Source organism: Misgurnus anguillicaudatus, chromosome 11 (assembly GCF_027580225.2).
Source record: "Misgurnus anguillicaudatus chromosome 11, ASM2758022v2, whole genome shotgun sequence".
Taxonomy (NCBI): domain Eukaryota; kingdom Metazoa; phylum Chordata; class Actinopteri; order Cypriniformes; family Cobitidae; genus Misgurnus; species Misgurnus anguillicaudatus.
In genome coordinates this window covers 3,520,374-3,592,462 of record NC_073347.2, presented here as the reverse complement: position 1 = coordinate 3,592,462, position 72,089 = coordinate 3,520,374, and the positions used below count along the sequence as shown (strand labels likewise).

At 38.1% G+C, this 72,089-nt stretch overlaps 1 protein-coding gene and 2 long non-coding RNA genes across 9 annotated transcripts; 2 read left to right on the top strand and 1 right to left on the bottom strand.

Annotated features, from left to right (window-relative positions):
- Window positions 1–15,656: 15,656 nt before the first annotated feature.
- LOC129415968 (uncharacterized) lies at window positions 15,657–39,448 on the bottom strand. 7 transcript variants are annotated; one of them, XR_012371961.1, is made up of 18 exons: window positions 36,701–39,448; window positions 29,546–29,637; window positions 29,406–29,468; window positions 29,097–29,310; window positions 28,696–28,771; window positions 28,167–28,501; window positions 27,935–28,008; window positions 27,743–27,831; window positions 27,115–27,312; window positions 26,929–27,015; window positions 26,584–26,837; window positions 25,038–25,166; window positions 24,568–24,702; window positions 24,317–24,437; window positions 21,943–22,018; window positions 21,069–21,796; window positions 20,826–20,950; window positions 15,657–17,767 (listed from the first exon to the last, which is right to left on the bottom strand). XR_012371961.1 is itself a non-coding variant. In XM_073872836.1 (15 exons), the coding sequence occupies exons 6-15, from the start codon at window positions 28,428–28,430 to the stop codon at window positions 21,990–21,992; spliced, it is 1,380 nt and encodes a 459-aa protein (XP_073728937.1). In that variant the 5' UTR covers window positions 28,431–28,501; window positions 28,696–28,771; window positions 29,097–29,310; window positions 29,406–29,468; window positions 29,546–29,637; window positions 36,701–39,448; the 3' UTR covers window positions 21,884–21,989. The 7 variants fall into 7 exon arrangements, 2 of the variants coding, with proteins under 2 accessions (XP_073728937.1, XP_073728938.1); XR_012371963.1 differs by having other exon boundaries at window positions 20,861–20,950; XR_012371960.1 differs by having other exon boundaries at window positions 20,826–21,796.
- On the top strand, window positions 38,926–39,555 carry LOC141368746 (uncharacterized). Its single transcript, XR_012371966.1, has 3 exons — window positions 38,926–39,068; window positions 39,246–39,296; window positions 39,418–39,555. It is a non-coding gene; the product is annotated as an uncharacterized lncRNA (long non-coding RNA).
- A 368-nt stretch (window positions 39,556–39,923) lies between these two features.
- LOC129415978 (uncharacterized) lies at window positions 39,924–41,315 on the top strand. The gene is made up of 4 exons (XR_012371965.1): window positions 39,924–40,061; window positions 40,377–40,506; window positions 40,618–40,696; window positions 41,049–41,315. It is a non-coding gene; the product is annotated as an uncharacterized lncRNA (long non-coding RNA).
- Window positions 41,316–72,089: the final 30,774 nt, after the last annotated feature.

Below are 72,089 nucleotides of genomic sequence, written 5' to 3'. Positions count from 1 at the left end.
ACCCATGTTATCATGTAATGCTCTCAATACATGCTGATTGTACCTTGCAGGTAAGACTAGCTGTGTCTGGGTATTCGTCTTTCTACGGAGGATGCCATCGTCTCCCAAGAAAAGTTTGTCCCAACTGCGCAATAAGCATTTACTTTGTGCACTCACGGTCTTAAACAGATGCCCTGTTGGCTTTTCATTGGACAGTTTATACTGTAGAACAGATCCAATGTGGTCATCATTTTGTTGTTCTTTTCTGATCTCCTCCACAGGTAATGGCTCGCATGCATGCTCAAACTCCATGGTGTCATCAAGAGAAATCATTGCAGTCCAAGAGATGTTGTGTGGTGCTTCAACAGATTGAATGGTTGCTTCGACACAGTCAGATGGCACTTCTTCAGTGTATTCCTTTATTACGCTTTCAATGTTCAGTGGCATTCTGGATAGGGTATCTGCATCCACATTTTCTTTGCCAGGCCGGTACTTGATGTTAAAATGGAAATCTGCGAGTTCCGCCACCCATCTACATCCTGTCGCATTCAGCTTTGCACTAGTCAAGACGTAAGTAAGTGGATTATTGTAACTATACACTGTGAAGGTTGGAGCATAGTACAGATAATCCTTGAATTTTTCAGTGACAGCCCACTTCAGGGCAAGGAACTCCAATTTCCCTGAGTGGAGGTGATACTTCTTTTCCGCGGCTGTCAGGGTTCGAGATCCATAAGCGATAACTCTAAGCTTTTCCGCTTGCTTTTGACATAGAACTGCCCCAAGACCCTGATTCGATGCGTCAGTATGAAGTATGAATGGCTGTGAGAAGTCCGGGAATGCAAGTACTGGTGGTTCAACTAGACAATCGATCAGTCCCTCCATTATCTCTTGGTGTTTGTCTGTCCACACAATCGGCCTGTGAGATGGCACTCCCCTTTTCTTTCCTTTAGCCTGTTGATTACATATCTCCTTGGAATTTTCCTTCTCTTTCTCTGTTTCCTTTAGCAGGTCATACAGCGGACTCGCAATTCTGGAGAAATCCTTTATATATTGTCGATAGTAGCTCAACAGACCCATGACTGCTCTCAACTGTCCAACTGTGCTTGGTCTTTTATCTTTCAGACTTCTCACGGCAGCTGTATCAGCCGGGTCCATCTTACTCCCTTCCGCTGAGACAATCCTTCCAAGGTATCGCAACTTACGTTTAAATAGTTCGCATTTGCCAGGTTTTAGTTTGATTCCATACTGTCTCAATCTTTGCAGGACTTTCCTTACATCGTTCACATGATCTTCAAAGGTTTTACTGAACACTAAAGTGTCATCCAGATAAGGAACACAGATGTTGTCTCTTAGCTCATCTAAACACTCCTCCATGCAGCGTTGGAAAGCTGAAGGAGCATTCATAAGGCCGAAAGGTATCTGAATCCACTCATATAAACCCCACGGTGTCACAAAGGCTGTTAATGGTCTACTCTCCTTGGCCATGAAGCCCTGATGATATGCTTTACCTTGGTCCAGCAGCGAAAACCAGGAGTTCCCCCCCAAACTGTCCATAATGTCTTGGACCCGGGGAATGGGCTGTCTATCAGGATGTGTTTTCCGGTTCAGCTCTCTGAAATCAATACACAAGCGTAAGCTGCCATCTTTTTTTCGGACACATACAACAGGTGAGGCATATGGTGAATTTGATTTCTGCACCCATCCTTGTGCAATGAGATCATGCAGGTAGTTTTTCATCTCTTGGTAGAGGGGTTTAGGCACTGACCGGTAAGTGCGGGCAACAGGATTGGTGTCTTTCAGTGAAATGGCAAGTTGTAGTTTCTCGATACAGCCTATGTCATTGTCAGATTGAGAAAATGAAGCTGCTTCTTCTTTTAACATTTGCTGAACTATTTGTCTTTCAGACTCACTGAGATGGCTCAAATTGACTGGCGGAACCCAGGCGACATCTGAAGTATTGCTGGTTTCATTGTTGGTTTGACTGACCATCACCGAGGTTAGACCAGGTCCCTCAAAAGTGGCAGTTGGATAAACAGCCTGTATGGGTTGCGCTGTACCTATAACCATCTTGCCTGCTAACAGTAAGTCATGATCGGTAGGGTTCTGAACGCTGACAACTATGTGCGTTGTATGTCGCCGCAAGGTTACTATTGTCTCACAGAACTCCAATCCCTCTGTCCACTGTGGATTCACGTCAGGCTCAAAAATGAGCACTGTGTCATGCTTTGGTCTGTATGTCTGTATTCTACATTCCACTTGTACCGATGTATGTTTGGGCACATGAACATTTTCTTTTGTTGTTGTGACAGTATATTCACATGGTGTTTCAGCATGGATTTGTTTGATGAAGGCTTGAACTGTTCCGGCACTGGGACAGTCTGTTTTCTGGAATTCACTTGTGATTGGCTGCGTTATTCTCCCAGTGTTCACCAATTGCTCGATCACATTATATCCGACGATGGGATGACGAAGCTGACTTCCACTCATCACTAACACAGGTACTATAAGTTCTTCTGTTTCCACTTCATTTAAGGCCAAACCAAAACTTACTTCCATCCATCCAATATAAGGTATTTCCTGTCCGTTTGCCGCCACTAGCCGAAGTCCTTCAGGTGCATCAATTACCTCTGCCACATTTCTCAATCTGATGTTTGGCAAATGCTCACTCTTCCACTGTTCATCCACTATACAAACTTCAGATCCTGTATCCCACAACACATCAACTAGCAGCCCTTGAAGGTAACACGGCACTAAACACTGTTTTCCTACAAATGCAGCACATGTAGACTTGTCGGCTTTTTAACATGAACTGTCCAGTGTTTAGCTTGACATGTTTTTGAACAATACAATGTTTGTTTACAGGCAGCACATTGTTGCAGTCGAAAGTCTGAGCCTGTGATACCACACTGTGCACATCTTTGTGGGGACATTGCTGAATATCTGGTCACTCCTCGTCCCGCAGTCGTGACCCTGTCCCGTTTAACGACTGCTCTCTGTACATCATTGAGCCTCGTGCTCTACAACCAGCCACAAAATGGTCATTACTGCCACATCTATAACAGTGACTACAGTATACATCTAATCCGCTTTGCTGACATGCCAGACATTTTCTCACCCGAGTTGAGGGAGGATGATAGCGTTGTGCAGGGAGCCACTGTGGCTGCTGATATGCCCCCATTCTCCTGTCATATTGCTGCGCATAACGTTGAGGTGGGTACTGAGGCTGGGGTGGGTACTGAGGCTGAGGTGGTGGCATGTTGGTTGGTTCCCTTCCATTGGCAGAAAACTGCGTGGACATGATCTGAGGTTGTAGAATAGATTCTTTAATTTGAGACACCTCTGCACTGAGATCCTTCAACAATGCCATGTCAGACCGCATTTCCTTTAACTCACTCAAAATGTCAGGTTCAACTTTCTCTGTGTTTTTGTGGCACTGTGTCTTTCCTTTCTTTTCAACAGCAACTTCATTAACCTGCACTGGAGTCACTTTGGTGTGTTGATATATCAGCTTCTTCTTGTTTTGCCGCTCGGTTTCATTTGCACAAGCAACATTGACTTTATCAAAAAGAATTTCATCACTCACATCAATGGCCGTCAAGTAAGGTTGCAGATCACTTCTGATACTGTCATTTTGTAAGCCAGTAAGAACAGTGTGGAGAAACATGCTCTGAACTAGGTTTGGGTCATATTTCAAACTGGATTTAGCTTCCTGGGATGCGAACAGGATCTTTTGCCTCAAATCAAGACACCGAACGAGGAAACTTTGTGGGGTCTCCTTACTATTCTGCACTTCGGAGGTAAGTTGTTTGTACAATTCAGTTGCGCCTCTTTCCTGATAATGTGCTCTCAGTATACGTCTCAGCACAGGAAGGGTTAAATTTGGTTTTCCTTCCAGGTAACTACGCAGCTGCATGCCTGGTGCGATTGCTCTTATTACTGCATCCACTATTTCAAGCTCTGATACTCCCCTGCTCAATCCATGTTCGATTTGATGCGCCAAACTTGAAAAGGTGAGTTTATCTTTTTGACCAGGTTCACCTATTTGTCCTGCTATTTTGAATTCTCTGTTCCAGGGTGGCATGACTGGTCTGTGTGTCATGAACTGCATATCGGAGCTTGTGTCTGGCTGTACATTTGGACTTGGCAATGGGGAATAACTCTGTATAGTACTTATGTTCTGTTGTGTACCTGCGTGTTGTGGTGTGTGATTAGCTGCTCTCTGTTTTTGCATTATTAACTTTTGTAATGCTGATTGTAATGTGTCAATTTCTTTTTGCAGTTTTTCCTGTTCTGTGTTTTCTGCTACTGGATTTACATTCACACTTTTAGTGGTTGGTGCTGTCTGTCTTTCTGAATCACTACTTTCATTAACCCTCTGGACTTCACAGATTTTATCTTTAATACACAAAAGCTCTGCCATACCCTCATCTTCAAGCTCCTGTAATGCCTCTCTCTCAATGTGTCTCACAATTAAAGAAATAAAAAATGACCGGCTTTTGCTACTGACATGTTCACATTTAATTCCTAGGAATTCACACAGTCCGATTAAATGTTCTCGTGAGAGAGCATATACTGCTCCTATCACCTCAAGCTTCAGATCCTCTACTTGATCCATGAGTTACTCAGTCTGGGTGTGTGCAAAGTGAAAGAAGAAATGCCTTTAGCAGGCTGGAATCCTGCAGCGAATCCTGGTATTGAAAATCCTGGAATCCTGGTATTGAAAATAAACCTCAGATTGCTAGCACTTTCCTTCCTGGCTCGACACGGACACCTTCACTTCACTGGTCACCTGGGCTGAGTAGAAGACTGAATGGCACTGGAGAAGGACTGTCGTCACTGAAAGCCAACTCGCACTGCATTCAAATCCTCGCTGGGGCCTCCAAAATGTAGCACCCTGACCGCCTGGTTAGGGGAGATAAAGAGTCAATAAAAGACACAGGACACGGAGCTGCTGCAACATCATCTGAGTCTCTGTATTGTCCCCAGGCAAAAATAATCAAATGATCTATCATCAATAGGCTAGGGATACCAATCGCCAACATCACAAACAGTATGCATTAAGGACATTCAATTAATTTTCCAATGATAACAACATATTACGATGACACTAATTATTATTAGTTTTATTGTCACTTTTCCTTTACATATTTTATTTATTTTTTTTTTTTTTTTTAACCCACCACATTGGGACAGATCTGTTGTTTCAACCGTTCATTCAAACGAGTCAGTTCGCGAATCGGACGCGTGGTGTTTGTAATCCAGGCTGAGCAGCGCAAAACTGTTAACAAAGTGTTACTGTAACAACACGAAAAACATTTCCTCAGTGGACATGATTTGGTCTTCCGACCTTTCGCCATAGAGTCAGTTGTTTTGTTTTTTTACTTGGGGCTGTTGCCATTTAATGTTACACACACAATCTGGTAGAGAGTTACAACAGCTTACCGAAATCTGTGACCTCCCTCTGTTTCATTCAGAATTACAATAATGTTATCCAAATAAAAATTCAAACTCCTGACACACACACAGCATAACTCACACACACACTGCATTTGATTATAATGGTAAACTCACATTTATGTAGATGGGGATTAAAATAAACTTCTTCAGCCTTTATAAAACAGGGTGGGCAAAGCATAGAATGTACATAAACTGGGGGCGTGCACAACAACGTTTTTACGCCTGTGGTGGGCGTATGTTTTTTTTCCCAATGGAAGCATGACCTTTTTCAAAACAGCCAGCAGCTGTCCATTTATTGAAAAAGCTCAGCTCGTCAATGTAAGTTCTCACACGGCCGTCTAATCACAGTGGACGAAGGGCGGGACAAATATCACAACAACCAACCGGCTCACAGCTCAAGTATCACAGCAACCAAAGCGCTCGGCTGAAAAAACAGCTGGTATTCGGCGTCCTCCAGGCATTTTCAGCCGTGTTTAAAAATTTGGTGTGCACGCTACCTAAGACAAAATTATAAAATAACTTATAAATAACCAACAGTAGCTTGCCTACAGTATATGGGCAGGTGGGGCTGTGCCTGTTTTATACAGTCTATGGGCAGTGCCACACCAAATTATTAATCCACTTGAAAACACAGAACTCAATATAAACTGAATGAGTAACCCTGCTGAAAAAAACAGCATCAAACCAGCATGGGAATTATGCTGGTCTATGCTGGTTTAGCTGGTGGTCACAGCATACCAACATCAAAACACAACATATGCTGGTATGCTGTTTTTTTCAGCAGTGAAAGGAATTAGTTTTTACGTTATTTACGTTACGTAAACATAGTTGATATGTCATTCCTCATCAGCAAAATGCATGACGTGAAAGAAGTTCATGAAAAGCATCTCAAATAAGGGGCCGAAGATATATCAGTGATTATGAATACATTTTCCTTTATTTAAACTGCATAACAACAAAATCAGTGCATTGTACAATAGGCTTTTTCTACAAACATGTATTTTCAAACTGCATACAACAAAATTAGTGCATTGTAAGATGTCCAAGTAGGCTTTTTCTAAAATCAGGTGTATGTTTTGTCAGTAGATACGCGTTCAGTGGTGCAGGTGTTGGGAGCGATGGGTGAGTAACTGTTACTAATCGTTTCAATGCGTTTCCTTTACTAAGACATCTAATGTCATTGTGGATAAGCAAGTCATCATTGAGCCGACATGTGTTGTCCTCACTGCAGTGTAGCAACTGTAGCTATACAACCAGCTAACTCTGATGCAAAATGACAACAAGTCGTAGTAAGCGATTTCTTGCTGTTTACTGTGGCTTTAACATCATCTTACATGACAGAGTGAAAACTGTAACAGAGAAATAAAGTTTGACTGTTTTAACATAAATATTTTCTAATGAAATATACCTGTATACAAATGGAAATAAATATTTTAACTGTGTAGTCTTTTCTTTTTAAACAGTATTGTAACATTAACTTATCAACATAAAAATGAATGTTGTACTTACGACATTGCCTTTAGTGCTAACAACAAATGGATTACATGTGCTCTCATTCTGGCTGCGTCCGAAACCGCATACTGTATAGTAGGTACTGAATTAGATGAAGTACCTACTTACTTAGCGTTAAAACAGTAGGTACTGTATAGTATGAATCCTGGTAGTATGAATGAGATTCGGACGTACTACATCCGCCATGTTGCTACATCACGTGATATACGTCGTCATCACGTCATGTCATTTCAGCGCGAAAACAACCGCATGCCTCGTCTTCTTCGTTGGATAACTCCTCTCCCGGGGCATCATGGGATAGTGAAGCGTCCATCGTATGCACACTGCAAAATCTAGCCGGAAGTAGTAGGTCATCCGGGTACTTTTTGCATACTGTTTTTCGAATACTGTGTATTCGGACATACTACTCGCCTCGCCTACTGCTTTTCGCGTACTATATAGTAAGTAGTAGGCTGTTTCGGACGCAGCATCTGTCACCTTCCTTACTTCTGTACAGGAAATAACCTCTAACCCCAAACTCCAGGTCTACATCAAATCAAAATAAAAGTCTCTATCAAATTAAAAGTCCCTAACATTTTGCCTTAATGGCAACACACGACATATAAAACAACAACTGTCGGAAAAGGTGGTTTTGTAAGATGGAAATACAAGAAGTTAAAACAGCCATAGAGTCCGTGGTCTCACCAGTCACGTGACTCGCGCTCTGCATCTCATGCTGTAACAGATGCACTCTCATCAACTCGTAACTGTAGGGCCCGTTGTCCAACTACATTTATTTTAATTCTACATTTATTTATTCTAGAGATGTCTTTTTCACAGACTACATAAAGGGCCGGATCAAATTACCTCGGGGAGCGGGCGCTACAGTGTTGCCCACCTACAGTGCCGCCACTGGCCGGTAGGCTGAATCGATTCATAGGATTTGATGAATCGATATTGAATTGAGGAACAAATAATTGCAATGCATTGATGAATCGATATTTTTACCCAGCCCTAATTTTATTCCAACAACAGTAAATAATGCAGCCTATGACACAACACAGAGTCTGCCCCCCTAAATAGTTGACTGGAGTAATACTCTTGACTATAAACTGTAAATAGTAATGACACCACCATTTAAACATTACGAAAATGTCTGAACTCACCTTTAGATGTCGTAATATTAGTCTGAGATGGGGCTTCTGGTTAAAGATGGAGAAAGTCTCGATCATAATAACAAAGTCCAATATCTTTGATCATAATGGGCCAGTTGTTCAAAAAAATAATCCATTTGGATTTCGGCTATCGGATTAGATAAAAATTTCAAAATGGGTTGTTCAAAACAAAATAATGGATTCTGAATTTGGATTGGATCACAAAATCCAATCTAGGTTTTGATCTGGATCAGATCGTCACTTTGTGTTGGTCAAAACATTTTAGTAAGATTGGGATTTGTTTGATCCCAAAGGGCCAGTTGTTCAAAAAGTTTAATCTGGATCAAAATTATCCAGATTTGGAAATCCCATGTTTTGCTATCCAGGATCAGGTAAACCATCTCACTTTCGTCTTGGTTTTTCAAAGCAAAATAGGATTGGATCAACCTGATCCAGATTCACACTTTTTCAGATTAGCAAATCTGGATTACATTTGTTTTAAATGGGATCACATGTCAATGTTGACTATAAGCTATACAACAGGTCACTAAGTGTTTTACTTGAAGAGACAATAAAACACAACTTTCCCTTAATTTTTCTCTTAATTTATTTTATTTGAACATTGTCTGTTCTTCTGGCCCACAAAAAACAAACAAATATAGTTTATACCCAAACACATGAATTTTAAGTCATAAAGAGCCTAAATGTCTGGTAGTTTACATTTGTAGAGATGCCGGTTGTTAAAACTACTTTTGACTGTTTGGTCTCCAATGATTGTGATTGTAATCAATCTACTTTACAGTGCCCAATGACAGCTAAAGATTACTTGTCTTAAAATTAAATTATTTGCTATTGACTGCTCTATGAGGGATTTTTATGGACTTTGTTCTTTCTTAATTGACTGGAACGTTTAAATGGTATAGCTCAATGTTATACTTTATCATTATAAGGATTGAACTTATCAAGAGCAACATTTCAACAAAAAATGATACATTTATAAACATTACATGATAGAAATGTTGTATTGTAGACTCACTGTAGGTTTGTATGTTTTAGTAAAATCTTTTTAGAAGTTTAATTACATATTTGTTCCTGAAATTCCCCCTTCTGATGGGATCAGTATAATCCTACTTTTTGGGATCAAACAAATCCCAATCTTGCTAAAAAGTTTTGAACAACACAAAGTGATGATTTGATCCAGATCAAAACCTAGATTGGATTTTGTGATCCAATCCAAATTCAGAATCCATTTTCTTGTTTTGAACAACCCATTTTGAAATTTTGATCTAATCCGATAGCCGAAATCCAAATGGATTACTTCTGAACAACTGGCCCCAAAAGTAGGATTATTCTGATCCCATCAGAAGGGTGGATTTCAGGAACAAAAAAGTAATAAAACTTCCAATAAAATGTTACTAAAACATAGAAACCTACAGTAACTATAATACAGTCTACAATACAACATTTGTATTGTGTAATATTTATAAATGTATCATTTGTTTGTTGAAATTTTGTTCAGTTCAGTTTAATGATAAAGTATTCAAAGTATAAAATTAGGCTACCATTTAAACCTTCCAGTCAATTAAGAAATAAAATGTCAATATAAATCCCTCAGACAATAGCAAACCAAAATATTTAACATTTAATTTTAACAAAAGTAATCCTTAAAGGGATAGTTCGGCCAAAAAACGATATTAAACCCATGATTTACTCACCCCCAAGCTGCACTGTAAAAAATACTCTGGAGGGTGTTAAATATAACCCATGAAAATTAGTTATAATTTACTTAAGTATATGAGCTAGCAGGTAAAATAAAAATAATGGGTACTTCTACCTTCACTATCCAATTTTTAACAGTAATAACTGCAATACTAAAAAAATAAGTAACATATACCCAAAAATATTGGCCTTAGCACCGCAAAGTGCGCATGAATCAACATCCAGGCGGGACTCGAGTCACCATTCTTCATATCATATCGGCGGGAGAACTGCGGTTTGTTGACAGGTAAGTTTTTATTTAACTTGTTGATATCATCATGAATGGAAATGTTAAGTTGGTTAAAGGAATAGTCTACTCATTTTCAATATTAAAATATGTTATTACCTTAACTAAGAATTGTTGAATCATCCCTCTATCATCTGTGTGTGTGCACGTAAGCGCTGGAGCGCGCTGCGACGCTACGATAGCATTTAGCTTAGCCCCATTCATTCAATGGTACCATTTAGAGATAAAGTTAGAAGTGACCAAACACATCAACGTTTTTCCTATTTAAGACGAGTAGTTATACGAGCAAGTTTGGTGGTACAAAATAAAACGTAGCGCTTTTCTAAGCGGATTTAAAAGAGTAACTATATTTTGTGGCGTAGTGGCACTTTTGGGAGTACTTCGACTCGGCGCAGTAACACCCTCCCTCTCCCATTATGAGAGTGAGAAGGGGAGCGGACTTTTCAGGCGAGTCCAAGTGCTCCCAAGGGTGCTGTTGCGCCATAGAGTGTAGTTGCTCTTTTGAGGCCGCTTGGAGAGGCGCTATGTTTTGTTTTGTGCCACCAAGCTTGCTCGTATAACTACTCGTCTTAAATAGGAAAAACGTTGATGTGTTTGGTCACTTCTAACTTTATCTCTAAATGGTACCATTGAATGAATGGGGCTAAGCTAAATGCTATCGTAGCGTCGCAGCGCGCTCCAGCGCTTACGTGTACGCACACAGATGATAGAGGGATGATTCAACAGTTCTTAGTTAAGGTAATAACATATTTTAATATTGAAAATGAGTAGACTATTCCTTTAACTGTAAAATCTACCAAAAGTTTAGTCATTTGCGTGCTTCTCTGTCTCTGTTGTTGACAGATTGATAGGTTAGAATATGTCAGTCAGGTTTTGAATGAAACATCGCCCAGTTCTTGAACCTGCGAATACGAATAAAAATCCATATTTATGAATAAAATATTAACTTCCATTATTATTATTTACATGTCTGAATCTCGTGAACTTGAGCAAGCCACGTGACGAGAGAGAGCAGCGGACGGTTGTTGTAAGACCGCCTTTTATTAAATATTTATGATTTAAATGCACAATGTCATTATAGTTATCACTGAAGTGCAATGAATTATTTTTCACAGATTAACTTTTTCTTGTATTCGCTGGATTCATCTTTTGAAGTAAAATCAGCAACATCATAGAGATAGAAAATTACGACTTTCGAATACTTGCAGCTCAATGCAGGCGGAGCTTGCGGTGGAGCAAGCCCACCATTGGCTAAAAGGATTTTTATAAAATAAATTATATTCCACAACAAATATACATAATAATTTTGGTTCTTATACATTTTAAAGCGTTATTTTTTAAGATGCTTGTAAAACAGTCGTTATTCTGGTAATAATATGTGTATTTATAAGTGGCCCTCTGCAAATCGCTTTCATCCAGCCGCCCAATCACAATGGAGGAGAGGCGGGACAAACAGTACATCGACCAATCGGAACACCCTTCCTCTACTACTGAAAAACATAAAAGTTAATATATCTTATATAACAGTCCGTGCTACCACAATATGGGTACGCATTGATTACACAAATTATCTGCAAAATCTAATACTTATAAAACAGTACTTCCGCGGAGGTTTGAATAATAGCAACCAACGCACATAAGCGCCTCCAAAGCGCCCTCACGCGGTCATTTTTCAGAACTGCGCCTGACGACTGAAGTTTCGGTGGAGTTTATTTATCCTCACAATATTATAGAATTAATGGGCTAATGTACTGTTCACTGCATATAAATTCTCCGTTTAGATTTTACTTGTATTTAAAATTAGGCATTGAATTTTGTTGTGTTTTAGAAGTGAAGAAAATGTCCTAAAATGAACTAACCCTGTGATTTTTTTTGCAATGCATATTTGGGTAAGATAACTTTATTGTTTATAAACTGTAATTCATTATGATTAAGGATGATCCAATATTTGAAAACACTGTTTTATAATAAGAACAGGAGTTTCTAAATACAGTCATTTCACTGATTAGAGTATTCATATTATAAATAAAAACATACAAATAATTGTCCTCATTCTTTACTTTTAACTAAAACGTTTTTTTTTTAATCAGATACACTGCCTTTACAGAAAAACCAGAAACTTGTTATCAGCCACAAGGAAAGTAATGAATCAGCGAAACGTTCATATAATCTGATGAAACTTAGGGAGCTGTGGGGTATTTTTAATGCTGATTTTTTTAAGCTGTTCTATGTTCACAGTAAACTTGTCAATGTTTCATAAAGTAAGCAAACAGCAACAAAAATGTAATAAAACATTATTCTGCCAAGCAAGTTCTTCAGAAGCGGATTGGTTGATAACACGTCACAGGTGTATCAGGAGTCAAATGTCAAGTGTCACATTTGGCAAAGACAGGAATAAATAACAAATATATTTTCTCTTTTATTTGGATCGACTGATCGAGAAGTGACACTCAAGGTCAAGGACAATAAAACAACTTTAGAAATTTGCCTTCAGTTTACATAACAAATGTTTGAAAGAACAGTGAGATATACCTGGATGATCTACTGCTTCCGGTGGGATTTCTCAGCATCTCATGAGGTGAACTAAGAGGTCAAAATGATAAATAAAAAATACAAAAAAAAATCAACTTCAAGTGCAAGTGTTCCCAAGAAATGTATTCCTTGTGCAAAAATGTTTAGTTTAACAACACCTCAGTAAATTAGTTTGTATGAGTGGGAGGGGGGTTGGACACTTTCTTCCTTTTTTTTTAAATGTATATAAATATTTAAACATTTAGATCATAAACCCTTTAGAGGCATCTGCAGGCAGTTATTTTGACAAGACATGCACTTCTTCAGACAAAACATCTAATCCCAGCCAACATTGCAAGGTGGGGCCCATGTGGGCCCCATATGGGCTTCCTATGTGGGCTGTACATGGGTTTGTCCATGGGTTCCACTATGGCCCCACGTGGGTTGCCCACATGAATTTGATATAGAAACTGAGTGGGGCCTATGTGGGGCCCACGTGGGCAACACACATAGGGTCCATATTGCACCCACGTAATGAAGCCCACGTTACATATCAGGGCCCAGAATGGATTTTTAATGGGTACTGGACTGGTCCCTTATTATGAAATAATTATACTTTTAATGCTTAATTGTAATTTACTTAAATAATATATTTGTTTTAAATTGAAAACCGATAAAAGCAAATCATTTCAGTTCGGTAAATATCAGATTTCAGCATAAATATTCAACAGTTCATTCATCTGTAACATCACAAAACATGAAGGAGGTGCAATATGAGAAATCAAATAAAAAACTGTTCAATATATCAAAATACTTTATTGTCAATTTATAACAATACAATGCTAAAATAATCATGAACATTTAAAAACTGCTAAGGCAGGTAATGACTAACAATTTAACATAACACTTAAAATAAGCATTGAAAGAAGTCAAACTCTTAAAATACTTCAAAAACAACACAAACATTGCTCACTCTTCTGGAGATGGTCTTCTGATCATCAATGAATCTTTGCTCAAACGTTTTATGAAGAACTTCCAAAGCATCCACAGCCAAACTCATTAAATGTCCTTGCACGTTTGTTTTGATTCATCCCTGTGCAGTCCGTGAACTTGTACCGTAGTATTACATTTTCTAAAAACACAACTCAGGATAAATTACAAGTGTAACAGTTGTGAGAGACTCCTGCTGCTCCGATAGAAACCGTATCCTTGCGTCTGAGCGGAAATTCTTGTAGTTTAAATGTTTATCATCTTTATAGTTGTAATTTTAAAAGTCTGCCTATTTTAGCAAATATTATTTAAAATATGATATTATATTATGTGATAAAAATCACAATTAAAAACATTTGAAGCAGGACTACTTTGTCAAGCGTAATGTGTCGTAGCAGTGAGCAGGGCTGCGTTCAGCCCCGACAAAACGTTTCACAACGTTGCACAATGTTTATTAAACAGAAACGGCGATGTGTTGAACACCCTGTTGTGATGACGCAAGAGTTGCAACTACGGTAGCTGAGAGGCCATTCTTTGTGTTCTTGTTTAAATGTTTCTGAAGCCTGATGAAATCGTTATAAATGTGTGTTTAATACTGTAAAAGACCCTCAATGTTACAGTCACTGACCTTGCCGTCCAGAATGAACGACAACATTCCAACTTGAACCCATTGAGCGAGCTGTCTCTTTACTACCGTGTGGTTTTATACATCTTGCCGCTGATTGGGCCGACATTTCTGACACACCCACCAAACAAGAGAAAACGCTTCTAAAACTTGTTGCATTCCGTTGCACACCGTTTCCAGGAAACATGTCGTTAAACCCGGAAACCGTAGCAAAACGTTGTGCACCGGTGTGAGATTGAACGTGCCCCAGATCTCCTTATATGAAACACCTGACTCCACTAATCAGACTCCTTTCAGAATGTTTGAAACATTTCTTTAATTAACACACTTATCAAACTGATGAACTTTCTGACATTTCTTATTTTCACTCATGCTCAGCTGTGCAAATTAAAATTAATAATTGGCAGGTAAACATTACAAATATCACAAATAAATGTTAACAATAATGCATTTTTATTTAACCCATGTTGCCCATATGGGGCCCACATATCAATGTTAATTAAATGTAAAAAATAATGCATTTTATTTAAAATGTTTTATACTGATCAAATCATATCTGTTATATTATTTGCTATTTGTTTAAAAGTGACAATCAACCAAAAGTTATTATTTTAAGATTGTAAATGTATAAAGATGTATTTCAAGCATAAAATTGTTTTGCCCACATAGGTGCCATGAGGGGCCCACATTATTATCCCACATGGGCAAACCCATATGGGGCCCACATAGGAAACCCACATGGGACCCACATATATTGCCCATGTGAAGCCCATGCCCACATGTAACCCATGCTGCCCAGATGGGACCCACGTGGGGCCCACATGTCAATGTTGGCTGGGATGCTGGCTATATTTCTGAGATGGTCATAAGTTGATTTGCTTATTACTTTCACATGACTACTGAAATATAGGTCAGACACTAAGATTACACCAAGATTTCTGACTTTATTTTTTGTCTTTATACCCCTAGAGTCGAGGTGTGTGTTAGAGTTTCATCTTTATTTCCAAATACAATGACTTCATTTTTGTTTTTGTTCAACTGGAGGACGTTTTGACGCATCCAGCTATTAATTTCATCAATGCTTACATACTGTAGACAGTCAATGGGGCTGTAGTCATTGGGTGACAGGGCAAAATATATCTGAGTGTCATCCGCATAGCTGTGATAAGCAATTTAGTTCTTTCTCATTACTTGACCAAGTGGGAGCATACAGCTATACAGATAAAACAGAAGCGGTGCAAGAATTGAGCCCTGTGGGATTCCACATGTCATGACTGTTCACTCAGATTTATGGTTATTTATGTTCACATTATAGTAACCTCTCCATTTTAGGTATGATTTAAATAGTGTGCTTTGAGTCCAATCTTTGATGTGTACATTATACACAGTCAAGTTACTTTAAATGTCATGGATGGTGGAGGATGAACCCAAGTCCAGCTCTCAACTCAAAAGACTTTTATTAATGAACAAAAACTCCCTCGAGGGGGTAAACAAGCAAGAAAGAAATAATAACAGGCAAGACAAAACTAGACGTACTCCTGACGATGGTAACATACATGTACAAATACAATGATCCGGCAAAGACAAGAGACACAATGGCATATAAACAGGGGAACTAACTAGGGGACAATAACAAACAGGTGAGGAAACTAATCATACATAATTAGGAAACAGGAAGGTAAGGTTAAGACTAAAGACAGGAGAGCACATTCCACACATAACACATAGGTCACGTGACTCTCCACACAAACACAGAACACATTTACGGGGGTGTGTCAGGATCCCGGCACCAGAAACAAGACTAAATACACTTAATAACATTTGGGATCCTGACACTAAATACCTAGTTAACTATCTTTGTATTAATGCATTTAATGTCATTATTATTAACATACAGGTCAAATAATGTATTTGTCATGATTTTGATAGCATGTGTGTATAATGCTTTTTAGTTAAAAAAAATACTGCCAAAGAGAACATTTTGGTTTTATGAACATGCAGAGCAGACAAACCTGCCGCTGTTCCGATTTATTGTTGTCTTATCAATGACAGAAGTATTAGTAGCGTTTCTTTTAAGACTTGTGTTACAATCCACATCTTATTTAACAGAGCAATAAATGTTTGGTCATTTCTTTTTTAAAACCCTTGTCTATAGCTTTGCTACAAAGTGTAAAAATGAAAAGCTACAAGCAAAGGAGAAAAAAATAGAAAATAAATTAAAGGAACAATTATATATACAATGCACATAGAGATATGATGGTGCAACCCAGTATCACGCTAAAGCATGTAATAGACACGCTGGTCCACTAGACTAGAGGATGCGTGTCAATGTCACGCTTTGCCTCCTCTAGGCGTAAAAATGACACACATTTATGGGGATGATAACCAATAGGGGGCGATAATTTCTAAGACCCTTTGCAAACACGTGACCTAGACCACGTGACGACGCCATGCTGGACGGCAAAATCACTGACGCACTAGGTTGATTAGTAATAGACGAGCGGGATTTTTGATTAGTTTTAAACAGTTTAAATATATATTACACTAAAATACATGGCTTCTTATATTAAGGAAGTTGTTGTGCCGTTATCGGTCGAGGTAGGGCATTTGGTAGGTCCTCACAAAAAGCGCTATTTAGAGAAGTTAGAGATAGCGGGACTGGATACCGACCCTTACCTTCTTCCTCCTTCAATTTTCACGGACCTCATTAAACGCCGAGTCTGACCGACTTCAGCCCGCATGATTTGTACCACTATGTGGTAAACGGGATATCCCCATACACTGGTGCTGATCTTAAGGATTTTAAAAGTCTGCAGAGCTGCCAACTTCTGAGTTCAGCTTGGAGTGAGATTTTTTTTGGGGGGGGGGGGTGGGGGTTTGTGGTAATAATTTTTTTATATAAGTCCTAACCATTTGCCAATTGATAATAGTGTGGATTTTAGCTATTTCTGTGTTAAATAGTTTGGAAAGACTGCGTTAAAATGGTTCACAATACAAATCGAATCATATTTTAGAAATTAAATTGAAATAAAAGCTTTTACTGAGTTTAAATGCCTGGGATTAGAGTCTTTACTATTATTTTATACACTTCTATTATGCTTTCCTTCTGATAAAAGTGCCAAAAAAGTTCAGTTAAATCTAATGAATAGGCTACTGGTCTCTGTAAAATGTATAACTGCAGATAACAGCAGCTTTGATTCAGTTTATCCACTGAGAAAGAGAAGCGTAAAGTGATTATTTGTGATTGGTGATAGAGGGACTGTCACCATCTAATAAACCAAATGAGTAGTTTAATAAAAAACTAAAGCAACAGATAATGTGTATGTCAAGACCATATAATTATATTTCGTATATATTATTGTTTATAGATGTCAAATATCAATTGACTTTTTTCTCTTTTATTAAAACCTGTCACCGCAAACATCACGCAGGCTTGTACTGCTTGCAAACATGCACACGCGTGTGATGGTTGATTAAAATTGCTGTTTTCTGAGGGTATCTGCGTGCAGCGTGCGTGGAATCCGGGCAGGTCTCTGCTTTTCATCCAGACCTTCCCTGGTGAAAAACAAATATACTTTATTGTATTTCAAGTATATTTAACTCTGCAATAGTACATTACAAATATACTTACAAAGGAATGTACTTTCTTTAAACATATTTAAAGTATGCTTACAACATATTTGCGCGTATTTTTTACAATTAAACTTTTAACATACTTCAAAATAATTGTACTTTAGTATATTTTCTAAAAGTATACTTTAGAAAAATATACTTAAAGTTAAAGTTTTGTGCAATTTTTAAAGTATACTAAATTTAAACTTATTTTAAAATGTATTTTAGGTATACTTTATCGGTATGCTTAAAGTTATCATTATAATAATGCACTGACAGTATATTTCTAAAATACATTATTTAGTATTCTTTAGAAACAGTATATTTTAAGTACATTTTGAAAGTATATGGGGTGTACAAATGTATATTATTTTATGGAGAAATAACGTGGGCTTAAAATTACGAGAGAGCAGTATGTTCTGTTACATTTTTATATTGTAGATGTATACATTTGTAATATACTATTAACATAATAAGGTACACTTTAACTTCACTATAGTCAAGCATTGGATAAACCAATTAACTGTGTTTTACCACAAAATAACCCTGGTTTTGCTAATAATAATCAATACACCAAAAAAAAAATGGTTACTAAACTTTTACCACAAAAAAACATTCATTTTCGTAAGGGGAATATGAGTATTTGTTTTTTTTTTTTTTGTAGTTTTTGAGTCAATTGCATACCGCCTTTAGCTGTAAACATTAATTAACTTAAACAGTTTTCGTAAATGCATTTCAGAGAAAAGTGAATTCTTGAGATTTGAATAATGCACCTGACGTGTGGGATGACGTCACGAAGCACGTATTTTGATTTTTACCAGTCGTTCAATACAGACGGATTCAGTCCCAAGGTACGTTAAAATATCTTAAAATTAATATATTTGATTATCGTTTGACCATTCTGAAGTTTATCAGTAGACTATCATATTTCGAATGCGAAATGTTGTCAATAACGCGGTGTCTTACTCGCTATTAGTGATAAGCTGCTGTGTAGCTTAGCTTAGCTTATAGCTAATGTTAAAGGTTTGAAAGATAGCACTGTTAGCCTGTTAAATCGAATTAGCACACCCGATTGTTTTGTTAAATATATGTATTGGTGTGTATGTATATGTTAATGAATAAAGGTAGCGTCAGAAAATCTGTTTTTTTAATGTAGCGTGAAAGTTAACCATTTATTGACTGTTTAGAGGTTGGAAGGCTTTTACCTAACTTAACTGTATTTAGTATTAATGATGCTGCATTCTTTCCTCAGAAGCTAAAGTTTTTCAAAGACATTTGTAGGGAGGACTTTGCAGCTAATGGTAAGTCATTTTAAACTCTTAAGATATAATAATTCATTCGTAGTAGTAAATCAAGCTTCAGTTTAGATAACGTTATATACATATTGAGGCGGTTTCCCGGACAGGGATTGGACTGGTCCTGGACTGGAATAGATGTGGGAGCTGTCCAAACTGAGGGCAACTTGCGCTGACATATCTTAAAATACACCAGTGTCCTTTGTTTTGCCTGAAAATGCACACAGGTAATGTTTTTATTAAGGCATGTTTTTTGAAACTAGTTATATTTCTTAATTAAACTAAGGCCTAGTCCTGTTTTGAGCTGATCCCTTTACAGGAAACCACCCAATTGTCAGCTTGTTGCATTTTCTTTCTGACAAGTTTTACATTTAAATTTAATACAATAAAATCTTTCTTTAGGAGCTGAAGTATTTTATGTAAGGAGGATTTTGCAGCCCATATAGGCAAGTCATTATAATGAAAACTCTTAGGGGTGGTTTCCCGGACAGGGATTAGCTTTATCCAGGACTAGACCTTAGTTTAATTAGGATAGTTTTAACAAACATGCCTTACTAAAAACATTACTTATGTGCATTACGATGTAAAACAAAGGGCACTGATGTATTTTAAGATATGTCAGAACAAGTTGTTTTCAGTTTGGACAGCTCTTACATTTATTTTAGTCTAGGACTAGTCTAATTCCTGTCTGGGAAACCGCCCCTTAATATATATGATGACATTTTAGTCAAGCTCTAGTTTAGGTAAAAATATATCTGCTATACAATCTCTGCCAGTAAACTATAGATTTAATACAGTAAGCCTTAAATAAATGTAATGTTTTAATATTAAACACTTTTTAATTGAGCTTATTGTCTATCTTTTTCAGATTTCCTTAGGCTGAACCAAAACCTGCCAGACTAAAGTTAATTTGGGAGAGAAAGATGTTGTAAACTCAATCATCTTGACATTCTTCAATGAGTAATTGTTCAATTTTTAGGCAAATACTGTACACTTTGAATGCTGTGAATAAAACTATATTTTAAATATATTTAAAATGAATTGTTTTTGACTGTTTTAATCAGCTTTTATTTATTTGGAAAAAATTATGTTGGTTATGTTACCAGCAAGTAATCTATTCCCAAAATAGCACTCTTTAAGTTAACTAATTATTAACGCACTTGAAGTATACTCATTACTAATCTAGCTGCAGGTATGTAAAGGTATACAAAATGTAATGTACTTGGCATATTCATTTTTCACCAGGGCAGTTTTTAGAATTTTGGATTGGCCAAAAATATATAGAATGTATGCAAACCGTCTATTTAAGGTATACTGATTGTATGTTTGCAAGACACTCATAATACATTTGTAATGTACTCCTAACATAAATAAAACACACTCTAAATCCACTTATCAAGCATGAATTCAGCACAAAAACCGTCATGTACTTAAATTGTACTAAATAAGTACAAAATTAATTGTTCCAAAATAGCACTCTTTAAATAAACTAATCAATAGCACACTTTAAGTATACTGGTCATTAGTGTGACTGCAAGTATACTTAAGTATATCAAAATTAAATATATTTAGCATACTATTTTTTCACCAGGGCGGGTACACTATTCTGGATTGCTGTATTGCTCTCTCTCTCGTTTGGATTACAGACTTACATTGAGGAAGATACCGAAGACCTTATAGGTAGAAGAATTAAAACGAGTACTGACCTTGGATGAAAGAAACGAAGGAAGGAAAGACGCACCATTGTGAGTATACGTCTGTGGAAAAGTGTTGTTGGTGGCTGGAAAACGCCCTGTCTGTGCATCTAGAATTATTACAGCGTGAAGGCAACCTAGGACGAAGAAAGTACAGCAGTTGTGAGTAACGGAACCTTCTTATAGGAAGTGTTGTGCATGTATTTGACCTGTATGTCTCTCTGAGTGTTTCTGAAAGAGAGTGGGCGGCCCTACCCCTGAGCCAGCGTGGTGGGGGAGCCGAAGGGTCTTCGTGTGGAAACAGCTCCAGTGACGAAAACAAACACTAGGCCGTGTTACCATCTCCATATTCTCGTCCAGAGCGAAGTAAAGGAAGACGGGCATCTATTGTGTGCACTGAGTGGTGGGTGAGTCTTGGATGTAGAAATTTTCACTTGAAGTGGTGCTGTGTAATGCTGTGTATTGCAGTGGGATTGCTGTTGTCTTGTCTGACGTACCCCCGCCTCCAGTCACTCGCTCCTGAGACGACGAAGAGGAAAAACGGTCCTAGAGTAAGACCTGTACATGATTATGCTGTGAGTGTGTTTCAGTCTTAAAATCACGGAGTGGCATCTCGAAGTATTTTCCCAGCCAAACGCTCGGCGGACTTGAGTTTAGGAGTGGCGGTGAAGAACTGTGCTATTGACGGTGTGTGAGTATTACCTATAATATTGCTACCTTACCTGTGTCTTTTGATCATCACAGAGCTTGAGGCGAAGGAGATCCGCCGCCCCGAGGTCTCGACGAAAGGGCGCCCCGGTCCAGTTTTCGATCGACCAACGGGTCTCGAGGAAAGGGTAGCGCTCGACCCGGTGTGCCGGCGTGACGTTCTCGCCCCTCTGTAGACCAACGAGCTCGCCGAGAGGGTTTTGGCCCCCGGCGCCACCTAGGAAACCACTGTCCAATTGACGCATCGTGTAGCCAGCCATCGTAAGTCCGCCACCCTGTTAAATAAAACGTAACCTGATAAATCTGCCGATCAACAGAGAAAAGGAGTGTGTCGTATGAATCAAGCTGTCGTCTGTGGAAGAGGAGAGAGAGAGCCAGCGTGAGCGCTGAGATACCGAACTGTGAAGAGAGCCATACCTACCCAAAGCTGTAGTCAGCGACGAGGTGAGAGAACCATTGGAAAACGATTCACTGTGTCTTTGTGTCCCAGCAGACGTCTGTGGAGAGAAGGAGAGCTAGCGTGAACGCTGAGATGCCGAGCTGTGAAGAGAGCCTAGAGGGGCCGTTATTTTAAGTTCCCCTTTTTCCCTGCACTATTTATTATTTTTAAATAAATTAAATAAAGTCCATTTTAATTTATGTCTACCTTGTGTGTCTGGTCATTGGGGTGGCTTTGGGAATCTCCTCGAGGTGGAGAAAGGGGCGTGACCTTATTTACATCTGGGTCCACCCCGACTTGTGACATTTGTTTTAGTTGGACTCTTGACCCTTGACTTTTTGCTTGCTAGGTTTTTTTATTCCTGGTTGTGTTAACTTTGTGTTAATACATCACATTTGTTAAAAACATGTAAAGTTAATAGTGTAATTCTGTGGTGGTTGGTACATAATGGTAGAGATCATCACCTAATTAATTTACTAATCAAAAGTTTATTTTCTGTCAATAATGTATATAGATCCAGCTCTTTCACAGCAGTTTGTCATTAAGGAGTTTTAGAAACTTATCACAAAAAATATCTGCTGTATAATTGGTACGCAGAAACATCAAGAATCAGAGTATGAATCTCAATCATTGTGACAATTAAATGAAAAACTTCATGCTGCAATGCATGCTGGGTATCAACAAATTACAAATCTCATTCAGGACTCCCAGCATGCACTGCAGCATTGATAATGATTTTTTTTTACAATTTTATTTGTCACCATGGTTGAGATTCATATTCTGATTCTTGAGGGTTGTGTATCCCAATTATACAGCAGATATTTTTTGTGATAAGTTTCTAAAACTCCTTAATGACAAACTGCTGTGAAAGAGCTGGATCTATATACATTATTGACAGAAAATAAACTTTTGATTAGTAAATTAATTAGGTGATGATCTCTACCATTATGTACCAACCACCACAGAATTACACTATTAACTTTACATGTTTATAACAAATGTGATGTATTAACACAAAGTTAACACAACCAGGAATAAACCTAGCAAGCAAAAAGTCAAGGGTCAAGAGTCCAACTAAAACAAACATTAAAGGGACACTTCACCCATTTGCATTAAGCTTTGTATAGTTAGAACCCCAGTCATGTTTTTGAATGGTCGTGCATCATTTCCTCTGTTTCCACCGAGGCATGATGGATTTCAGTGTTGCACTTCCTTCTTTCAATGATGTAAAAATCATCATTTTGCATCATTGAAAGAAGGAAGTCCTATATCTTTGTAGAGGGGGTGAGACTACAAACACCCCTTTTCTCGGTCAAATAGGCACCAAATTCGAAATTTATGTTACATTTTGACTAGGGATCGACCGATATGGATTTTTCAGTGCCGATGCCGATATCGATTTTTGTTTCATCAGCCTTAGCCGATGACCGATACAGGCTGCCGATTTTCTTGAGCCGATATTTGGAGCCAAAACTGGTTTTGCTCACTCAATTTACATCATAAAAATTATGTAAAAATGGCATGTTGTTAAAAAGAGATGTTATTAGTTTGCACAGTTCTTACATTTATTGTAGTCTAGGACTGGTCTAATCCCTGTCCAGGAAACCGCCCCATAGAGATGAAAAAAAAACCCACTTTGTTCAGCTATGATCAGCTGTTAAGCCGAGCTTTCAATGTTGTCGTGAAAAGGTTGGTTGTTTTTAGTCACATGACCTGCAATCGCTTGCGGGTTCCAGCACTCTGTCTGTAAATTATGCCGGAAAAATCGGCAAACACGGCAGCCATGTATCGGCCGATGCCGATACACATAAAACTCGCAAATATCGGCCCGATATATCGGCCGGCCGATATATCGGTCTATCACTAATTTTGACTACAAATATGATCCACTTTTAATAAAGATTAATGTTTCCACGGGTGAAATGCTGCATTAATTACAATAATGGTGACTTAAAATGAAACAAAACAACATATATACCTAGTAAGTGAATTGTGTTTTTTACAGCAATATATTTACTGAACATTAAGAAATAATGTTTTATAAAAAATGAAATGCAATGTTTCTCTATCATTTACATAACAATCAAACAAGTCAATATAATAAACAGTTGTTGTTTTAAATATTGTGTGAACATTAAAACATGACATTGTCATAACGTTTAATAAAGGTAAAATGTAACATTCCTCTAACGTTCAGACAACACAAAAACGTTCTTAGAACGTCAAGAAAACTGGACACTTTTTACGCTGGCAGAATGTTTTTGGAAACTTTGGGAACTTTCAGGGAACGTTCTTAGAACTTTTTTCTGTTAGCTAGGAAGACACAGCTATACTTTTCAAATTCTGAGGCACATACCTGTCTCAATGAACTGCTTTAAATACCCAGTGATTCGTTCCTTTATATCAGGCGAGTATTCGTCGTCGTCATCATCATCTTCATCATCACCCCTATGCCAGGAGATATGGGAAAGCAGCATCTAAATAAGTAACAGAATGAGAGTCTATAATCAGTTATGTATTTATGTTATGTTTGCAAAGAAAAGAGATATTGACATTCAGTTTAAGGAAAAAGATGTTTGTAGTCATCTAAAGAGAAGGAAGCCTTACCTCTGGAGAGCACGAGTCCTCTGATTCCTTAGGGAAAAATGCCACATCCTTCCTCTCATTTAGAAGATTCCAAACAAAAGTCTCTTTTAGTCCTCGTCTTATCTGTTTAATTTGTCGTGTTCTTTTACCAAGAACCTACATAGAAATGGGGGGGGGGTTACATTCAAATTTCAATGTCGGAAAGCAGACAGACCAAGTACCTAAAGGTTTTTGGTTTTAAAAAAAACCTTTCACCCCAGAGCATGTTCTTACTATCCTGCTGTTATTCTAGAATTTAACATCCTTACATTATATAGCTTAGTGTGAAAGATCATAAATGCTGACATCTCTCTTACACCTGTATTACAGTGCCATAAGAAGCATGATAAAAATGCATGAACACGTATTCAAGTAAAATTAGTTGCAAAAGATAATTGAAATGTATAAAAATAAGGGCAATTTACATTGTCACAAACACAAATTTTAATTACCGCATGTGATAGCAGACGTTCATAAAGCCACCTCCTATTTCCTTCTGTTGGACCAGGAAGATCCCAAGACAAACACAGTTCCAGTACTTTACTTGACTGGTCCTCATTTAATGGAGAATGTCCACTGAGCTAAAAATAAATAAAACAAATATAACAAAAGTGTCCAAATAATTTTTGATTCCAAATTTTTAGTTTTTAGAAGTCCACTGTATGAAGATTTTTTAATGATATGTATTTAACTTTATTTTGCTAACCCTAACTTACATAAAAGAACTACAGTGTCATACACCCTCTAGTAAAAATGTAAAAAAAAAAAAATGTCTGAATAATATTTGGTGGAATAATTGACGACGGGCCGTTGAATTATAAGAAATTAACGCACAGTCAAGGTGGTAACGTGGCACGATGTGAAGCGGTGTGTTTATATTCAAATAATTCAACGCAGTCAATTATTCCTCTTATACCACGCTTACCACAAACATTGCTCTGGTATGTTTACCTAGATGTTTCCCTTAAAAGCAAATATACAAATCCCCAAAAATCATTTCCATTGTTTCAACTGACAACTCTCTTGTTGAGGCAATGTTTCTTTTCAATGAGATCAGCAGCTGGTTAAGGTGTGTAAGTACTCAATTGTTTTTACTGCTGACTAATAGACCCCTTCACGTCACAGGCGGTTCCCACTGCGCATGCCGGGGTCAGAAAAGTCATTACAGCAGATTGAGTAATCTTGAGTAAGGTTTCTGTGATTTGTCTATTTGCTTTGAAGTGAAGCATCTGGGTGAACATCATTAAATGTAAAAAGTGTGTGTTGATTCCATAATTTATGCTAGGGGTTGTAACTACATATAAATAATTTCGCATATACAAACACACACAGATGAGCCATAACATTATGACCACCTGTCTAATATTGTGTAGATCCCCATTTTACCACCAAAACAGCCCTTACCCGTTGAGGCACTAAATTCTTCTAATCAGAACCTGCATTCACTTTTTCAGCAATTTCCTTCCTTGGACCACTTTTGATAGGTACTGACTACTTCAGACTGGGAACATCCCACAAGATGCTTTGACCCAGCAATCAAAATTTTGCCCTTGTCAAAGTCGATCCGCCCATTTTCCCTGCTTCTATCACATCAACTACACTTGTCCTCAAAGTTGATGTGTTAGAAGCAGGAAAAATGGGCTAGTGCAATTGTAATAACTAGACGACTGGGTCAGAGCATCTCCAAAACAGCAGCTCTAGTGGGGTGTTCCCAGTCTGCAGTGGTCAGTGTCCGATCCAACAGACAAGCTACTGTAGTTGAAATCGGTGAAAATGTGAAAGCTGGTTCTGATAGAAAGGTTTAATGAGTCAATGCCTTGACAGGTCAGGGCTGTTTTGGTGGCAAAAGAGGGACCTACACAATATTAGGCAGGTGGTCATAATGTTGTGGCTGATCTGTGTATATATAAAATGTCAACAACAACAAATTCCAAATAGGTCAAAGCGTCTTCCAAAACTAAATCAAGTATCTACAAAAATAAAACATTTTATATATACCAAGTCGATGGTCTCTCGTATGTCAACATCTGGGCAGTCCTCCAGTTGCAAAGTGGCAGTATCTTCAGAACCTTGAAGCAGAACATGAACAAAAGCTCTGCTGAGCCCTGCAAAACATGGGCCACCATGCAGAAAGGAATGGCCTAGCATTCTCCCTGCAACTAGGAAGAGATCGCTTTCAATGAGGAATTGTGAGGATGAGGGCACCAAGTGGTCAGGCTCCCGCTCGAAGAGGCAAGTAACTCCTGTGTTTCCTGTTAATTCCAAATAAGCATTAGGTGTATCCAATTATAGCAATTATTCAAAATATAAATTTTGCAGTTCAACTATTAGATGACTGCATACCCAAGTTCAAACTGAAACCATACTTCAGTTTTTCGAGAACTGTAGAAAAAAAGTGCCTAGTCACTCCGTCACCAACTGTGGCATCCCCTGAAAAAAATTAACATACAATAATTAAAGCTGACATCACAGGTTGACTATATGAGCTGCATATTTTATTGCACACAGTTATTCTTCTTTAGACTGTACCTTGAAGTTGACATTTAACCGGACATGCCCACTCTACGTGTCTTTGCTTGTAAAAGTTGATCAGTTGCCTCTCTTGTTCTTCAACACCTGATCTTAAGTCCATACACATCAAAAGCGGTTTCCCTGTCTCATGCAATCTGAAAATTTCCTTTCTGTACAAGTCAGCAGCCATTTTTGGATCAGGGTGGGTCTTCCAATCTGATATAAAAAATAAAATATCAAGATGTTGCACATCAATAGTAGTAACATTTTCATGATGGACTATAAATGAAGAGTTTCGTTGCAAAACGAGATAAATACATTTTTTTTTACATTTTTGTCAAAACATGTTTATTATTATGTTATGTCATTATTATTTTGTTTTATGGTGCTACTTAGCTGTATTTTTTAAGTTATGAAGATTTAAATCAAAACAAACCAACTGCAGTTGCTTTGAAATTAATTGGAATGCACAACCAAAAAACGAGATTTCTGAACAATTAAAAAAACGGTGGTTATCTCGTCTTGCAACGAAACTCTTCAAATATAGACTTATTTATAACTTCAGCAATAGAACATAATGCCAACAAACTGTCATGTCACCCTCTTGAAACTGGCAAAAAAGCCAGGAAGGAAACAATGTAAATACCATTATCCATGTATGAACATTCAGTGTCGTTCACTTCATTATCCAAACATGACAACTCAGTTGTGTTGTTAATTTCATCATCCAGTGGTCTACAGGGGGAAAACAATAAAAATGCTGTTTCTAATGTGATGTTAAGAGCACTTTTACAAATTATTTTTTTATTTATCACTAAATATTTCCCAGCTTACACACCTTTCACCACATTCACTGGCATGGACTTCCAAGATGTCAAGGGGCATTTCTTCTTGGCAAACCGGACAGCAACCCTATAAAATAGATGACCAACCGCATACAAAAAAAACTCTTAAATATTCTTTTTTATGCAAAATTTTCCAACAGTTTGCAATTAACCTTTTGCTCACTTTGGCCCAAATGTATTTATAAACACATAACGAGATAATGTAAGTGTACAGAGAGAATTTACCTTTTCATTGTTATTTTTCTTGCTTTCCACATCATGTGCCTTATACAGAATTTCATCCTGATTTTCATCTTCAACCACAACAACATCAGAACAAGTCTTAATGTGATTTGTAAGGATCTGAAGTGGGAAGGACTTTTTGCATTGTTTGCATACTGCCTTTGGCATGTCACGAAATGATTCCGATGATGGTGGCAAGGGAGCAGTGTCAAGCTCCTCCTGGAGAGGGGCTATATAAAGGACTGAACTTTCTCTTACTTTGTTCATTTTTATAAGCCTGCCTGTGTAGCCACAGTCTGCAGGTGCCACTACAGCAAGCTTCCGACTTCCCCAACCACCTGAAAGTATGAACAACAAAAGAGTTATGTTATGTGTTTATTACATTCTAATGTATGCATGTATATATATTTCTCTGATGAAACATCTAAGGTTCTTAACACTTCAACGTGGTACTGTTCTATCTGTATGTATCTGTCATTAATAACTATATTTAAACATCTAGATCATTCATACTAAAGGCAATAAATATTACCAGATCCTTAATAAAGGAGCCATCCACCAGTTACTCCTCCAAGTTTTGGATACAATTCGATAAGTTTATCGCATAACTGTTAAAGAGAACAGAATTAATTAATCACGCCGCTATCGCTGCTCTATATCTAGGGATCCCAGTTTAATGACATTTGATAAAAAACATTAATTTATCATAATTCTCTTTAATTAAACATCAGAAAAATAAGGCTACTAACCAACAGCACAATAATGTAATATGTTTTGTTTAATTCAAATTTTAAGTTGTGGAATGTCTTTGGGGGGGGGGTGCATAAAGGGGGCCGCACAGCAAAAAAAAAAAATGAGAACCACTGCTCTGTGTGACCATTCACAAAGATTATTATATTAACAGGTTCTTTTTGACATGAAGTGTATCTGTACCTCTTCATGAGTCATATTTTCATCTAGAGTGGCAGTTCTGCGTCCTAGTCCTGCCTGTGTATGGACCAGTTGATCTGGACCACTAGGGGACCGCTCACATTGGGCTGGAAGCAGGTGGAACATGACCTGAAATGGTTTTGGTTTAATGGGCACAGGGCATGCTCCAGTAAAGCGGCGTTTTCCTCTGCGACTTGAAAATAATCCAGGAAAGGACCTGTTGTAAAAATGTTATGTATAGGACAGAACTTTGTAGATCAGAGCAGACCAAAAATTCATAACCAGGAATGCAGTATACAATTTTCTACTGACCTGGTAATTTCTGTTTGTACAGAAGATGATGGCCCTTGAGTTTGGACTCTACCATTAGATGATCTGACAAAAAAGATTAAGTTTTATCATAATGTGTGTGCGGACATTGTTAAAATGCTTGATAAAAAATATTGCATTACCTGTTTGTTCCCTGACTTGTTGAACACGCAGCTTTTTCTTGAGTCAAGAGTGACAAAAGGTGCCTTGCTGATCTCAGCACTTCATTGTCTCCCTTGTGAAACAAACACAACATGTATGGGACATGGAGAGTAGCTTAACAAGATTTCCACTTATCATAGGTGACAAATTATTAATGCAGATAACGTTACTGGGCTGCATTTTTCAAAAGCTAAGTTGATCATAGAGACCATTGGTGGCAATGGTGATATCTACTTGGGCCTATGATATTTTTGAGAAACAATACCCTGGATAGATAGATAGATAGACAGGTCCTATTTATTTGATACAAGAATTCTTATTGGTTAGTTATTGAATGTAATTGTCTGATAGCCGTGAGATATTCTACCAGTATCGTCACCGTAACTGCTTCACCATTTCGCATCGTTTATGTGTCATTCCGCCACTGCTGATTTTATAATGAGTGAGGGAGACGTGAAGCATATATCTGTAACTGGAAAAATCTGCCAACAAAGCGGATGGTCACACGCTCTAACATTTAGTTGCACAAACGCTGTTTTTAAAGACTTTCAGTGTCCCAAACTACCTGTCGTAAATCAGTGGATGACTTGATCATCCCTATGCCCTATTCCCTTCAAAGATCAGATCTATTGGTGTGTAAACATTTAAGGAATGTGATGTGTCTCATAGTGTAACCGATTCACTTGGAGAATAGTGCAATAAAAACAATCATTCTCTTTTTATCTGGAGCCTCTGTTTACTTTATTCAGCATTGTCTTCTCTTCTAGTTTCGTTGTGAACTGCATGCACAAGACTGCAGTAGGGATGTCTTAATCCCACTTTTCATTTCCTAACTGATTCTGATACCAGAATTCCGTATATCAGCCTATATGGATATATGCCCAATACTATTGTAATTGAATGTATATAGCGCTTTCTGCTACATCTAGTATAATTTTAAATGTTAAAACCAATAATTTTAAATTATTTACAAGTTACAGAGAACATTAGTAAATATTAATCATGACAGTGTTTAGAAGAACATAGATTAGGTATATTTGATCAATTAAGTATGCTAAAAAAATTCTTAATTGCTTAAAACTGTCATAGTAAAAAAGCTTTAGTGTGCAGATGGTTGTTTTGGAAATGATGCGTTTGACCAGACTTTTTATGCACATTCGGGGTGCAGAATTGATGCGCCTAAGTCATAACACGCTACGTTCATGGGGTTTCTGGGTGCAGAATTGATGCCCTTGAATCCTGTCATGGGAATCCTCACACCGCAATGGAAAGTTTATAACCTACAGTTATCTTGGGTGTGCGTGTGTGAATGACGCGTTTCATCCGTCCGCTTCACCAGCGGATTAACACAGTTTGTGGTTACAGTGTTTCTGTGAACTAAAATTTCTCTAAATGTGTGTTTGTTCCTTCACATGAATCTATTGAGTGTATTAAAAGACTTTGAATATAGTGCATAATAAAGTTTATAGTGCTTTTATAATACGTTGTCTTTTTAATAGCTTGTCAGTAACAACCACGGCTAACGCACATATCAATCGGCCTGATACCGATCCAGCATATCGGATCCTAGACTGCAGTGGCGCTGCTGACGTGTTATCCTTAGACATGTTTGTGAAGTTTTTTTTTCAAACTTACAGCATGCATCTCCCTCAGACTATAAACAAAGCTCAGACACAAAAAACAGCTGGGGCGCACCAGGTAACATGTCAGCCGCGTCACTACAGTCATGTGACTTCAATCTTGTGCACACGATTCACAACAGAACCGGAAGACAATGCTGAATAAAGTCGTATTTTTTGTTATGTTTGAACCAAAATGTATTTTCGATGCTTCAACACTTTCTACCTGACTCACTGATGTCACATGGACTACTTTGATGATGTTTTTATTACCTTTCTGGACATGGACAGTACACATACATTTTCAATGAATGGTCAAGCAAGCTCGCTGACTAAATATAAAAAATCTTAAACTGTGTTTTCAACGGTGAACGGAGGTCTTACGACTTTGTAACAACACGAGAGTCATTAATGACATTATTTTCATTTTTTGGTAAACTATCCCTTTAAAGGAGCGGTGAATCAAAAACTCAATTTTAACTTGATAATTTGTTATATAAGAGGTCATCATACTTAAATGAACATCCTGCAAGTTTCAGAACTGAAAACGTCTGTGCTACTGAAATATAACCGTCTTTGGCACCAAGCCAGCTAAAAACTCCAGTCTAAAATTCGGAAATCTATGACGTCAAAGTAGAATTGAAACACCTCCCCATAACCAAAAGGACAAGTCTACTTTTGTAGCCCCGCCCACAGCTTCGCGTGACACGTGTGTCTCAGTAAGTAAACATGTCTTTAAAGATTGACAAATTTAACCAAAATGACTTTTTAAATACATTTTTTCTGAGAGACTTTTATTTTGACGCGGTGATCTGTTATGATACCATGGAAACGCTTTTTCGGTTGTGAAAGAACCGCGTGGGAACAACCATGGGAACAACACAGAAGCTAAATACTTCAATTAGGAGGCTTGGAACTTAACATTAGCAATATGCTTGGATAAAGTTTGCTTTTGAAGAAGTTCCAGCTCGTGTGGGGAGCGTTTGTTAACGTTGTGGACATGGATTCATTTGTAAAGAAGTCGATGCTGGATTTGCAGAGAGACTCAGTCAGAAGCACCACTTATATTGGATCTGACAACAATGACACAGCAGTATAATTCACAGTAAGACATTTTACTTTATTTAAGTTACTGCGTTTCACTATTGCTTTGTTAAAAGAGATTGCTTGATGTGTCCTGTTGTAACATCCGTGTCTAAATACGTTTGTTGACTGTTTTAATTTACTAAAAACATTAAACGATTAATAAAGGTACAACACTTAACAATACGACTGTAATTTAAAGGTAGAAATATACAAAGTTAGTTATAAGGAAGGATTTATCAACCGCAGTTTAGATTCTGATGCCCGTTTACTGTGTTGTATACGTAATTTAGGCAAGTTGCGTTTGAAAGGTCAAACACTCAACAAAGCTTATTTTTTATCATATAACTGTGGTATTTAACATTACGTGAATGTAAAAGCAACCTCACAAGCACAATATAAATATACAAAGTTATTGATAAAGGATTTATTAGCCGCAGTTTAGATTCGGATGAACGCTTACTGTGTTTTATACGGTAATTTAGTCACGTTTTGTTTCTACTTTAATATACGTATTGTCATTTATGTGTATCATGTTTAGCACCCAGAATCTTTTGTGTCTCAAACATATTTGTGTTCGGCTGCTATTTTTATCACATTAATGTTTTTAAAACATTTCCCTACATGTAATGACGGGGAATGAAGCTGTCCAATCATAGCAGTGGGTGTTTACGTTCAGGTCTTCAATGCGGCCCGCCCCTTCAAACGAACCATTTCTCAAGACAGCCACTAATCCATGTTACAAAATAGCGTATTACTTATTGCTTTTGATGTTTTTGAATGTAAAAACAACGCGAAATGCATAAGTAGACATCAATCAACGTCATAAAGCAATAAAATCGACCAATTCACGGCCCCTTTAAAGTAGCCTAAAGCTTTTACAACAAATTAAGAAAAAGTTGATTGTAAATATTATGGTTCACAGTAAGGCAAATATATGTTAAGAGTATGGTAAAGTAAAAAATATATATATATATAAATAAGACGCCGCCAGTGACCGGTGTGTTATAATGGTTTATGTAGTTCTCTTTCCTTTTTTTAGATAGAGCAGAAGCAGTAAAAGTTTCTCTTTTAATTCCTCACTTGCAGATTAAAAGAGCTTAATCCACTTATTATTTTAGATTCAAAAGTCTAATACTTGCTGTGCCAGTTACTGGTGAATTTATATTAGAGCTTTGCTTTTTTTATATCTATAGTCAGCTTGAGCTTTGCTCGTGCAATGGGCTTAATTAACATTCATATATTGATATGCCAGTTAGTCAGAATCATTCTTCAGGGTTCTTGCAGGTTTCAGCAAGTTAAATTTAAGACCTTTTTAAGACCTTTTAAGGCCATTATGAGTAAAATTTAAGACCAACACGACACATTACTAGAAGCATTTGAATGATCTCAAAAATTCTCAAAACGTTCTATTTTTATTGATTCAGTTATAGAAACATATAAAATGAACAGAGTTTTAAAACAGATAATCAAAATACATGGAAATTCATTATGCTTAACCCTATTAGACAGCGAGTTTTGGCGGCGACAAATTCTACCCACAGCACTTTAGGAAGACACTTCTGACAATGGAAGCCCAAAAAGCTTGGGCATCACGTGATTCATAGAGACTTCAGTTAGTTCCTGGAAGCTCATAGTGACCCATTAAAACACATTGAGATAGAGGCAAATAGCTGTAATTTTTCTTACTTAATAATCAAGAAATGCATTGATTTACAATATATATATCACACTAATATGTGTAAGTAGTATTTTTATAAAATTCTATTAACAAATGTTTTTTGACAAATAAAATCCACTAATATAAGATCAGTTAGTATGGTCAGCCGCTGGTTTGTGTCCAGTTTTACACTGCCTCATACAACTTTAAAGCTTTAAAATGCATCACACTGTGTAGTACGTAAGCTTATAGGGGAGGTTTCCCAGACAGGGATAAGACTAGTTTTAAGAGCTTTCCAAACTTGAAAACAATTTGCACTGACATATCTTAAAATACATCAAAATGCACACAAGTAATGGTTTTAGTAAGGCATGTTTATTTAAACTAGTTATATGTCATAATTAAACTAAGGCCTAGTCCTGGTTTAAACTAATCCCTGTCTGGGAAACCACCCAATAATGTTTATGCATGTTTATAATGTACAACTGACTGTGTGATGTGCCTGTTTCATTTATAAATATACAAAGAACAAAAGATCACTTTCAATTATTATTAATCCCTAAAAGCATTAATATATGCATTTTATTAATACAACTTATTCATAAATTAATTTATTGCATTTAATTGAATACAGAATCACAGAGCCAAAAACACTTCACCCATACGTTTTATGCATAAATATGCACTATATACAGCCATCACGTTTAATAGCCTCTCTAATTACACAATAACGGATGAATCTTTATTAAGAAAACGAAATTTACCATTAAAAGGCTGTTTGATATGTGTTGCTAACATTATCCACTAAGACCGTTTCTCAATCCGAAGGCTGTAGCCTCCGAAGGGTCGCATTTCTAAGATGGATACGTCATAAAAACTGTCTTATTTCAGAATATTAACTTTGAAATTAACTTTAAAATATTGATTAATATTCTTAGTTAATCGTTAATTGTTGTAATATGCTTATGACTTGCGAATGTAATGCTCAGTTAACTTAAATAAACCAGGCGATGCCGTTTGCAGCTCTGATTCTACCGCTGTTCATTTAACCGTAACTCTTGAAGCATTTGCGCTATCAAAAAGTTTGAATTGTTCCTAAAAGAAGACAATTGCACTTTTTGGAAATATATGGTTTATTACGGTACTTTCTTGCTTTCCGTCTCCCAATCGAAGGGGGAGCGCGTTAGGTTCAAGTGCATTGCAGCAGAGAGCAATATTAAAGTCTAAAATATAAAACTGTGTAACACTAAAGTTGACACGCTGTTGGTGGCTTGTGACTCGACGACCCGACTGTTTAAGTTGATTTTCAATAAAGCAGTGTTGATTTTTGTTCGCTTCTGTCTATGTTTCAGAGGCTAACAAATGCTCAGGTAACCACGGGCTATTAAATTACTCTGAAAAAGATTTTTGCTTATACAAAACAAAATTTAAGGATTGTTTTCCGCCAAATCCACAGTATACAGTCAGATCACAACACCTGAAATATAGCTTATGGCACGATTTGCGTGGATTATGACAAAGTGCGGAACGTTTTTTTTTTAGAGACTCACCTTCATACACTTTCTGCCTCCGCCACTGATTAAGTTAATTCTTCAGCGTTTTAAATTACTATTTTATTTTCTGCGGACAACGCTTTTCGGGAATGAACAGAGGTGAGAAATTCAAGACTTGGGTAAATTAAATTTAAGACCTGGGATAAAAATCTGGGTGTTTTTAAGACTTTTTAAGGCCTTAAATTTAACATTCTGAATTTTAGACTTTTTAAGACCGCGCGGGAACCCTGATTCTTAAGACGCAGTCTTAAAGGGATACTTCACCGATTTAGCATTCAGCTTTGTATCTGTAGAAACCCGGCAGTATTACTGAATGACCATGTTTCCCTCCATCATTTCCCCCTGAGAGGAGAGATATCTGCATTTTGGTTCTGCAAAAAAGTCCTCCGATGATGCAAAAATCGTCATATTACATCATCGGAGGACTTTTTTGCAGAACCAAAATGCAGATATCTCTCCTCTCAGGGGGAAATGAGGGAGGGAAACATGGTCATTCAGTAATACTGCCGGGTTTCTACAGATACAAAGCTGAATGCTAAATCGGTGAAGTATCCCTTTAACGTCACAGCTATGTTTATGCAACCGGCCATTGTAATCGGTTCAGATTTAAATATTATACATAGATTATCTCCGGAACTAATCTTAAAACTACATTTTGTAACCCAGAAAGATCACATTATGGGTTTTGGGGCACGAATTGGATCATTTTTAGGAGCAGTAAAAGAGGGGTTGGAAAATCTAAGAACAAAAAATTACAAACTTATAAAATAAAGAACAAAGCTGCACATTAAGTAAGATCTAAGCTTGGTATTAGTCTATCCGTACGGATCACGGATCAACTGTGATCTTTCACACCTGTAATCTATCATCATGGCTCTGACTGCAGCCTCGTGCCTCTGGCCTAACCACAGCTGTGATTATAGAACTAAATCACAATTCTACTCGACCAATATATGACGGAGATTAACTGATATCTTGGTTGAGATGTAACTTTTAATTTATAATCGGTAATCATGTAAAAACCGTTTAGTATCCTGTCATTAGAATCATAAGCAAAGCAGTCTCTATGTCTGAACGTATTACAGTTACTTTACTTAGACTTAATATAAAATCCGACATTGACAGAGTTTTCTGGATTTATATTAATGACAACATGGCATTTACAATAATGAATAAAGCATCGAATACATAGTGACCCAGAATATCATAATATGTACTCACCGCTCGGTCCATTTTGGCAAATGAGATTTTGTAAAGGCCTTTCGTCGTCTCTTAATTGTTGCTCTGCTCTTCGTCAACACGCTCTGGCACCACCTGCTGGTGAGGTCTACTAACAGCAGATGAAGATTATGCTCGGTACTCTATTGCTTGTCCTAAAGTTCCCGGATGTGAAGTGTTGAAATTTGAAGCACTGAATTTTTGGACGCGAATTTGTGGACGTGAAATTAAATGGACAGAATATTGCCTGCTGAATATTTTACGTTGTATTTTTAAACAGACTGAATATTTTGAAGAAAAATCTGAAACATGAATATGGACTATTGAATTTTTAATACAGAAAATGTGTTTTAAATGTTTTGAAGTAAAATATTCACATCTTAAATATGCAATCATGTTGAATTTCAGCCCTTAAAAATGCAAGCCCTAAAAATACAATGCATTAAAATTCAAGTATGGTCAATACAATGCATTTTTTTCAGGTAGTACAATTTACATGCTTTTTCTTTTCAAAAACATAAAAATACAATGCATTAAAATTCAAGTACGGTCAATACAATGCATTTTCTTCAGGTAGTACAATTCAACAGGCTGTTTTAATTCAAAAAGATTTGTCATTAATTTTCTTCCATATGTGTATATGGAGGATCGACTCTGCAAATCAAAACAGAAAGTCTCAGGCTGCAATAAGAGCGCCTATTGTTTGCTGTTATGCCCTTCAGAGGTTGCGTGTGATGAAGATCTATCATGTGACATCACATTTATTGCGTTAAAGCTATTTTTTTTAAATATATATTTTTTTGAGGTATTGACATTGCGTTTATGCGCTAAAGCATATGTAATGTAAAGGATGATGCTGGTCTGGCCAGCTCTGAATTAAACAATAAGATCAAACCGGAAAAACAACGAATGGCATTCTTTGACTGTCTCTGGAGGGGCAAGGTGGAGTCAGTGCCGACTCCCCTGCTGAAAGCGGATCCAGCTATCCCTGATGTTAGGGAAGTTGTTGATCTTGCATCACAGTCAAAGACCTACGTTGGTCCAAAGAAACAGAAACAAAAGGCTTCAAAGAGCCGCAAATCTAACCTCCAGGGAGAAAAAGTGACTGTTGTGCCAACTCAACAGCCCAAGGCTATTGCAGATATTCCTGTTGGCATGGATGTTCCTGCTCTGGCCGGCCCCCAATCAAAACCAAAGATTCGTCCGGATAAATGCATGACATTGAAGCAACGCTTCCTTGGATGCTTCCGGAGGGGCAAAGTGGAGTCGATGCCGACTTCACAGATTGAGGCCGATCCAGCTATCCCTGATGCCAGGGAAGTTGTTGATCTGGCAGATTCTCAATCGAAGAGTGTTGGCTTAAAGAAACAAAAACAAAAGGCTTCAAAGAGCCGCTCATTTCACAACACTTGGAGTAAAAAAGGGAAGAGTAAAGTGAAAAAGATGCCGATCTAGCTATTCCTGATGCCATGGATGGTGTGGATCTGGCCAGTTTTGGTGGCATCGCTGCAGCCAATGCCAGGCTAAAGACGTTAGGTGCCATTCCAGAGAATATTGGGTTAAAAGGTGGTGGAAATCCTGACCCAAATAAAGCAAAAAATCCTGGGTCAAAAGATGTTGGAAGTCCTGAGGCAAAAGGTTGTAAAAATCCCAGGCCAAAAGCTCTTAAAGCTCTTGAAAATCCCAGACATCCCTTGCCAGAAGATGATAAAGTTGTCAGGCCAAAAGCTTTTGAAAATCCCACACGTTTTTGGGATCCTAACCCAGGTAGATTTAAAACTCGCAGACGAAAAGTTGTTGGAAAACCCGCACGTTTTAGGATTCCTAACCCAAGTAAATTTAAAATTCCCACACCAGAAGCTTTTGAAAATCCCAGAGGTCCATCGCCAGAAGATGATAAAGTTGTCAGGCCAAAAGCTTTTGAAAATCACAGACGTGTTTGGATTCCTAAACCAAGTAGATTTAAAATTCCCACACCAAAAGCTTTTGAAAATTCCAGAGATCCCTCGCCAGAAGATGATAAAGTTGTCAGGCCAAAAGTTATAGATGTTGTTCAACAAGCTTTTGAACCGCCAAGCAAGAAGAAACGAGCTAATCGCTCAGTGCCTAAAGGTGAGTGTACTGACTTCATTACTCCTACTTTGCACCAATAAGTGAAATGGTTTCTTTAACATATTCTTCTGTACCTGGAAATGTATGCTGTACCTTTCATCTGTGAGTATATGAGTGTTAACATGTACTGTCACCTCATCATTTTTCTGTGTGTTTTTCAGAGCCTTTTGATTCTATATATCAACTCTTGTATGAAGTGCTTGGGGAAGGGTGCGGTGGCAAAGTGAACAAAGGGATCCGTATATCGGATGACACTCCGGTAATGCACTCGTATTTATATCAAACACAATGTTTGCTGAAATTTGTATGTCCACTTGATCTAAACCATGTTTTAAAGTTTGTAGATTCTCAAACCTTAAAGTTATGTGTGCAGTGTCAGGTGAGCCGCTTTAGTCTGCTCAAGAGAAATTAACTTTTGTGCTTTTTCTCTTTACAGGTTGCCATCAAGCAAATAAACAAACGAAAGTATGAAAGCACTCTTCAGATTGTAAGTTGTCATAAAATTTGATGTAGTGAACTAAACAAAAAATAGACAGTATAGCGATTACGCACCAATACAAGATATTTGTTTCATCAAATTGTAATTTGTTGACCATTTTTTTCTCCAGCCTGGATACCCCAAACCAATTATTACAGAAGTGGCGCTGATGCTTAAGTTAAGAGATGCGCCCTCATGCCCCAATGTCATACAGATGTATGACTGGTACGAGACTAAACACTTTTACACGCTCGTGTTGGAGTACCCACTGCACAGCGTATCCTTGTGGGATTTTGTTACAAATCATAGAGGACTAAGTGAAAATACAGCAAGACATCTCATGCGTCAGGCGGTACTGGCAGTGAAACACTGTCTGGATAATGGAGTTTTCCACACCAACATCCATGCCAGTAACTTCTTGGTGCAGCAATCAACAATGAGCCTGACGTTAATTGACTTTGGGGCTGGACATTATCTGACGCATGAGGCATATAAGACCTTCGACTTTGTAGGTGAGCTGAATTTTTTTAATATAGCGGAGTATTGAAACATCATGTTGAGTCATTTTGTAAAAGAAACAGCAGGTTTTGTGTACAGGAGCTTCATGTTGGACCCCGCCTGAGATCAAAAAGGCTGAGAAATTCCACGCCGTGCCAGCAAACGTCTGGGCCTTAGGTACTGTGCTGTACTTCATGGTGCTTGGATCTTTGCCCTGTCCTTTAAACGACTTTGATTCCGGGTATCTGAAGACAAATGAGAAGGATTTATCAAAGGGTGAGTGAAAATGACTGATCAACATGCACACACAAAGTCTCTGATCAAATCCACAATTAATATTATCAGATGATACGGTCTGTCTGGCAAGATGTATTTTATTGTGTTTAGCTAAACAGTCATTTAGTGGCTCGCCGATGTATTACATCACTGTGCCATCATCTTAACCTGAGGTACTGTCTGTCTGTGACCAGGGTCCCTTTAGATGATAGACAGACAACAAAAATGACAACAAAAGCGTCTCTTTATGCCGTGATCATTATTGTCATTTGTGTGTCATGATGACTAACCAGCTCTCTCCTAAATCTTGTACAGAAATCTGTGATCTGTTAAGATGGTGCCTGGCCCTGAATCCAAGTGATCGTCCGACGCTCAAGCAGATCTTAGATCATGACTGGTTTAAAACTAAGTCTGACAAAGAAGAGCTACTCGTATACAAAATGAGGTAACAGACCTTTTCAAGTAGGAAACTGCATTTTGCAGATTACATGTTTTTTATTTTGTGTAGTTAGTTGTATAGTAAGATTGTTTTAAATGTACATTTTCATCACTACAGGGCACCATCCACACAAAAATGAAAAGGATGAAGCTGAATGACTGAAGGAGAGGGGAATGGAGTTTGGAGTTTGAAGGAGGTATGAATGAATGCTTTTTTAACTATAATCGCATAATCGCGTTTACTGTTAAGGGAGTGTCTTGCGTGTATTTTGTGAACGTGAGCGTCTCTTTTATCATAAATGGTTTTGACGCGTGTGCAGCAGGCACTTATTTTGACAAAACACGTGATGCACATGGATCACATGACGCAACAAACAAATATTTTAAAAACGCAAGCAACACACATGACACTCCAAACACTTATTTTCAATTAGCGTCCCTCGGATGAGCAGTCACGAGCCGCCACTGATATTGTGGCTTTAAGGTTCTAGATATAAATATGATGACTAAAAATTAAATGTTGACATTTCTTTTCTTTCTCATCTTCAGGTTGTATTTCAGACTTCATGAACACAGACCGCTGGCTGAACGTCTGATGCAGATCCTGTCTCATCCTTGAACACATAAAAAAATGTTTTAATTCTTAATGTTTTTATATTTTAAAGTTGTAAAATAAAGTATCTAATATATAGTAAGTTCTCTATAGAATCAGCTATGTCTGGCTCTCTCTCTAGGGTTTTTTTTCTCCTAGGAGTTTAGGGAGTCAGGTTTATTAATGTAAAACTGCTTTGAAATAATTAAAAAATTGTGAAAAGTGCTACAGTATATAAATAAAATTGAATTGAATATGGAAGTCTTTTCTTTAGCAGATGTTTTCATTTGCTTTTTTACTTGATCAAACTAATTAACTTGGGTTACTTATGTACATGTTTTTCATATGCAATATCAAACCCTTGATCTTGGTATAAAATACTGGGAGTTAACGTAGTAAATCCAATCAGACACAATGTTAAATCTGATGCTGTTTTAACCCAAATAAATAAGTACACTTGACCTAAACCTTAAAATATACCCTTCATTACTCTGTGTTTTAGTTTAATTTGCATGACTTCTCTCAATCATCAAGACATTTTGATTAACTTATTTTATTTAAATCTGTGGTAATCTTATGTAAACTGCTACTCTGCAGCTATTTCTGTTATCATTGTTGGCTACTATTTTTGTTGTAAGGTTAAGAGCTGATTAAAAGTACATTACTTTACGAAATACATGTAATATATATTTATGATAATATAATTGCAATTGGCCTTAAATGAATCTAGAATAAACTTGAAATGATTGAAGAGCTCGAAAGACCTGCTGGCGAAAACATAAAAGCAACAAGATCTCACTTCAAACATTTAGCACTTTTTATACAATAATTGCAAGATTTTTTAAAATACATGTTTTTAGGAAAAATAAATGATTTAACTTAACTTAAAGCTATTAAGTCAAAGGGTATTCAGTTTTTTTTAGGGCAAACAGATCATTATTAAGACTTTTACCCTCTTTTAATTATGCACGTTTGTCATTAAATCTGTCTATAAATAAAAACTAGGCAAAATTGTGTTATCAGTCAGAAGGATGTTTTATGAACTTAATAAAACCAATCCAAGTTCACCTAAACCATATTAGACACTGCTCATTTGTGATCACCTACCCCTAGTGGTAAACTATACTAGTCAACATTTGAAGTGGATCAAAAACGTTTATCAAAGTTGTCCTAAGACAAGAACGGGTATTGGTATTGGTTTTAAGACAACTTTTAGAAAAGGTTTTGATCCACTTTAATTGTTGACTAGTGTAGTTGGTAACTGGTTTTTGAAACAGTTATCACAAAAATGAAGTCTTCAGACTGGATTTGGCTAATTATCATTCTTTGTTATTATTATAATTTCTGACAACGGTCTATTAACAGTGTTTTATCCCTCTTTTCTTTGATTAAGTGGCGGTTTCCCGGACAGGGATTAGACTAGTCCTAGACTAAAACCTTTTTAAGAGCTGTCCAAACTGAAAACAACTTGCACTGACATATCTTAAAATAGATCAGTCCCATTTGTTTTGCCTCAAAATGCAGAGATGTAATGTTTTTAGAAAGGCATGTTTCAGTTATATTTCCTGAATCCTAATTAATCTAAGGTCTAGTCCTGGTTTAAGCTAATCCCTGTCCGGGAAACCACCCCAAAATATCTTCACCTCTTTGACTTTGTGTCAAATTCCTTTCTTTTCTTTTCTCCTTTCTTACATTTCAATGAGCTTTACCACTTGAAATCATTCCTAAACCCTATTTTACATATCTAAATGTTAGCAGGTGCACGTTAGCTTAGCAGGTATTAACTTAGCACACCATCAAAACAGGAGAACTGGTGGGATTAAAACAATTTTGTTTTGCTACAAACTGACAGAAGCTGAGTGTTTTAAATAACCATATGTGAGCTGCCGTTAGCCTGGCTCCGCCCTCCTACGTGCTTCGCTTAATTTTCATTTCGCTTCAGTACTAGAGCCGTTTCTCAATACCAAGTACGCCAAACTCGGACTTGTGTCCTTCGTAGTTCGAACTTGCAAGTTCAGACTCGGAAGAACGAACTCCTGACGCGAAATGCATTATGGGAAACTTCGCTGTCATAAGTCCACACAAGTCTCCTCCGATGCATCCTCAATAAAATGGGCGGATCAAGAACACATCCGGGGATTTTATGTGAACTTGAGCTTGATGCGAACTTTGAATTGGAACAGTACTTGGGCCGCGACTGATGACGTTTCACAAGTCCACAAGAACGCAAGTACAGACAAGAACGCATATTGAGAAACGGCTTAGGTCTGGGACCGCTCTGTAGAGTTTCGTTTTCTCCTGCAAAAATCTGCAGGACCAATCAGCGAACAGAGGGGGGTGGCTAAGAACGATGACGTAGCTGTGTCCCAATTCAGGGGCTGCGACCTTCTAAGGACGTATTTTAAGACCGATTGCATCACAGCAGCGCGACTTCAGGCTGGTAAGGCCGTCCCAATTCGAAGGATGCTTAGAATGAAGCCTCAAAATGTGTCCTCATTTCTCCGCGCTGTTAAGGATAGAACGAATGGATCCTTAACAGCCGAGGATATCCCAAGATTCATTGCGCGCCTGCAACGGCGGCTGGATATTCTAAAATAAACAATTAAAACCTTCATTAAATAAAAGTGTGTATTTATCAAAAAAAGTTTGTCACTGTTTTAGTATTAAATACTAAAACAGTGACAAACTTTTTGTTTTGTGTTAATATTACTATTTTTATGATGCATATATTTCTAAGGTTGATTAATTTAATTTAATATATTGTTGAATAGTTTAATCTACATCAACGTGTCATATTTTCTAAACTAAATTAATATTTTTCTGATTTCATATTTATTTTAATAAGTCAGAAACGTTTCCGCTATGTCCTGCTGACAGCCAATTACGCCAATTATGGGTCGTCCGAAGGTTAGACCGTCTCATTTCAGTTCTCTTCGCGAATTTCTGAGGCTGCCACCTTGAAAGACCGAGTGCTCATATTTAAGGTTGCATGCTTAGAAGGTCGTAGCCCCTGAATTGGGACACAGCTGTTGAGGTCGTGCGTCAGTTTGAGTTGTAGTTCAGTAATGGCAGCGGAGAAAGACGTGAGAAAAGCTATTCGGTCCGTTGTTGCAAAACTGCTGAATAAACAGGAGTGAAAGCCGGAGCAAGAACCAGGTTTGCTAAGTTTTGTTTGTCTGATTATTCTGACTTGTTGTTTCCAGCCGGTTTCGGTGCATGATATACGTCACGACCAAATGTTAGCGATCGCCAATGGCAGATCTTGAGTGACTCTGGGCAGATCCAATAGTTTTAAACTTCAACAGAGGACCCTCCTTAAGGGAAGTAAAGCTTTGCAATGGAGCGTGGCCAGACTCTCTGTACAAATGAAATGAATGTACAAGAGTCTGGTTGGACCAGGCTAAGCTGCCGTGGCTTCGGATTGCAAAATCAAACACACAGATGCATCATATATAATCCAAATCGCGTTTATTGTCTTCTTGTTTTACCCAACAAAACATCTTTATGTGCATGTTTTAGCCAGAGCCATAGATAAACAAACAGAGTTCAGTTGTGCCACCGGAAGTCCGGAAGCTCGGCCGTCACGTGATTCACGGAGACTTCAGTTAGTTCCTAGAAGCCCATAGTGAGCCATTGAAATACATTGAGTTAGAGTCAAAGAGCTGTGATTTTTCTTAATTTATAGTCAAGAAACTAGTTTTTTACAGTATTTATATATCAAATCAAAATGTGAATGTAGTATTGTTATGTAGTTATATAAACAATGTTTTTTGACAAATTAAATCCACCAATATAGGAAGATTTGTATGGTCATCTGCTGTATGTAGCTTGTTAACATGTTTTACGCTGCCTTTAGCCACTTTAAAATGCATCACACTGTACCAGGGTTCTAAATTAACACCCGCCAACCCGCCAAATGCAGGTTAAATTTCATTTTGGCGGGTGTTAATAAAAACTTACTAGCCTGTTTGGCCGGTGATGCATGAGGCATTGCATGCATGATACATAAAGCTCTGTTCTCTGTCATTTATCCCTCTGGCAGTACTTCCTACATTTCCCATTAACACTGTGCCGTAATGCTACGTGATGATGTTTCATACGCCAATTGGCTACGCGCAGTTTGCAGCGAAACCAGCGCGAGAAACCATGGAAACGAACTGAGCGCGTCCACAAAAGAAGGAGGAGAATGAACGTAAGTTATGACTATAACTATGGATCTACGAGACCGAACGATGACCGTCACCACGGTCTTACCTTGAATGATGCAATCCGTCAACCTATCCTCGAGACATTATATCAACAAAGTCATGTGACCTCGGGAGGCCTGGCCGCCGTCTATAAACCCCCCCCCGGTGGCCACGCCTCTTCCTCTTGCCTGGAACGCCTCAGCCCGTTCCGAGCGACAAGAGATGGTGACGGTCATCGTTCGGTCTCATAGATCCATAGTTATAGTCATAACCTATGATCTATTTTGACCTCACTCAGACCATCACCACGGTCTTACCTTGGATGACAAGTACCATCAGGGTCGCGAGGAACAGGGGGCTCTGCCCCGTCACAAACGCGCCCCGAGGCCGAGAGGAACGGCTGAACCCAATGGTGTAGGGGTTGCCACATTCACTCTGTAGAACCTTGAGAAAGTACAGGGAACAGTCCATGTTGCTGCAGCACAAATTTCTGAAAGAGGAACTCCTTTAAGAGCAGCCCAGGAAGCGGCCACGCCCCTGGTCGAGTGGGCCACCAGATTAGCTGGAACTGGGAGATCTTGTCCAGAATAGGCTGCAGAGACGGTGTCCACAATCCAGTGAGACAAGGTCTGTTTAGACACAGGGAGCCCAAACTTCGTGTCACCAAAACAAACAAAAAGTTAGGTATGAGAGCGTCTCAGAGCCTGAGTGCGGGCAAGATAAGCCCGCAGCGCCCTCACTGGACATAAAGTAAGCAAGCTTGCATCCTCAGGTGGAAGAGCCGGGTCAAGCTGAAAAGAGCTTATCTCAATCACCTGGTTAAGAGTCTGAGGGTTGACCACCTTAGGCAGAAAAGAGGGGTTTGGCCAGAGAGACACACCAGTGTTTTCGGCCTTCCATCTTAAAGCAACACTATGTAGTTTTTTTTACCTTTAAATAATGTCTCTAAAATTATTTCAGTGATGGAACAACTTTTAACTAGACAAATTGTACTGTTGCTGCAACCTGAGCAGCCTCCTAGCTGCTAAAAGCACACTCTGAAAGTGGCGGTGGAGGGTAGGAAACACAGCCCCTCCCCTCCCCCTGCCTGCAGAAGAGTGTCTGATACCAGGCACTGTTGCGCTTTTGAACCACATGGGGGAGCTGTAAGTCAATTTTACATGGATACTACATAGTGTTGCTTTAAACAGTCCTCACTAACGGATAGAGCATGCAGTTCGCTAACCCTCTTAGCAGAACATATAGCCAAGAGAAAGGCTGTTTTGTGAGACAGAAACCTAAGTGTAGCCTGTTCTAGGGGTTCATAAGGAGCTTGAGTCAAGGCCTTCAGCACCAAGGGAAGCTCCCATGAAGGAGATCTAGGGGACCTGTATGGGCGTAGTCTACACACGCCTTTAATGAACTGGGACACCAAGGGATGTCTCCCTAAAGTAACACCTTCTACAGTTTTATGGAAAAGGATATTGCAGAAGAATACACCTTAATGGTGCTAGACGCCCTCCCTGAGTCCAGAAGTGACTGAAGAAAGCGAAGAACATGTTGGACAGAGCAAGTTGCTGGATCCTCCTGCCTACTGCGACACCATCTTGAGAACACCCTCCACTTCTGGGCATAGTTAGAACGGGTGGAGGGAGCCCTGGCATTATCTATGGTGTGCAAAACCCCTTTATCTAGCCCCTGAGAGAGGGGCTGAGAAGGGGCCAAGCCCAGAGCTGCAAGATGGCTGGCTTTGGGTGCCATATTTGCCCCTCCGCCTGAGAAAGCAGGTCCGCTCTGACTGGCAGGGCCCAAGGCTCCCCATACACCAAGCGAAGGAGTGCAGGGAACCAATGCCTTCTTGGCCATCGAGGAGCTATCAGTAGCACCTTGTAATGGCCGATGGCAACCCTGTCGAGAACCTTGGGAAGCAGAGGGAACGGAAGAAAAGCATACAATAATCCTTCCGGCCACTCTAAGGCATCCAGGCCCAGGGGACCTCCTTGACCCAGCATGGAGAACCACATCTTGCAGTGGGTAGTCGCTGTTTATGCAAACAGATCGGTCCGTGCCCTGCCAAACCGAGTCCACAGGAGGGCCACTACCTCTGGATGGAGTCTCCACTCTCCTGGGGGAGGGCCAGACCTGGACAGAAGGTCCGCTGCCTGGTTCAGAACTCCCGGAATGTAAATCGCCCTGAGCCAAGCCAGGTGTTGAATGGCCCAAAACAGGAGTTCCTGTGCGACCTGGAGGCACTGTAGAGACCTGGTGCCACCCTGGTGATTTATGTGATACACAGTGCAGGAACTGTCTGTTCTCACTAGGACATGTTTGTCCTGAATAAAAGGGAGCAGAGCCTTCAGAGAAAGGTGAACCACCCTCAAATCCAAAAAATTGATGTGTGCTTCCGTCCAAGGTGGTTCCCACACACCTCGCACCATCCTGCCTTCCCAGACTCCTCCCCAACCGGTCAGGGAGGCATCTGTTGTCACCACCGTTCGGCGTGAAGGAATGAGCCCCAGAGGGACTCCTTGGACCAAAAGTGCTTGGAGGCATGTATGCGACACGCAAATCTTTACATGGCTGTCCACCTTCGGGTGGAGTTTGAGGGCATTCAGCCATCTCTGCAGCGGCCGAGAGACCGACAGCCACAGCAGCCGAAATCATGCCCACAAGCCGCTGAAACTGAACCAGTTTCACCCGCCTGCCCAGCTGAAATTGGTCCAAGAGGGTCAGAATCGATTGCACCCTCTGCATAGTGAGAGACACCATCATTGTGACAGAATTCAGGCAGACCCAAAAAAAACTGCCTCCTGCCTTGGCTCGAGGTTGCTTTTCTTTACATTCACTGTGAACACTGTGGACTGGACATGTGAGACAAGTGACCTCTTGTCCTCTGAGACTTGGCTGGGAGATGGGGCGCAAACCAGCCAATCGTCCAGATAGGGAAGGATTTTCATCCCTGACAAGGCAGCTCCTACCACCCTGGTAAACACTCTCGGGGAGAGGGACAGGCCAAATGGCAGGACCTTGAACTGGTATGCTTGTCCCTGGAAGGCAAAACGAAGAAAAGGCCAGTGGGCTGGGAAGATGGGCAAGTGAAAGTATGCATCTCTTAGATCAGGGCTATTCAATTAGTTTGTCGTGGGGGCCAGTTCATAAAAAGTATCTTAAATGAGGGGCCGGAGATATAACAGTGATGATGACTAAATTTTTCTACATTTAAACATATTCATGTTGTATTTTAAAACTGCATAACAACAAAATCAGTGCATTGTACAATAGGCTTTTTCTACAAACATGTATTTTGAAACTGCATTCAACAACATTAGTGCATTGTTAGATGTCAAAGTAGGATTTTTCTACATCCAGACATGTTTGTTGTATTTTAAAATTGCATAACAACATAAGTAAGATGCCCAAGTAAGCTTTATTCTACATTTAAATAGGTAAATAAGATCCATATCACACTCATTGAGAATTTAACTCATTTACTCACTTCAGTGCACATAACAAAAAAGTTTATAATATGTAACATAATTGTTTTATGCTGTTTTTGTCAAAAGCTAATTATTACAGTAGCCCTTTTTAAACTACAACAGCCATCTTAATAACTGGCAAACATTAGGCTAGCTTCTAATAAACAGAATATGTTTTTAGATTTCGCAAGAGCAGTAAAATCAGGTGTATGTTTGGCAGCATGATACGCATACAGTGGTGCAGGTGCTGTGAGCGATGGGCGATTAACTGTTACTCGTTTTAATTGCATTCTTGTGTGAGAACGATGACTCGCATAATATTTGAGCCTTTGTCTGCTTTGAATTTTGGAGAAACGGCAGGATCTTGTCTAGTTCACAAAATCGTTTCAACGAGTTTCCTTTATCTAACGTTAATGTCATTGTGGATAAGCATAAACATATCAGACAACAATTGTCGGAAAAGGCAGTGTTTTAAGCTGAAAATACAACAAATAAAGTTAAAACAACCATAGAGTCCGGTCTCTTAACTCACCACTGTCTGTCAGCTATCGCGTCTTGAGACGCGGGCGCGAGCGGGGGAGGCGATCGCTTTGAACTTGTGGACAAAAGCGCGAATATAATCACGTGACACAGCTGCTCGCACCAGTCACGTGACTCGCGCTCTGCAGCTCATGCTGCATGAAACAGACGCACGCGCATCAACTCGTAACTGTACGGCCCGTTGTCTAACTTACTAAATTTATTTTAGAGATGTCTTTTAAACAGACTACGTTAAGGGCCGGATCAAATTACCTTGGGGGCCGGGTTTGGCCCGCGGGCCGCCAATTGAATAGCCCTGTCTTAGATCGATGGAGGTGAACCACTCTCCTCTCTCTAGAGATTCCAATACCTGATTTGTGGTCAGCATCTTGAAAGGTAAAACCTTCATGAAGGTGTTTAACCGCCTTAGGCACAGCTGGGGACGAGTTCCGGCGGCTACCCCCGTACCCCTAGGGGTGACCCCCATGAGGCCCTGAGCCTCTGGGGGGGGCGCTTTCTCTGAGGAGTACCTCTGGCCGGAGGGTAGGGCCGAAAACCTTGCCTGCATTGGGGTGGTTGTCCATAACCACCATCGGGAGGTGAGAACGCCACAGTCTGCTGCTTGCCATGCCCCCAATTGGGTTGGTGCGGAGGCCGGGAGCCCCTGGGCATATACCTGGCAACAGCAGCCCTGCCAAAAGTGCGTTGAACGCAATCTCTAGTTCGCCGAGACTGCTCAGCCGTATCCAACAATTCTTGGGAGTCAGGATGAAAAACCTGTCCTGGGACAACCGGCATTTGCACAAGCTCTTTCCGGATATTTTCCGGTAGAGACGTTTGCGCTAACCAAACCTGCCATCGTGACATCACAGCTGACGCCATTGTAGACCCAATATCTCTGGTTAGCCGAGAATGGGTAACAAGGGCGGAGTCTATGAGACTCATATTATCCTTGTCATTAGGATTGGCAGTCTTCCTAAGGGCCGCCAACAAAATGGCAAGCGCGTTACCAGAGCGAGCCGCCCTTGTGGCGGCATTGTAGGTGCGACACACCAGACTGTCAGTCTTATCGCACTCTTTAACCGGACAGCGTGTAGTAGCCGTCACACGCTCCGGGCCAAGAGACGTCAAGGCTGCCATTTCCCGTTCAACCGGAGGCATATCTCCCATACCAGTGTCGGGAGCATATGGTATTTTAGCCAATCTCCGGCAGCCCGCATTGAGCTGAGGGGCCCCACTAGGGGCGCTCCATGCCTTTCTTAGCATCTGCAAATAATCCCCAGCCACAGGGACCGAAACCGATTGCTGGGACTGGGAAATACCTGCCCACACTCCCTCCACCGGAGCCGGGGGCACAGTCGGAACATCAAGACCCACAATCTTTGCCGCACTCAACACCTTGGAGATAATATCCATGGTTGAGGGCTCATTGTCACCTGGGTCGGACAAAGCAGACAGTCCATCTAAAAAATGGTCAGACTCAGCGGCCTCTTTAGCCTGCCCACCACTTCCAAAACCGGAGGCTGGGGCATAAAGAGAGAGGGCGTCAGGGTGATCCTCATCTCCCTGTTGATAGGAGGTCAACCTGTCAGGGGAGGAAACCCTTGAGGGTCCCGCCTCTGAAGTGGGCCTCGCCACAGAATGTTGAGCCTCAATCTTTCCCAAACGATCAGACAAACCACGTATGGCAGCTAAGATCTGGGACTGAGGGTCCGGTTGTGAATCTGAGCCTTGCCCCTTTCTGTGTTCAGGGGGGTGCTCACGTTTACGTTTCTTGGAGTGATTTTTTGAAACACGTCCTGTGTCACCCAGTGAAGGCTGTACCACTGAAGCCTGAACAGACTTCTCCGCCCTTTGGGCTCTCAGGGCACGCTCCTCAGCAGACAGCTCTAGCACAGCTGTACAGGGGTTCTCAATGTCCTCTAATAAATGAGCCATGCCTAAGCAAGAGGGGCATTCACGATGGCCATCACGGGCATCCAGTGCCACCCGACAAAAACGGCACAAGTGTGACGACATCACTATGATATGTTTTAGGTTTATTTTTTTGTTTTTTTGCGAACAAAAAACCACAATAGTCAGGGCCCAACAGCTACGTATAGCTGGAAAAAGGGTAACAAAAGACAAGAGCAATACACACAGTATGCGTCCAATTACCTAATTAATTTAATAATTAATTAATTAATTAGTCTAACTGCTGGGCAGCTTCAATAAGTGAAAAAACACAAATTGCCAATGTTCTACAAACAGAAAAAGGGTTATAGACGGCGGCCAGGCCTCCCGAGGTCACATGACTTTGTTGATATAATGTCTCGAGGATAGGTTGAAGGATTGCATCATTCAAGGCAAGACCGCGGCGACGGCCCGAGTGAGGTCGAAATAGATCGGGCACAGCAGGGAGGATAGGCTGCGTCGGAAAACTCTAAATTGCTGCCTTCTGAGGCAGCTTTCCAGGCCAGGAAGGCATCAAGGCATGTTCGAATTCAATGTTAGGTGTCCCAGTGTAAATCTTTTGTGTAAATCTTAAGTTTAAATTTTAGCAGAAAACTAGTGTATTTCTTTACAAAGATAATAGCCCCAAAAACATAACTATATGCAATCCCAGCTAACAATTTTTGGTTCCCAGAACGTTCCCGGAACGTTAGGTTTTGGTTCCGGGAACGTTCCCAGTTATTTTTGAAACGTTCCCTGTTGGTTCCCCAGGAAAGTTTTCTTTATACGGAAATAGAACGTTATTTTTAGGTTCTCAGAACGTTCCCCTAACCTTTTCGGAACGTTACGGAGAACCTTGCCAGAACGTTCCCGGAAGGTCCTCAGGACGTTCTCCAAACCTCTAGTTATTCCCTATATTTAGGCACCATTAATAATAAAAAATTCACAATTAAATAATCCAAAAAAAAAAAAAAAAAACTATTTCACTATATAAACTAAGTTTATTCATATATAATCTATTTAAATGAAAACACAATCCATGTTGATCCATTCTTTATTTGTAGACATCATCATCAAAATCATCATTAATCACAGGAACATTTATGGAACTTATAGAGTTAGATAATGATATAAAGGGTAGATAATTTGATTATATAAAACATAACATTGGCATAAAACATAAAAACATGTAGAACATTCTATCATAAAAATATTTTAATATATTAAAAACCAAAACATTTAAACAATGAACTTCGGAACTCCACGGCAATCTCTCCCATCTGCAAAAGTAACAAACAATAAAGGCAACGCAAGTTAGAGTAACATTAGATTAAACATTTAGATGAACAATTCAATGACAAAAGTATTATCATTAAGTTGCACGACCGCGTCAAATGGTCTGATAAAAATGCATCTACAGATTTGAAATGCGTTTTCTTCGTAAAACTTCTTAAATATATTTAGTATGCTGCAGTTTGGTTATCAGAAGAATATTTCATTGGTATACTGAAAAACAAGAGACATACAAACAAGAAAAAGTTCAGCGCCAGGATATTAGTAGTAATTTTGATCATTTAAAATTAAAGATTCTTTACGACATTTTATTTTAAACTATATAGGCTATATATATATATATATATATATAGATTCAAACAAGCAGAGTAATTAACCCAATATGATAACGTGTATAAAAGTAAAAAAGTTTTACACCATAATTTTTAAAAGTATGCTATCTTTTACGCATGGTTTCTTTAAAAGTAGGCTATTTTCTCTACAAAAACTGATTTAATCAGCAAATGATTCTCTTTTACCTTAGTATTTATAGAATAAATCTATTCAAAAGGTTTTTTTGTTACTTCGACTGCTACAAGTTGGTAAAAGTTTAATGCTGCAATAGTACAGTTTTTATACAGATTGAAACAAGTTTTTATTTTAATGTACCGCTAGATGTCGCTGTGGGATTGAGTATGGTGGTTCAGAACCATGTTTTTTGAAATCGCGGAGGACATAGCACTTTAAAAACCATAAATGCATAAATTAACTTTATGTTCACTTGAAATTTTCTGTGCCCTCACTTTGTAGGCACAGTTTTTTTAAGTTAAACTTTTAAATGTTTGAAAATTAAGTTAAGAATACTTTTGCATCAGATCAGGTAAGCTATCTACTCATGATCAGGGCTGGACCTATGGGACTGGTAATCTGGCCGGGGCAAATGCCCGGTGGGCTGACACATTTGGGGGCTGGTCGTTATAATATGATTTTTTTAATTGGCCAATGACCTAACCCAAGAGACACCTAATCAGCAGTCCATTGGTTCTTTTTTATTTGACATTTAGATAGCCCAATTACATGCTCTTTGGGAGCATGCAGGCAGTGTCAGTGTGCATCTGTTAAAATTAGACACGAGGGAGAAGCGAGTGGAAGTGCGGTAAGCAGAACTGCTTTTAAATCACTGTCGTTAGATATCCCATTGATAAAACTCAGGCAACAACTCAAGTGATCGACCACTGGCTGTTTGCAAAATGATAGAGATAACACTTCAATAAAATACCAGAAGGGGTAAAATCTTTGCATGGCAGAGGCAGCTGCCTCGCTACCCGTCACACCTGCCTCACTACCTGTCACACTCTTATGCGCCTGCCAGTCGACCCGCCATACCTGCCTCGCTACCCGTCACACCTGCCTCGCTACCCGTCACTCTCTTTTGCGCCTGCCAGTCGACCCATCACACCAGTCTCGCTACCTGCCACACTTTTACTTGCCTGCCTCGCTACCTGCCACACTTTTACGTGCCTGCCTCGCTATCTTCCACACTTTTACGTGCCTGCCTCGCTACCTGCCACACTTTTACGTTCCTGCCGTCACACTTTTACATCCGTCACTTTCATATTCAGCAGTTGTAAGTTAAATAAAAAAGAAATAATGTTATGATGGCATGTTATGTGGATACACATTTTAAAAGCATGTAACAAATAGGCTATTGCCCTTTTTGGATGTTTTTGGTTGTATATTGCTAATATATATATGAAGAGTTTCGTTGCAAAACGAGATAACCACCGTTTTTTTTAATTGTTCAGAAATCTCGTTTTTTGGTTGTGCATTTCAATTAATTTCAATTGAACTGCAGTTGGTTTGTTTTGATTAAAACCTTACAGTGTTTCCCACAGATCTGAAATTTACTTGTGGTGGTAGCTCGTGAAAAGGGCAATCATTATATCCACCGACAAAAAATGGTCTACTATACATGTGACAAAGAACTAATAATGTGTGACACAACACAATACTTTGATTTATTAAACATTAATATTAATTTCACATTATAGTTCATTAATCTATAACCACCCCAAACTTTCTTTGCCATAAACAAAGCTGACACTGTTTGTTAAAGCACCACGAAAACACTTTATGTTTTTGCACTGATATATGAAGCAATTTGATGACCCCTTTTATCAAACTCAATTATAAACAATACTATGTGTACAGTATATTAATAGACAGTGCAGGTCTATAGATTATAAATGTGACTGATGTTATGACTGATGTTATAATGTTAATAATTTCTAGTTAGGCACTTTTACTGCTTCTGCTTTCTATTTCTCTTTTGCCGATTAAAAAAGCTTAATCCACTCATTATTTCAGATTTAAAAGTCTACTTGCTGTCCCGATGACAGACTTTACATTACAGCTTTGCGTTTTTTATATCCTGAGTCAGCTAGAGCTTTGCTCATTCAGTATTAGCACTGCTTTTTGCTACAATCTCTGTGCAAACTGTTTAGATTTTAGTAAAGATATGGTCTATTAATTGTAAGATTATAAAAAAAATGGGATAAAGAAAAAATGAAGCGGCGCGTGGTCGTGACAAGAGCCAGCTGTTATCGCCAAAGAAACCGGAGGCACGCTGAAACAGCACTCGAGCTTTGCCCTAGCGGCCGTTCTCCGATCGACTCGGGTTTTACACACAATATTAATCAGACTTGGGACCCGAAGTAATGAACTAGGACCGACCCGGCTGATCATTTAAAATATAAACCTGGAACCGTACGGGTCCCGCGTCCTCAGTGAAGAAAGACCTCTAATGGTAAAACTCTGCTCAAGTTCAGAAACATGAAAGGATACAATGTGACACTGAGGTTGCTTCGCGTCGCACCCAATTCATTGAGAAACAGGGAGCACGTGAACGGACACTCAACGGGAGAGACACAACGTGCTTGCACGCAAAATGAAGCCAACTTGGATGCTATAAACACATATGCACATAAGCATATGCGACCATTTTGGTCGCAGTGTAGTTCCCTGGCTGCTCAGTTACCTCAATATGCGCTGCAGTTGATCCAGTTTGCCGCGCTGGATGATGAGTTTATGACGCGTGCATCATCTTCACGCTGTCACCCGGCCCCCATCTTTATATCTCTCGCGCGCGCTCTCTCTCTCTCTCTCGCGCGCTCTCTCTCTCTCTCTCTCTCGCTCTCTCCAAAACACGGGTCATCCAGTCGAGTTCAGAAAATACGGAAATTCGTAAAGTGATTTTTTTTACCTGGGCGGGTCGCAATTTACAAAAAAAGTAAAAAGTAAAGCCTATGTATGGGAAACACTGATATAACTTTTTTTTATTTTTTTATTAATTCCTGCGCAGAATTTAAAAAATAATCCTCGGGACATTAACATGACGCTTAATGCATGCTAATACATTGGTGCTATTAAAATATCACAATCACTATATACCTTATTAACGAGTTAGATACATAGTTTTATTAATTCCTGCCTAGAATAAAAAAATATTGGGACATTAAAGTGACGCTTAACGCATTAATAGCGAGTTGTCCTATACAAGACGAGAAATGTTTTACCAACAAAAATATTGAGTAAATTATAAAGTTAGGTGTGAAACTTATTCAATTTTTAGTTGATGTTAAATACATATTAACTTGAAATAATCAAGTATTACAGTTTTAAAAACTAAAATATATATCTGTGACATTTTCAAATATATTGATTCAAATTTACAAAAAATATTAAGGATATTTATTAGAAAGAATCTATTAGTTAAATACTTATTTTATTTGAAGTATACACCTAAATATCTGTACATTTTACACAAAATTTCTGTTTATTTTTAGTTAAAAAAAAAACACCCAAGTGACATAAAGAGATTGTATTAAGGTATTTTAATGATTTAAAGCTGAATATTTTTTACAGTGATTACTGCGTCACATTAATGTCCATACCTTATTAATGAGTCATATACATATTCAGTTTTATTAATTCCTGCCCAGAATTAATCAAACTGAATATGTATATGACTCATTAATAAGGTATATAGTGATTTTAATCTTTTAATAACACTGTATTTAATGCATTAGCATGCTTTAAGTGTCATGTTAATGTCCCAAGGTTTTTTATACTGCGCAGGAATTAATAAAACTGTATGTAGTATGACTCTTTAATAAGGAATATAGTAATCTTGATCTTTAAATAGCACTGTATTAATGCGTTAAGCTTTACATTAATGTCCCGATGTTTATTATTATAACAGTTTAGGAATTAATAAATTGGTTTAAGGCCCTATGAATTTGATCCTTATATAGACCCCTTCAAGGTTTGTAAACATTGAATGACTATCGGGTGCGCGTGCAGCATGGGGTCGAACTGTTTATACTATTTAGGCTTTATAATTTAATCTAACAGTGCTGAAAAATGATGACTTATGCCATGTTTACATTAGAGCATTTGCGTTTTAAAACGGCATTTTAAAATGAAAACGATCCTCGTTTATACTGGCATTTTAAAAAGAATCTTCATCCACACTATACACCACCATAAACACATGAAACATGACCAATCACGTAACTGGGCATGCGCATAAAAGTGTAAAATAACTTATTACTCTAATAATAGCTTACCTTTGCACGTTTACGCAGCCTATAGGGGGTGTGCGATATTGACAAAAATTCATACATGGGTCCTTTGCTGGCAACTATAACAGACACTATTTTTGAACCTATAAAATGTGTTTGGGAAAGTCTTATACTGTTCTATTTCCCCCCTGCAACATATTAATATGATTAATAGGTTAATTTTGATTAAAAGGTCTTTATTATTTTAAAAAAAGCATTCAAGTGAACAGTACTAAACGGTAGCAAACTTGAAGCAAAAATAAATTTCAGCAAATGCAAACTTCAATCAAACAAAGTAAGAAGTGAAGTATTGCTTTAGACTACCAGAAATGCTTATTGCATTAATTTTTAAAAGTGTGCGAGGTCCGTGCACGTCCTCCGCTAGCAACGCACAAATAGCTAAAAGCCAAGCGCCTAAACGAGCATTATATTAATGACGTTGAGTTTATTGTTTTTATTAATTTATATTCACAAAACTTATCAACAAAACATCGATTTAAATTAAGAGACAAATTAACTGAAACGAAATTCATTTTAAAGTAGCAAACAAAACTTACATTAAACTGGAAAATAATGTCTGACCCATTACAATTCTCCCTTCATATTGGCCTTTGCAACGCCTATATGGCATTTAAAATTACAGTCTATCTTTCGTAAGCTAACTAAATTTAAACAAAACATAAACACTTATACTGTTCTAGCTCCCCCTACAACATATTAATATGATTAATAGGTTAATTTTAATTTTATAACTAAACAGAAAGGTCTTTATGATTTAAAAAGAAAGCATTCAAGTGAACAGTACACTAGCGAACTTGAAGCAAAAATAAATTTACGCAAATGCAAACTTCAATCAAACATATTAAGAAGTGAAGTATTGCTTTAGCCTACCAGAAATGTTTATTGCATTAATTTGTAAAAGTGTGCGAGGTCCGTGCACGTCCTCCGCTAGCAACACACAAATAGCTAAAAGCCAAGCGCCTAAACGAGCATTATATTAATGACGTTGAGTTTATTGTTTTTATTAATTTATATTCACAAAACTTATCAACAAAACATCGATTAAAATTAAGAGACAAATTAACTGAAACAAAATTCATTTTAAAGAAGCAAACAAAACTTACATTAAACTGGAAAATAATGTCTGACCCATTACAATTCTCCCTTCATATTGGCCTTTGCAAGGCCTATACGGCGCTTAAATTACAGTCTATCTTTCGTAAGCTAACTAAATTTAAACAAAACATAAACACATTAAACCCAACAATACTCAAACATTAATATAAAACAGACATTATCTAAAATGTTAAAACAATCCGATATAGTGTTTATAATAGCTGGTTGGTAGATGTTTACTATTTTTGGAAAAACCTCCGTTGCAAACCAATATATACATGAATAAAATAATTTTTACTTTGAAAATGATGCGCTGTCACGTTAACGTCAGCTGGTCGTTTACATAAGACTCCGTCTACGTTCATTTACACTCAGAGCAACGTCTGAGTTCTCAAACTAAAACAGGGTCTTCAGCGTTTGCGAACGAATCCGTTTATGAGGGTCGAAAACGGTGATGTAGTGTAGATGAAAGGCGTAAACGTAGCAAAAGTAACGCGTTTTAAAGCATAAACGCATTAATGTAAACATAGCCTTACCTCAAATGAAGTGAGCACTACAAACACAAGCCTCTTTGATCTTTGCATTGTCCCAGTCTGCACGTTAATTGCTTGCAGACGCAGATTTTGTATTTTTTTGTTTTTGAGATTCTGCATGAATCGCGAAAACTTAACGGAAGACCTGGTGCGATTTTCACAGCCCACGACGTAAGTAGGCATTTTTGACGATACCGAGTAATACGCAACTCAATCTGCTGTAATGACTTTTCTGACCCCGACATGCGCAGTGGGAACAGCCTGTGACGTGAACCGTGAAGGGGTCTATAGCACTGTATCAATGTGTGAGCTCTATGTCCCAATGTTTTTTATAAAAATTCTGGGCAGGAGTTAATAAAACTGTGTTAAAAAAAATGCAATACACTCCGTGTTTAATTAGGCAAATATTTTTATATTTAAAGAATAAAACATTTACATAATTAGACATCATTACATTGATGGTTGTTAGATTTTTAATTATGTTTTCCAAAGGGACACTTCGAACTATTAAATGCTACAGGATTAAGAAACTATTTAAAAATATATATTTTGGGTGATGGAGTTGGTGAAACTGGCAGCTGTACAGCGAATCCTACTATTTCATTTGTGCATTTCATATCCGTTAAATCTTAGTCTAACGGCTAGTATTTTAGCTGCATAAATAAATCGGGTAAAATTACAAAAAATAATTATGATTATTAATGTTAATTCGACTTTGCATCGAAGTTTTTTTAATGTTTTATAACTTTGAGGCAACTGCATGCCATATTCTTTAAAAACATTCAAAATAAACTGTGCACTTGATTACTGCTTGTATAGTCTAAGGTCAAAAAAATTTCCACATTAAAACTAATCAAAGCTAAAATCTAAAGCAATCATACTATATATTTATAGGCTATTATATAATATTTGATATGTTAAATTTAGACAGACAGGCTCCAGAAATGCGTCCATTAAGCTTTATCCGCATTGTTAACGCGCTGCTTGTGCATACAGTGTCCAAGCACAATAAACGCGTGAACTAATGAACAACAGCAGTTTGTTTTTATATATTTTAAGTGTAATGCACAGCCAAGTACTTGCACAACCCACTTTATTCCCCTGTGCAACGCACTTATTGGGAACCCCTAATATAAATGATCCTTTCAAGGCATAGCGGATGAATTGGAGCAGTTTAAACATGATACGTTTGGAAATAAAGTTGTGGGTTTTGCACGGGTTTGATATAAAATATAGAAGGTTGAATTTAGTTGTTTGCAATTTGAAATATTTTTACCAGATATTCCTAATAAATTGAACTTGAACTATTTCTACAATGTTTCTTTAATAAAGAACACTGCTATCTCATAACGCAGCGAAACCTATTACATGAAGTGAATAATTGATTGTCGAGCAATCGATATCAACCTATTCAGCACCTCCATCACGGACAGCACCTGCTAAGGTCGAACTTAAGAAGGTTTACCTTAAGCAACATCCTAAGGCAGTGGTTCTCAAACTGGGGTCCGGTGCCAGGGGGGCCCCAGTTTTATGACATTTTATAAAATACATTCATTTATCATGAATTCTGTGTAATTAAACCTAAGAAATAAGGCTACTAACCAACACCACTACTTTGTATAACTTAATATGTTTTGTTTAATTAAAATGTTAAATTTTAGAACAGTTTTTGTCATTAATTTTCTTTGGGGGGGACGCAAAGGAATACACCATACACAAGGGGGGCCGCACGCAGAAAAAGTTTGAGAACCACTGTCCTAAGGTATAGTTCGGAGAACACACGTAGGAAAGGTATACCTGTAGTTAAGGTTTAACTTAAGAGTCTTCCAAGCGCTAAGAGACAACGTTATCGGTAGAGTTGTTCCGATTCCGATACCAGTATCGGAAATGCGGCCGATACCACAAAAAATTCTGGCATCGGAATCGGCGAGTACTTGAACCCATGTACCGATCCGATACCATTTTCTTACTAAACCTAGTTATGCCCGTTATAGCTAACGCTGCAAAGCGAAACTCATTTCTTCTTCGCTGCTCTGAATGCAAACACCAGGAAGTTACCTCATGCGTGACGCAACCACTGTTTACTTAGAGCGGCAAAGAAATGAAAGCATGCAGCCGTATGTCCGCTGTTTGTTAGTATTTCAGACTAATAAAACAAAACATCGACATATCTCAACGGAATCCGCGCCCGCAGATTTTGGCGGAGTACTCAACGGAGTGATTGACAAGCACACATACCCCGCGCTTGAGCGCGTTTATGAGTGACCAGTACTGTCATTGACAACAAGTACACATACATAGCCTCGCGCGTTTGTGAGCAGCATTGATAAGTACATAAACCCTGCGTGTGCTGTTTGCTGTGATTGTTTTTAATGATAAGAGCATGAACCAGTTGATATTTGAGATGAAATAAAACTTACCACTGAGTTTTACCGCAGATCTTACTTGTCTCTGTCGTCTATGTGACGCGACAGTCAGCACAGCACATCCATAATTTCAAATCCGTTTGCAAGACGAATGCTCTTGTTATGTTTAATATAACGTTTACATTGCGTTGTAAAAATGATGAAATTATCTTCATACGTGCTTAATTCATAATGAGAACGTTTACACAAGCTTTTTTATTCTGCTATAATATATATTAACAATAATATATGTCATTTTATATAGGCTACAAACTATAATTCTATCTTGACATGCACATTATCTGGTTCATGTTGGTCCAGTTTAATTCAGAGGACTCATTGGTTTGGTGTATTCATTTTAATTGTAAGCCTTTAAAAAGTTATTATTTTAGATGCAATTTTGTAATATTTAATAGCTTAAATTCTCTAATTTCTTCTAAAAACATTTAAAATCATCCCACAGAATTCCACAGATTTTTCAAATTATTCTAAAACTAAAATACCCTTTCAGTGTACAGTGTTAGATTTGTGGCTCGTTTTCTCTTAGGAAAAATAAATATTACTGTCAAATGTCTTTCAGATAATAAAAATACCCTAGTTCACTGTATGTATTTGTTCATGTTTTATACAGGAATAAGTCTGAAGCACACCATAAAACCGTTATATCCATTCAAACAGGACTAGTAGTATGTATAGCTGTATATTTTACAGATATACACCCAGGTATCGGATCGGTACTCGGTATCGGCCGATACCCTGAGCCCAGGTATCGGAATCGGTATCGGGAAGAGAAAAATAGTATCGGAACATCTCTAGTTATCGGAGAACGCACCCCTGATCTTTAATTTGATCCTTTGAATTGGGACGGCCTTACTGACTTAAAGGGCGTGTTGCAGGGTACATTTTTCGTGAGAACGGTTGCTAATTCGTGGTCACGATTTAAAAAAAAAAGTTCGGCCATGTCATGAGAAAATTAACCATGGTTTTACTACAGTTAAAACCAAAAAACCATGGTTAGTGTAGTAAAACCATGGTTTTGCTCATAGTAATCAATTCACCAAAAAACCATGGTTACTACACTTTTACCACAATAAAACCATGGTTAATTTTCGTTAGTATTTAAGTTGGAATAAAGAAACATTATTTTCTTCTCTCTAATGTCTCCGGCTTTTTTCAGACGTGTTTAGCTTAATTTGGCAGCTCCGCCTATGCTGGCTGTTTTAAAAGTATGTGACGGGTAGCAAGGCAGGCGCGAAATAGTGTGATGGGTCAACCCTGTTGGATGGGTACACTGGCAGGGACGTAAAAGTGTGACGGGTAGCGAGGCAGGTGTGACGGGCCGACTGGCAGGCATGTAAAAGTGTGACGGGTAGCGAGGCAGGTGTGACGGGTCGACTGGCAGGCACGTAAAAGTGTGACGGGTAGCGAGGCAGGTGTGACAGGTCGACTGGCAGGCATGTAAAAGTGTGACAGGTAGCGAGGCAGGTGTGGCGGGTATCAAGGCAGCTGCCCCTGCCACGCAAAGATTTAACCGGCTCTCTAAAATACAGTGTGGGCAAAACTATTAGGTACAGGGGATGGGTTTGCGTTGCAAAACAGCAGAAACAGGCTATAATAATGCTCCTTAAAGATAAATTTAAATATTTTTAGAAGAACATATCTGAATAATAGTACATTACTAATAGGGATAATTTACACGTGTGTTTGACTTCATGCTACGCGAACCGACAGGCGGATGACATCTCGTCAACCTGTTACATTGTATAAGGTGTCAGTATTATCAAGTTGGTCAGAATGGTTAGTTTTTCACATTGTGCACACTGACTCAGACAATAAGCAGATTTTTAAAACAGGCAAAGCCTTTTACAGTGCTTGCATTCTATTATTTTAATGTCATGTGTCAGCTCTTATACTTTTCTACAATGTGATTAGTGTTTCCCATAGCCTACATTGATTTACTCGTGGCGCACGGCCACGGAATCAGCACCGACAGCACGAATAGATTTTTCATGGTTCCAATTTACATTTATATTTTACTGGTAAAACGGCTTAATTCATTGTTGCGAGCGCTTCAGACGATGTCGCGTTTAAAAATCAGGATTTTAGCAGCAGTTAAAGGAACACCTGGTTGGATTGAAGTGAACACAAGGTGTTTTTGGGTTGTGTTTTGTCACTACTTTATAGTATACTCGTTTCATGTCTGACAACCGAACAGATAATATGTAAAAAATAGCATGCAGTTGTTTTACAGTTTTTCTCGATTGCTAAAACACTATAACCAGGCTTTTGAACTAAAATTTCAAAACCATAACGCCATTTTTCAAGAAGCACAATCATTCAAAATCAATTTGCTGAACAATAAACACTACTCTTCTGCTTTAACATTTGAGTTAGATTTGGTGAAGTTTTACTTCAAAACTCTACACACAAATCCCTACATTTCTCATAGCTTACACCATGTGGTCATATGGAAAGCACTAGCATTCAATACTGTTCACTCAAGTCAGCACAGCTAAGGCTCAATTGGCAAACAATTACCAAGGTGGAAACACAAAGAGTCAAAACTGAAGACGCATCAAATCCTTCAATAGATAGATAAAGGACCTGAATCAGTTCACTGAGCTTTGGAAGAATGGATTCACAGAAAAATGAAGGAATAGGTCAAGGAGGAGGGGGGAGAGGAAGAGGAGGAGGGAAAGAAAGAAAGAGGAGGAAGAGGACTTGTTGAAGGAGGAGGAAGAGGAGGAGGACATGGTGAAAGGTGACAAGCATCAGTTGCGAGAAAAATACGGTTATTGCTTATTTATTTTAATGTGTTTGTAGCATTACCTCAGAGTGTATTTCAGTAATATTGCTTTTTTTCCCGCTAATAATAATACAATTTACATGCCAATCCTGCTTCCTTGTCTTTTTAATCATTTCAATATGCTGTTATATTAAGTTATGTGGATATTTAATGGCATATGAGACGTTCATTGCCGTTATATTATCTGGTCTAATATTCAAATCATATCCGGAATAATGTGTGCATCTTCGAATAACTGTAAGAATACAGTTCATTTGAAAATAATTTTTGCCAAAGTTTTGAGAAATAATAATGTTGTGAGGATATTTATATATTTCAGTTGAATACTCTCGTCTATTAATATGGAAATCTAATAAAAATCTAATAGTAGGAAATATAAAATGTGATACTGCAAAGTTACCCTTCTAAATTTTATTTATTATATATAGCCATATGGAGATAAACCTTTGCAAATGTGCTGATTTTATCCATTCAAGTACTGACCACCAGGCTAGAGATTTTAAACATCCTTAATCTACACTTTCTATCAAATAGTCTCCGCTTGATGGATCAATTGAAGAGTTTGGTTCCAAAACACGATAAACGCCATTTTGGAAAAAAATGAGTTACTGCCAAAATCAGTATTATATCAGGTCAGTAGTTAAAAGCAAATTCTTAATTTTACGCAAAATCCAATATCCGGCGTGTTATTCTGTCATCTTTTCCCCCTTTTTTCCCAATATGCGATAAGCGCCACTCCCCCTTTTTTACAGAACGCAATAAATCCTACAGCGCACCATTCACGCAATGTAAACAAACATGGCGGCGCGCTGAGTACATGGAGTCCTAGTTTTCCTCATCTACTTTGTACTTTGTGATCAACAAACAAAACAAAATAATACTTTAATTGCATTCATAAACCTGTGATGGGAAAGAAACGTAAGCCATCAGCATCTAATAATTTCCCTGAGAGGCACTCGGGAGACGGGTGCTTGTTCTCCCGACAGCATCAAGCTTCTCATGCTAACACATTGACCCCAGAGGATCTTATGAAAAACTTTCCATAATTTTACTCAAAGTCAACGAAAATCGAGCAGGACCAAAACATTTTACAGCTGATCGCTGTGAAAAACGTTAAATGAGGAGGTCAAGTATAACCGCAGAAATGACAGTGTTCTTAATATGACAAAGTAAGTATTTTGATTAATGACATTAATGTTTATATTTTTAATTAGTGTGTACAACTAGTCAATTAAATGAATATAACATGGCAAAGATGAATGCACATTTATAAAGGCTATTGATTCAATAGATTTATAACATTTTGAATAAAAACTTGTCATGGATTTATTGCATTTTGTGGAAAAAATAATCCGTTTTTATAATAAATCTTTGAAAATCAACTTATGGATTTGAATTTTTTATGTGTATATAACCTAAAGATGCTATGTGAAAGTTTGTAACAGAAAATAGTTGTTTTCATTTTGTCACTTTCTTGGTATAGAAAACACGTTTTTACCAAAATTTGTCAAAATGGATTTATTGCGTTTTGGAACCAAACTCTTCAATTCGACCGCATATGTTCTGAAATAAACAGGTATTCGGCGACGCGGCTTTTCACATCAAAGGCCGGCAGGCTATGGCAATTTGGAGAAGGGCCGTTCAATAATCCCCCCATATTTAAAAAAAATCCTAAACATGGTTAAACCTGGCGAACAGGTTGAGCACTTTTATATAGCCTACTGTGTTGAGCAAAGAGGCTGCACAGTTTGACCGCCAGACGGGGTTGCTATATAACTTGCAATGTATAACTATTATCCATTATCAGACCGGCCCTCGCAGCCTCAAAACACTACCGGCCCACTGGGAAATGTCCCGACTCTCCCGATGGCCACTCCGCTACTGGCTCCAACCCTGATAAAACCTCACCTGCCCGTTACCGTAGCTTTCTAGTAACTCTTTAGACCTTGATTAGCCTGTTCGGGTGTTTGATTAGAGCTGGAGCTAAACTCTGCAGGACTGCGGACCTCCAGGACCAACGTTCGCAACCCCTGAATTAAACATACAAGTTCGTCATGTAATTCTCATACTGCTGTATAACCACAATTGTGATGTATTGTTGTAACTGTTGTTATGATTACTACATGCATAATTATTATGCAAGTTGATATTCTGATCATATTCTGATCAATCATGTTTTTCTTATTTTATAACCACATCAGTACCAGTTACAAATCACATCAGTAATGTAATGTATTTTCTCTTTGGCCACTTTTCTTCTTGAGCATGCCTTAATTTACCCATTTCTAGTAGGCATACTGCATTAGTAAATAATCCTATGCTGGGTTGTTTCAATGCAGGGTTTTGTTTAAAAGGTAACATGTGTTCTGTCCAATATTTACCCAGCATTGGGTTAAAAATAACCCAGCAGAATTTAGAGTGTGATATTCTGGTCCAATCTTATTCTGTCTCTTTTAATTGGATATTGCTGAGAATAAACGGACAGAAATGAGTTTCTCTTTAAACAATGAGGCAAAGAAGAAAGCTTGCCTATTATTAAAGGGCACATTCTGAGCCGTTGGAAGGCTAGTTTACCCTTCCTCCCTTTCATGCTGTAGGCACTCAGGATTTCAGTGGTGGCCAATTTACGCAAAATTTTGCGTACAGCAGCTCCTGGGTTGGCTCCCCCAAGGGACCGTATGTAGTTAATCTAAAACAACAACATGTAGTAATTCACTATAGTCCTACTGTGAGCAATTTAAAATTAACAATTCTAACATACAGCAATTGTTTGCATTCTTCTAAAATCACAGTATCTTATTAAAATGGTTGTGTTAACAAACCCAATCAGTGTTTATATATTACATTAAAAAACACTAAATGCGTTGTCCAAAACTAGAAACAACTCTGTGTGTATACAACAACCTTGTATTAAAAATAACACACATGTGTTGTTCAAAAAAAAACCCACAGCTGTGCCTAGTTTGGGACAAGGCAGTGAGTTTATGGGCCCTATTTTAACGATCTAAGCGCATTGTCTAAAGCGCACAGCGCAACGTCTAAATGGGCGTGTCCAAATCCACTTTTGCTAATTTAACGACGGGAAAAATGGTTTGTGCGCCGAGCGCATGGTCGAAAAGGGTTGGTCCTATTGTAATGGGAGTATTTTGGGCGTAACGTGCAGTAAACCAATGAGAGTCTCAGCTCTCATCCCCTTTAAAAGCAAGTTGTGCTGGCGCTATGTCTAATCCCTATTTAGATGACGAACTTTGTAAACTGAAAAACTAAGTGGAGAAAGAAGATCCCCAGTTTAAGATTAATGTTAAATAATTGTGTTGTTTTTCACTTGTATTGAAATTGTTGTTTTTTTGGATTAAAACCTTTAAAACCCGTTTTCTTTTAGTCATGGAAGTAAAAAGCAGGCTTGTAATTGCTTTAAATGTATGGCTATCCAATATTTAAAAAAATAATTTACAAGAATTTAAGATAAGGTTTGTACTCTAAAAATACTTTATTTGTAACAAACAGGAGATAAAGATTTACAAACGTCTCTCCGCACGTTTCAGCACTTTAGACAGCGTTTTTTTTAGCAAAGAGTTTTTTTAAGCATTACTTAAAAATGTTTCTCATCTCACCATATCCGCAGGTACAGAGTCATCATATACAATAAATCCTTGAGGTAGCATTAAAAAAATCATTTAAAAACAGATGCATTTGTTCAAAGCATTTATTTACTTACCAAGCTACATGTGAAGCAGCTCTTTGCGCCTTATTACATCTCATAATTAGTCCTCATTTATGTCCAAGAGACCCAATAATAATCTTTTACATTCAATCCTTTAATCTTTCATATTTAAAAGCATTTTTGTGCTGGTGCGCATTCATGTACTTTGTGATAAGCAAACCCGCGTTGTCCTCCCGTTTATAGGCGCATTTTACTAATGCGCTCTTTAAATAACATAAAACACATTGCGCCATTGACTTTAGACCAGGTTTTTGTTTGTCAATGGCGTAGTCTATTTTAGTTGCCTCAAAATAGCAACGCACCAACAATGCGCCTGAACACACCTCGTTTTCAGACCAGAACGCCCATGGGTGCAAAAGGGGGCGCAAATGCATTTGCTATTTAAACAACGCGGCGCTAAACGTGAAATTAGGGTGGAAACTAGCGAAAGACACTTGCGTCGCGCATTGCACTGCATTGTGCCGGGTGTAAGATAGAGCCCTAAATGTGTCCCAAAAATAACACTGATTGGGTTTGTTTTAACACAACCGTTTTTAAAGTCTAGAACATATTATTAAGCAGTCAGTATATCATTATTTTATGCATATAAATCATTATTTGTGAAATATAATATAAATGTCCATTAACTATATTGAAAGTTTAGGATTGGCACATGCCTAGCTTATGTATATTGCTGCATGTATATTTATTACCATCTTTTTTTCCCTGCTCTCTAGTGTTGCGTCGAATTGCACAAATGCTTCTAATGTCTGGCATGGTCCATCAAGAAGCTCCTCATCTGTGTCAACATTTGGAGCTACAGCAGCCAAAATCCGTGGCTGCATTGAAAGGAGTTCTCGCTCCTGCAGTTTCTGCAGCACTTTTGTGCGATAGTCTATGGAAAACAGAGGTAAACAACTCTATTACTTACTGGTCAAGTATTTCTCCATTACAAGTAATGGAGTTACTAAGATCCATTACAAATATTTTCTTAAGTAAAATTGCAGAAGAACCTTCTTTTAAAGGGGACATAAAATCTGACTACATGTCTAAGTGCTGGGTTAGGTCCCAAGTGCTTCTATCAACCTAGAAAATGTGAAAATGATCAGGTACCTTAGTTTTGGTAAACCATTCTCTACCAGCATGTAAAAAATAGCTCATTGAAATTTGTCTCCCCTTGTGACATCAAAAAGGGATCTTATTAAAATAATACTGCCCCTTAAACTTGCACTATCCAACCACGACTCTGCCATTTAGTGGCAAAACGGCATATTTTTGCTCACACTTACAAAGGGGCAGTTTTAATTATGGTATAAATTATCTATGTAATATCTTGAGCTAAAACTTCACATATGTATTCTGGGGACACCAAAGAATTATGTGACATCTTAAAGTCTTGTGAAATGTGCCCTTTAAAAGTAAGTATTAAAAGTACATTCTTTGTCAACTGATTGCTTTATTATTGTTGCTTTGGCTATGTAGTATTTACAATACCTTACGCCTTTGAAGCAACCTAATGAATACACTGACTAGCCTGTAGTAAAATAATAGCTTTTAGTATGTTACAAATCCTACATTAATTAAATCATTTGTATTTACAAAAAAGACAGACATAGTTATCTTTATTTTTACTTTAAAGCAACACTATGTAGTTTTTTTACTTTTTAATAATGTCTCTAAAATTATTTCAGTGATAGAACAACTGTTAAATGGACAAATTGTACTGTTGCTGCAACCTGAGCAGCCTCCTAGCTGCTACAAGCACACTCTGAAAGTGGCGGTGGAGGGTAGGAAACACAGCCCCGCCCCTCCCCCTGCCTGCAGAAGAGTGTCTGATACCAGGCACTGTTGCGCTTTTCAACCACATGGGGGAGCTGTAAGTCATTTTTACATGGAAACTACATAGTGTTGCTTTAAGGGACACCTATTATGCAAAATCCACTTTTACAAGGTGTTTGAAACATAAATGTGTGTTGGCAGTGTTCCTGTGGGAAACACTGTGTATGCATGTTTGCATCCAAGAACTGTTACAGTAGCTTACTTTTTGTGGCTTCCTCAGTTGTGTTCTCTGGCTCGTTTACGAGTAGATCTGACACTGCTGTGGAAAAAAGTTAATTGTTTCACATATATGTTTATAAAGATTACATATCAATTAATATAGCACAATAAAACTGTATTACTTACCTTGATGTAGAGGTGACACATTTGTCAGTGAGGTCTCTGGTAATGAGTCATCTGCTGTAAGAAATAATTAATTTTAGATGCAAGTATCTACAAATAAACATGGTAAATTTTTTGTAACATTTTTAAAAGACTTCCTCTTACAGAATAAATCAAGAGTTCTTGTCATTTGTTGTACTGTGAGCAAAACAGAAAAATGGTTCATAAATATTACCTATTTATACACATATAAATAACTATGTGACATATATACACATAAATAAATATATTTTGTTAACCCTTGTCTTGCGGGACGGTTTTGGGCAATGGCTGATCTGAAAGTACAACAGAAGTATGAAAAGACATTCAGTAGGATGTTTTGCTTTTAAAAGTTTTGGAAAAGAACATAAAACCAGTAAAAAAATGTAATAGTAGAAATTAAAAACATAATGTTAATGATTATGCAAGTCATGTTACCACTTACATTTGGGTGGAACAGGTTTTGACACATTTTTTTCTGAAACTGGAATATGTCCGCTGTCATCTAAGAAAACAAAAAATTGTATACATGACCAATTGTAGTTCATAGAATCATAAAATAAATCGTGTACTTGAGTAAAAGTAAAGATACCCAGGGTAAAATATTACTCAAGTAAAAGTAGAAGTACTTCCTTAAAATTTTTACCTGAGTAAAGGTACAAAAGTATCTGCCTCAAAATGTACTTAAGTACAAAAGTACTGTGATTTATTATGTCTGCATCATATTGTCACGAAACTCTTTTGGCTCACTAATCTATTAATAGAAGGACATTAATTATTCAGACACTGATGTCTATTAAAATTATCATAAGCCTAAAACCTTAAAGCCAAAACATTTCTTTTTTTAATGTTCTCAATGTTTAAATGTTTTAATGTCTTCTGCATTTATATTTATTTTTTTACTGTTTGGAGCATGTAAGGTTACCATATGAATTTCCTACTTGTGGATAATAAAGTTTACCTTGATTTCCTTCAGCACCAAATGCATTTGAGAGCAGGAAGTCTCATTTCAAGATTTATTTGTTGAATAATTTAACAGTTTAAGTGTAGTAAAAACTTCCTCACTTTCCAGGTTTCTTTTCCTTGATGTTGTTACAGTAACATACCTTTTAATGTTGGCTACCATGCTTTCTCTGCAAAAGAAAAGGTTCAAAACATTAAATACATATCCCTTTCTTTGACAAAAACAACAAGCCTTACAGAATATAATTTAAGAAACATTTCATGTGCTTCAGCATGTCATATGTATATTGTTATACATAAATAAATGTATTAATATATTTTGGAAGCAAAACTTTTGAAAATATCAATCTCAGTTTTAAGGAGCACTCCAATCCACCTGCCTGTTTAAGCATCATACACTGCATGGCTAGTCAAAATGTCATTTATATTTTACAACAGTGTTGATAGCGATTGATTGTCATTTCACAATAACACAGTACTGAGTACTTCACAATGAACTTAAGTGAAACAGCTAACTATACGGCTAAAAATAGCTCCAGCCTGCATAGCTAACTTGCTTAAAATTCATTCATGATAATGTCGTATATATTTTAACTACACAATGAAACAGTTTTCTGCAAGCTACTGTTAAGATTGCTCATTTAAAAATATAACCAGAATAAAAATGCCTTACCTCTATGCATTTCCTTAGATTTGAAGGAGTATTCTTGTTAAAAGAAATAGCACAGTTTCAAGGCAGGCAGAGAAGACACGAATGACTCGTTCTTTTATTCAAGGACTTAAAAAACTCGCGTAAATAAGGCCATTGTTGTTGTGGCGGGTCAGTTATCTCCTCCGTTGTTTTTGAATGCAGTTTCATTCTCCAAACAACAGGCTGGCTGCGGCACTCGCGTCGCTTACGTAAACCACCTTCCACCGCGGCAACCAAAACAAGTTCAAACCGAAGCGCGTGCTGTACCCTGATTGGTGGTTTGACGAATTACATTTACTTCGTTACTGTCCACCACTGTGTATAAGCCAGTTTCCCTTCCAAACATTCAAACATTTTACAAGCTTTTAAAGTTTTTAGCACCATTTTTTTTTAGAGTAACATACAACTACATTCAACAACATAGTATAATATATATATATATATATATATATATATATATATATATATATATATATATATATATATATATATATATATAAAGAGACAAAAAAACTGTTCTCCCAGTTACTATAATCCTGAAATAAATAAGTGATTTTTAAAGGCGGAGTCCACGATGTTTGAAAAACGCGTTGGA

Coding starts and splice junctions, on each gene's coding strand:
- LOC129415968 (XM_073872836.1), bottom strand. CDS start 28,430: ATGAACAAAGTAAGAGAAAGTTCAGTCCTTTATATAGCCCCTCTCCAG. Junction 27,313..27,742: donor ATGTTCATACATGGATAATG/GTATTTACATTG, acceptor TTTTTATATCAG/ATTGGAAGACCCACCCTGAT. Junction 25,167..26,583: donor TACGAGAGACCATCGACTTG/GTATATATAAAA, acceptor ATTTATTTTTAG/CTCAGTGGACATTCTCCATT.